At 49.0% G+C, this 72,089-nt stretch overlaps 1 long non-coding RNA gene across 1 annotated transcript; it reads left to right on the top strand.

The window, feature by feature from the left end:
• Positions 1 to 20,672: 20,672 nt before the first annotated feature.
• On the top strand, positions 20,673 to 39,164 carry LOC138758930 (uncharacterized). Its single transcript, XR_011354536.1, has 3 exons — positions 20,673 to 21,346; positions 27,596 to 30,371; positions 36,621 to 39,164. It is a non-coding gene; the product is annotated as an uncharacterized lncRNA (long non-coding RNA).
• The last annotated feature ends 32,925 nt before the right edge of the window (positions 39,165 to 72,089 follow it).

Raw genomic sequence — 72,089 nt, 5'->3', positions numbered from 1 at the left:
CTTGCCCTTCCCTATCCCCCTACACCTCTCCCTTCTCCAACTCCCATCTCCCCCTTGGAGGTCCCCTCTTCTTCCCAACCCCCTAGCCTTCAGATCCTCTTATCTCCCCCTTCCCTCCAGTGACCTCCTCCTCCCACCTCCAACAGCCCTTATGACCTCCCAAACCCTACCCCTCTAACTCCACAACCCTACACCTCCCCCCTCTGACCTCCCCTACCTTCCTTCCCTACCGTCTGATCTTCCTATAACACTCCACCTCCTCTCAACACTCTTCACCACACTGATACCCACTCTGACCCTGATTAGTCTTTACCATCCCCTCCAGCAAAAGGATCCCACTATCAGACACATCTTCCTCTCTTTGCCTTCTGTAGGGACCACTCCTTCCGTGAGTCCCTTGTTCACTCATCCCTCCCTCCAATCACCCCCCCCCCAAACTCCGGTACCTTCCCCTGTGCCACACTTTACCCCATACCTCCACCCTCAACACAATCCGGGAGCCCTAAACAGGCCTTTCAAGTGAAGTAGCACTTCACTCATGTATCCGCAGGGTTGATTTACTTTGCGACCTTCTCTACGTCGGAGAGACTGGACGCAGACTGGCAGATCACTTTGCTGAGCACCGATCTGTCCACACCAGTGACAGGGACCTCCCAGTAGCCAACCATTTCAGTTCCGTATCCCACTCCAATACTCACATGTCTGACCATGGCCTCACGTAAAATCCCATCCGTAAATTGGAGGAGCAACACTTGATTTTCCGTCTGGACACTCTCCAACCAGATGGCATTAACATCAACTTCTCCGATTTCTTCTAGCCTACTTCCATTCTCCCTCCCTTCCCTTGCCCCTGTCTTCTTTCCCTCAGCTCTCCACCCTCTTCCCTCTCCATTCATCAAGGCATCTCTTCTCCCCCTGCTTGGTTCTGTGCCCTCCCTCCCTTTCCACCTATTACTTCCTGGCATTGTGCTCCTTCCCCTTACCTTTCTGCATGCCTGTCAAAATTTTCCATACCTTGATGAAGGGCTGAAACCCAAAATATTGGTTATTTTTCTTAATTTTTGTGATATAAAGGACACCGTTTAATCTGCTGAGTTTCTTCAGTATTGTGTTTTTGCTAGTTGGTCCTGTTTTTTAGAAACCCCTCCAGAAAATTACCCACCACAGACATCAGGCCTGTAGATTGTTGGCTTGTCCTTACATTCTTTCTTAAATAAAGACATCAGCCAAGAATGGCTAAGAATGATTTAAATCAGCCATTCTCAACAGGGGCCCTACAGCCCATTTTTTTTCCTTTATGTATCTTTTTTTCTATTCTGGTGCTCCTGTTGTGGTGGAAAGCAGCTAGATTCACTAAAGAGGTGAGATCACAAAATGTGAGATTGAAGTATGGCAGCCAAAATCCTACTTCACTTCTTGATCTGCAGAGGATGCCCAGTAACGAAGACCAAACAAAAGAGAAAGTGACAAGTAGAAATGATTGGTTCCAAAACAAAGTTGTCTAAAGTTTAAAAATGTAATATCCGGTCCTTCAGTATTCAGTCATCAACCCACTTTTGTTCTGATGTGGTGTTTTTTGCCGTGGTACCATTACTCTGTCACTAGAAGCCCGTGGACAACTCCCATTTGGGCACATTGCTTGGAAGTTAAACACCTGTCAAATTGGTTGCAGCAAGTCAGCCAGGTGTCTCTTTCATTGATGAGCTCTCCTCTATTCTTGGCTATCAGCAAAGTAGGCCTTTGGGAGAAGAATACACATGTGCCTTGATGATTGACCATTTGTTATACATCTTGTCCTCATTGTGTCGTATGAAGTACAGAAGGCCCTGCAACCTATCATCTTCACAATGACCGTCAAGTCCTCAGTTGCAAAAGACAAGGTCCTGCAAGACGAGCGAGGCAGGGGAACAAGAACCAAAGTGTTAGGTCAGATGATGGAGCAGCTGGTGAAAAGGTAGATGCCATGAATGGATTCTGGGAAGAAGGACAGGCAAAGAATGGAGCACAAATGCAGCCATTTGGATTGGTTGAAATGTGTGCCAAAAGTATCAAGTGGCACGGTTATCATAGCAATTAGCGCCACGCCTTTACTGCACCAGCAATCGGAATTCAAATCCCACGCTGTGCATAAGGAGCTTGTAAGCTTGTATGCTCTCCCCGCGTCTGTGCGAGTTTTCCCCAGGGGTTCTGGTTTTCTTGCACTTATCTTTGTATTTCATCTTTTCCCTCCTTATTCCTTTTTTAGTTACCTTTTGTTCGCTTTTAAGACCTTCCCAGTCCTCTTGTTTCCCACTATGTTTTGCCATATTGTATTCCCTCTTTTGCTTTTATGCTGTCTTTGACCTTCCTGGTCAGCCATCCCCCTTGTAGAACACTTCTTCATCCTTTGGAAGGATTTGTCCTGTACCTTCCGAGTTAATCTTACAAACTCCAGTCACTGCTGCTCTACTGTCATTCCTGCTAGTGTTCACTTCCAATCAACTTTGACCAGCTCCTCCCTCACACCTTTATTCCACTGGCACATTGATACTTCTGATTTTAGTTTCATGAGTAAATGAATCTAATTTCTGGCTTTTTTTTTCTTGTTGAGAGCTTTGTTTGTCTCCTAGCAGAGACAAAAGAATGTAGCTCGAGCACAAGATACATTCAGGTTGAGGCTAGATCAATGGTTCTCAACCTTTTTCTTTCCACTCATATGCCACTTTAAGTATTCCCTATGCCATCAGTGCTCTGTAGTAAGGGATTGCTTAAGGTGGGATGTGAGAGGGAAGTTTGAGAATCACTGCTCTAGACCCAATTGTTACTGAAATATTTTGCTTGAGAAAAATTGTCATTGGCCCATTTCCTTTGGAGTTATGAAACCATGCACATAACGAGTCAATTAGGTACAATTGAAACAATGAATTGAAACTTTATTTTTCCTCCCTTATACCACCTTAAGTAATCCCTTACTAATCACAGAACACCTATGGGATAGGGAATAGTTAAAGTGGTATGGGAGTGGAAAGAAAAAGGTTGTGAACCAAAACGTCAAAATAGTTTCTGGGGTGGTAAAGAGATTGACATTTCAGGTCAAGATTCTGCATCGGGAATGAGAATGCAGCAAGAAGGTAAGCAGAATCCAAGTGAAAGGTAAGGCAGCAGCCAGATGGAACTGTGGGGGAAAAGGAAGTTACAGTGTTGAGGTGATAGATGGAAAAAGGGTGGCGGAGAGGTGGAGAAACATAGAGAGATAGGTAGGTGATGAAAGGGGCGAGATAGTAAGCAGAATGAAATGTGTAGGGAAGCAATGGAAAAGATGAACAAAGGGAGAGAAAACCAAGTGAAGTGTTTGGAGCTATTCAAGCCATCTAGTCTGCTGTGTCATTCATTATTACTGATTTATTATCCTTTTCAGTCCCATCCTCCTGCCTTCTACCAATAACTTAATTTCTTTTCCTCATCAAGAACTTGTCTACCTCTGTCAGAGCAATGAATTCCATAAATTCACCATCCTCCAAGTAAAGAAATTCCTCCTCTGCTCTCAAGGAATATTTTTGTATTCTGAGGCTATGCCCTCTGGTCCAAGACTCTTCCACCATAGGAAACAACTTCTCCACATTCATTCGATCCAAAAGGTTTCAATGAGATCCCCCTCATTCTTCTAAACTCCAGTAGGTACAGGGGACTCTTAGACAGCCACATGGATTAGAGAAAAATAGAGGGTTATGGGTAGGAAGGGTTTCATACTTTTTTTAAGAAAAGGAATAGATTGCTTGGCAAAACATTGAGGACCAAGGGTCCTGTACTGTGCTGTATTGTTTCATGTTCTGTAATACCAGAGCCTTCAAGTGCTCCTCATGTGAAAAATCCTTTCACTTTGGGGATCATCTTTATAAACCTCCTCTGGACACTCTCCGGTGCCAATACATCCTCCCTGGGGGTGAAAAAATCTGCAGACACTCTGATTGTCATTAATACTCAAAAGGGGTGGAGAAATTCAGCAGATCCCACAGCACCCATAGGAGGCAAAGGTATGATATGTAACCAACATTTCAGGCCTGAGCCCTTCATCACATTATGAGCACAAAGTAGACAGGTGCCAAAATGCAAAGGTACATAGGCCCACAGGTGGACGTGAATAGGAGGGAAGGACTGAAAACCTGCTCATTCCACTTGGGCTCCCTCCAAACAGATGGCATTAACATCATGCAGTTACCCTACTTCCCCCCCCCCAAAAAAAAATCAGTTCCTCTCCTTTCCTCTAACTCCCCATCCCTTGTTTCTCTCATTCCCTATCCAGTGTCTCCTTTCCTTCAGCTTTGCATTCAGAGTTGACCCTCTCCCCTATCAATTTTCAGCTTTTCTCTCCTGCCATCCTAACCATTTCCACCTATGGGCTCATAGCAGTTGGCATGTACTCCCCACCCCTTCTCTCTTCTGCCTATTCGGGTACCTATCTGCATTTTGTTCATATCTCGACCAAGGGCTCAAGCCTGAGACATCTCGACCAAGGGCTCAAGCCTGAAACGTTGGTTATACATCTTTGTCTCCTACGAATGTTGTAGGATCTGCTGAGTTTCTCCAGCATGGGTGAATTAACATCCTTCCTTAGGGCATCCAACTACAGGGCAGCACAGTTGGCGCACGCCATTATAGCACCAGCAATTGGGACCGGGCTCAAATCCCATGCTGTAAGAAGTTTGTACATTCTCTCCATGTCTGTGTGGGTTTCTCTAGGGGCTTCAGCTTCCCCCCAACTGTTTGAAACATACTAGGGTTGTAGATTAATTTGGCAGCACAGGCTCTTGGGCTGAAATGGCCTGTTAATGTGTTGCATGTCAAGATTTTTTTTAAAATTAATATGGAGCCCAAAACTGCTCATCAGTCTGACCAATGGCTTATGGATCCTTATTGTTGCATCTCTACTATTTCTATCCCTTCTGAAATCAACATCAGCATTGCATTTTCATCCCTGACCACCAACTCTACCTGCAAATGGAGCCTCATGAAATTTTACACAGGGCGCTAAAGTCCCTATGCAGTTCTGATTTCTGAACTGAATGCCCATTCACAAAATAGTCCATACCTTCATTCTTTCCAACAAAGTGGATGATCATATACTTGTCTGCATGGTGACCAGCTCACCATGGATCCATTTGTCCTGACTTTCTGGACTACCTGACCATAGGGCTATCAATAGCTTTACTAAAGTCCATGAGCACAACATCCACCACTCTGCCAATCTTCCATCAAAAAGCTCCAATCTGTGCTACTCAATTATGCATGCACAAAGCTCTTATGGGTCAGATGTCATCTTTCCAGGTTCCAATAGATCCTATCCCCCATAGTAAATTTTCCACCACCCAACAGTAAAGGATCTTGCCTCATTTCCTTGAAACAGTCTTCCCCTCATCTTAAATGCACAGAACAGTGGAGAGGCCCTTCAGTTCTTGATTATGTGCTCACCCATACAAATCTTCTCCATGCAACTCTTACTCCCCAGCTTACAACCAGACATTTTTCTTCTATCCATGTGCAGGCGAGAGTATTTTAGCTGCCACTATTGTACCAGCCTCTGCTATCACCTCCAATAATGCATTCCAAGCATCCACTGAACTTAAAAACACCAGACACCTCCCTTATACCTTTCTCTATTCACCTCAAGTAGACATCCACTGGCATTGGTGCCTTTGGAGAAAGGCGTTGGCTGCCTGAGGTTGTTTAGCTCCCAGCGGCGATACTCTTCCAACCACTACTGTATTATTCCCAAAGTTGTACGACCCAATTTCTAACCAAACTTTAAGCTCATGTTCCTAGTTTCATTCGATGCATGGATATAAATACAACCCCTTCAGTCCATATTTGACCACTTTTCTCACATTATTCTCCATGTTCCCAGAGGTTACATTCTTGACACTTTTTAGACTTTATCCTATTTTTTTTCCTCCCAGATGGAGACTTCAATAACCTCTCTTGGGCTCTTATTCCTTTTCACCTTTACCTCTACTTTTCCAATAGAACTTTACAGCAACTACAGGCCCTGTAGCCCACAATATTGGGCCAAGGTACATATTCCAACCAGAATAAAAGCTATCCCTTCTAGCCTTGTAACCCTCTCTTTTTCATTTCATCAATAGTGCCTGTTTAAGAGTTGCTTAAACACCCCTACTGTTCCAGTATTCACCATACCCAGGAAATCTATTACAGGCACCCACAACTCTGAAAAAAGAAAACTTAACCTTGACGCATCCCCCAGACTTTCCTCCCTTTAATTAGCATGAATGACCTCTGATGTTTGCGACTCACACATTGAGAAAAAGGAGCTGACTGTTCGCATTATCTATACCTCCAATAATTTTGTTGACTTCTATTAAATCCTCCTTCGTGCCAAAGAGAACAACCTTGCTTCAATGGACACATTTTCCAATCTAGGTAACAACCTGGTTAATCTCCTTTGCACCTACTCCATAGATTCCATATCTTTCCTGCAATGATGTGACCAGAATCGAACACGATATTCCAAGTGTGGTCCCGTCAGAGATTTACAGAGCTAAAATCTATTGAACCCACCCAACTATTTAGTTTAAAGGCCCGTCCACATACCTGGTTATGCAATTTAGACCATAGACATCAGAGTAGAACTAGGCTATTCAGCCCATCGAGTTTTCCCCACCATTTAATCATGAGCTAATCCATTTTCCCACTCAGCCCCACAATCTGATATTCTCCCTGTAACCTTCAATGCCCTGGCTAATCAAGAACTTATCAATTTCTGCCTTAAATACATCTAATAATTTGCTGTCCACAACTGCCTGTGGCAACAAATTCCAGATGTACCACCCTCTGGCTGAAGAAATCCCTACGCACATTCTAAGCCGATGGTTTTCAAACTGCTCCCACCCCCCCACCCCCAACTCACATACCACCTTAAGCAATCCCTATGACATTGTGCTCTGTGATAGATAAGGGATTGCTTAAGGTGGTATGTGAGTGGGAAGGGAATGCCTGCCTGCTTTTTGTTTGTACCTTGACAAGGACTTGAGCAAGAAACATTGGACAGTTAGCGTACTGGTTATCGCAATGCTGTTACAATGCCAACAGCAGGGATTTGAATCCTGCACTGTCTGTATGTCTCTCTCTCTCTCTCTCTCTCCCCCTCCCCCCACCCCCCCCCCCCCCCCATCATGTCTGCATGGGTTTCCTCCGGGTGCTCCAGTTTCCTCCCATTGTTCAAAATGTACTGGGGTGCAGGTTAATTGGGTAGCATGTGCTCATGGACTGAAAGGGCTTGTTACTGTGCTGCATGTCTAAATATAAAAATAAGTTATGTTATCTTTCAGCTTTGCTGCACAAAGAACACCATGTGCCTTGAGGAGTTTTTCCAGCATTAAACTACAACCAGTGGCTCCAGATTTTGTGCAACTCACTTCTCCCACACCAGTCTTTCATCCACACATTTAACTCCCTAATCTGATCAACACTATGCCAATTTACATATCCAGACAAGATCAATATCCCAGCGGAGATATTTTCTCATGCAAATTGGAACATTTTATAATAGTTTGGTGGTGGATAGGACCCAAAGCAGTGATGTGCCAGATGAGACAATAGAGAAGTTAAAGTGACCGACTTGTGTAACCAGGACTGGCAGGGGTGAAACAATGAGGAGCCAGCAGGAATTAGAGGAACTGAAGGGGGATGACAGATATCTGCAAGAACAATAGATTTGTAATAATAGGGGATTTTGAGTCCATTCACATTAACTTGAACAGTTATAGCACAAAGACTTGGATGAAGGTATAATTTGTCAAGTGCCCAAGAAGGCAGTCTCAAACCACCTGTGTGAATATCCTACTGAGAGAGGGGACTATTGGGAAGTGAAGGAGAATTTTGGAACAAGTGACCAACATTGCTATCAATTTTAAAACATTTGTGAAAAATAGGACTGGTCTTTAAGGTTCCAAACTGGAGAAAGGCCAATTTCAATGGCCTTTGACAACAACTCAAAAATCAATCGGGTGCTTGCAGGTAATAGGAATTGGAAATAGAGCCCTGCAAAAGTGAAAGGAAGAATCCACAGACAACATCTTTCAATTGGAATGAACGGCAAGGCTGGCAAGATTAGCCAACCCTGGTTGAATAGTTGAGAAAAGAAAGGAGCTGAATGATTTGGAGGAGGTGACCAAATGTAGCTGATCAGTTTGCTCCCAAATTCCTTCAACTCTTCTAAGGAAGTACCATACATACATTTACTTCCAACTCTGCTCTACAACAATGTCCAGGGCTCATTTATTCAGTGTACAAGACCTGCTTAGTTTTCATCTGTCAAAGTGCAATATCTCTCACTTCTCCAAGTTAATTGCCACCTACCTTTGCTTGGCCCACTATTCCAGTTCTAGAGTTGAACATACAACAACCCCTATGGCCCAACTCATCCATCAACTAAGTTGGCATTCTGGGCTGAGATCATTTTCCAGCATTTGTGTTTTATCCCTTTAACCCCATCACCCCATCCTTTCCTTAAATCTGTCCAAGTGTCTTTGAATATTGTAATTGTGCCCATTTCTAGTTTGCTCTCTGTTCATTTCCAATATAGCCAACCCTCCAAGTGAAAAGGGTCATCAATCTTTGCATTCTCACTTTAAACCTAAGCCTTCTAGCTTTTTGAAAAAAGAGCACATAGGAGCAGAAATAGGCTATTCAGCCTCATCAAATCTGCCCCAATATGTAATCCTGAGCTGATCCATTCTCCCACTCAGCCCCACTGCCCGACCTTCTCCCCATAACCTTTGATGCCCTGGCTAATCAAGAACCTATTAATCTTTAAACACATCCAATGACGACCCCCACAACCACCTGTGGCAACAAATTCACCACCCTCCGGTAATACAAATTTCTCCACATCTGTTCTAAGCGGACCCTCTTCAATCCTAAAGTTGTGCCCTCTTTCCCTAGACTCTCCCACCATGGGAAACAACCTTTCTACATCTACTCTGTCCTTACTTTTCAACATATGAAATGTTTCAATGGGATTTCCCCCCTCGTTCTTCCAAATTCCAATGAGGACAGGCCAAAAGCTGTCAAATGCTCCTCATAACCCTTTAATTCCCAGAGGGTTGTTAGTCAAATAACTCATTTAGGATCTCCTCTACCTCCAGATGCATATTGCCTTTATCCTTCAGCCACCCTATCTTCACCCTTCTATTCTTCATGTATGCTTAGAATGACTTGGGGATTTCCTTAATCTTACTTGCCAAGGACTCCTGATGCCCCTTTAAATGCTTCCAAATCCCAGAATCATCCTTGCAAATCCTTTTTTAACCCTTCAACTTCAGCACACCTTTACTTAATGAGGAGCTTAAAATGGCACAATACTCCAAGTGAGATCTAGTGTCTGACAAAGCCTCAACATAACATTCTTGCTCTTATATTCTATCCTCTTTAAATAAATACCAGCATTGCAGTTCTCACCACTGTCTCAACAAGCAAATTCAGGAGAGCTCCCAAGTTCGTTTGCATCTGGGAATTTTTAAATTTCTCCCCACTTAATTTTATTTTTTATTAAAGTGCACAGACATGCACTTTCCAAAGTTGTAATTAATTGGTCCCTTCTCTGCCCATTCTCCTGATCTGCCCAAGTATTTTTGCAGCCTCCCCATTTCCTCACTACTACCACCCATCTTCATACAGAGCAAGAGTCCCATAACAGATCCCTGCAGAACTCCACTCATCACTGACCTACAAGCACAAGACATTGCATCTACTGCTGCATTCTGCAGACAAGCCAACTTTGAATAAAAATCTCATTTTTAAAATCACTGGGCATGAGATCCACAGTACCTACTTATCTGTTCCACAATGACCAGAAGGCCATTTGGGGGGCCATGGAGTACTCCCAAAACAGTAATCACTCCCTTCCCATTTCTGACTTACACCCACACTGGCTTATTATTACACCTTAGACCACACATGTCAAACTCAGGCCCGCGGGCCAAATTTGGCCCGTGATATAATTATATTTGGCCCGCAAGATCATATCAAATATGTATTAGAGCTGGCCCGCTGGCCGCCGCGCCAGTATAGAGCATGCACAGCTAATACTACAAATCCCAGAATGCTTTGCAAATGCGTTGGCATCAGCCCGCTAATCACCCCCACCTCCTCTCTTTACTTTCATTAGAATCTGCGACCTGTCGCCTAACTCACATGTAATAAACCCCTTACGAAAAATGGCCAAACCAAAGACAGAAAACAGGACCTTTCAAGACAGGTGGGAGGCAAACTCTGACCCCAGACTTTGATGAACTTGCATCTAAGAAGAGATGCCAAGTATCTGGTTTAGACCCAGGTGCATCAGAGTAAATCACAGTGTAGCAAGCGAAGCTCGGATTCATATTTTCTTTGGTTAACTTTGGACTGTTCATAGTTGAAAGATTGGATTTTCATTGAAGCAAGTTGTTATTTTTTTGACTTGTTGGATTGTGAAAAAAATACATTTTAAAGGAGCTTAAAGGCTATAGAGAAATATTATTTGTTGAATATTTTATTTCTCATTTGTTAATGCTTCTTCTGGAAAGAGTTTAACCAAAACTATTATGAAACATTTATTTTAATAAGAAAAAGTTTAACATTACATTTGTTGAAAGAAGAGAAAACATGCAGATGTTGTTGAAAATTTTCAATAAATATTTAGTTTGGCCCACGACTTAGTCCAAGTTTTTAATTTTGGCCCTCTGTGAATTTGAGTTTGACACCCCTGCCTTAGACTAACAAAGAATAGTTGACTACAATAAATTTTATCCACTAACCAAACCCCAGACTGAATCTTCAAGACATATCACCAAGCCATTGCTCCAAAGTTGTACAGTTCAGATTCAACAAATACCTTTGTGTTTTAGCAACTATAAAACAAAAAAATATAACAGCTTCCATTGTTAAGGTATCCAGCTACCACTCACCCTTGATTTCTCCCATACACTCAAAGAAAAGCTCAGAAAACAAACAACTGAACAATAAAACCACCATTGGTACTCCTCATCACCTGTGAATATCTCTTCACTCTCATAAACAGCCCACTGGTTTTCCAACTTTTTTCTTTCCACTCACAATGTCATAAGTGCTCTGTGATTACTTAAAGTGACTGGTAAGAAAAAGTTGGAAAAAACCACTGTTTTAATTGTCCCTAATTGACTCGTTATGTGCAAGGTTTCATAACTCCAAAGGAAATGGGTCAATGACCATTTTTCTCAAACAAAATATTTCAGTAACAATTGGGTCTGGAGCAGTGGTTCTCAACCCTTTTTTTGTAACAATTCCCCCACGATACCATAAACTACCTGCCACATGTCAGCAACCACCTTGATTGATGCTGAAATGCTATTGGCCACAATTTTAGAGATTCTTGCCGGAATCTGGAGCAACAATTAACTGCCGGAAGATCTGATACATCATCAGTTAACAGAGTTAATGATTAACTCCTTCTGAGTTATTCCTTCTCCTTCTGCAATTATTTCCCTTTGAGAGGCAACCTTTCTGGGTCATTTCACTCTTGGGAATTAGATTGTGTTCTGAAGGGACCAGACTCCAGGGATTTTTTTTTAACTCACTGATTCAAACAGTCTCCAAGATGTGTGGCAGACCAATAAAAACCACGCTGATGACTGAGGATTCAAAATGGGTAAATAACTATCAGTAGCACACAGCTACGGATATAGCTCAGGGTTATTGCTCGATGAAAGAGACTCACGCCAAGAGTGCACAGTCGACACTGAGTTCATTCGGCTATCTGCTCTGCCTTATATAGGCAACACCATGGGTGTGGCTTGTGATCTGCTGGCCCTGATAGGACCCCCTGTGATCCACTGCTGGCAATTGGCTGGTTTAGCCTTTGCTGTGGCGGCCTATGGTAATGGGCCACTCACCTCACGTTGTCTGTTGCATCGCCACGTTCGACGGCCATTTCCTATATCGGCTTGTGGAGTAGGCCACAGGCCATTACACATCCGTCTTATTTCAGAACTGTGGACATATCACTCTGCTTCAGAGAAACCTATGGTGATTTTTAAACTCTAGTTAAAACTCAACCACTGGTTCAGAAACATTGCCTGTTCTCTGTGCCCAAGGCAATGGTACTGGTGGTGCCGTCAAAACACAGTAGTGGTATTCAGGTTGTGGATCCACCCTTGCATCACAGGATAACTGTGAATGATAGAATTAAAATGAAATGACTGATGGTACAAATAAAATAAATGAATGAACTCAGCAATGAATTGCATTCTTTCCTTCCACTGGTTTCATTTATAGACACAGGAAAGGTTTGAATATCGACCTTTGCACCTTTGCATAATTGACACTTTTTAAAAGACAGATTAAAGAACTTTAAGAAATAATACATGGAATAGATTGATATATATCAGAAAGGAAGGCACAAAACTTGACATTGTGAGATCAAAGACTGATTATGTTCCAACATACATTTAACTCCAGTATTATTCCATGATAAGATTGTGGAGGTTTCTTAGAACTATAAAACTCTACAGCACAGAAAACAGGCCATTTTGCCTCTCTAGTCTATACCAACCATTGTCTCCCTAATCCCATTGACCTGCTCCCATTCCATAACCCCCTAGACCTCTCCCATCCATGTATCTATCCCATTTATTCTTAAAACACAAAATCGAGCCCACATTCACCACATCAGATGGCATCTTATTCCACCCTCCCACCACTCTCTATGAAGAACTTTCCCCTTTCAGCTTATAACTATGACCTCTCGTATTTATCTCCCCCCAATCTAAGCGAAAAAATTCTGCTCACATCCATTTTGTCTATACCTCTCATAATCTTGTAAACCTCTGTTATATATCCCTTCATTCTTCTTCACTCCAAGGAATAAAATCCTAACCTATTTAATCGTTCCCTTGAACTCAACTTCTGAAGACCCAGCAACATCCTAGTAAATCTTCTCAGCACTCTTTCAATCTTACTGATATCCTTCCTGTAGATAGGCATTCAGAACTGCAAACAATATTCCATATTTGTCCTCATCAATGTCTTAAACAACTTCATCATAACATCCCAACTCCTATACTCAATACTTTGATTTATAAAGGCTTTCTTTACAACCCTGTCAACGTGTGACACCACCTTCAGGGAACAATGTTTCTGTATTCCCATATCTTTCTGTTCCTCTGCACTCCTCAGTGCCCTACCATTTAGTGTGTGTGTCCTACCTTGGTTTGCCCTTCCAAAATGCATTACCTCACACTTGTCTGCATTAAACTCCACCTGCCATTTTTTGGCCCATTATCCCAGCTGGTCAGATCCCTCCGCAAGCTTTGAAAATCTTCCTTGTTGTCCTCAATGCATCTGAAAACAGTCTCATGTGCATCCAAGAACTCCATAACCACATCCATTGACTCCAATATCCCACAGGTTAACCGGTGTATTATTTCCTTTCAGCTGCCTCCCTCCTTTCTTGTATCATGGAGTGACATTTGTGATTTTCCAGTTTTCTGAGGCCATGCCAGAATCTAATGATTCCTGAAAAATCATGAACAATGCCTCACAATCTCTACAGCTACTTCTTTCGGAACCGAGGGTGCAATCCACCTGGTCCTTGAGACATCCACCCTTGGACCATTCAGCTTTCAAAGCACCTTCTCCCTTGAAATAGTAGCTGCACTCACTTCCCTTCCCTGATACCCTTCGACATCTGGCGCACCATTAATGTTGTCCACAATGAAGACTGATGCAAAAAACTCATTCCTCTGCCATCTCCTTATTTCCCATTATTATATCTCCAGCTTCTATTTCTAGTTGTCCTATATCTACTCTCACCTCTCTTTTACTCTTCATGTACTCGATGATGTTTTTTGCATCCACTTTGATATTATTTACATGCCTACTTTCAGACTTCATCTTTTCCCTCAAGTTCTTTTTTACTTACCCTCTGCAAGCTTTTGAAAACTTCTCAATCCTGTACCTTCCCACTGAGTTTTGATCCCTTGTATGCCATCTCTTTCACTTTTACCTTGATGTTGACTTCCCTCATCAGCCATAGAGGTGACATTTTTACATTCAAATATTTCCCCTCTTTTTGCTACATATTTATCCTGCACCTTCTCCATTTCTTGCAGAAACTCCACCCATTGCTGCTCTGTCATCTTCTTTACCAGTGTCCCCTTTCCATTTACTTTGGCTAGTTCCTCTCTCATGCCATTGTAGTTCCCATTACTTCTCTTAAATACTAACACATCAGAGTTTAGTTTCTTCTTGTTAAATCTTAAATCAAGCTCTTATCATATTGTGATCACTCCCCCTAATCATGGTTCCTTTACTCTAAGCTCTCTAATCACTTTTGGTGTATTACACAACACCCAATTCAGGACAACCAATCTCCTCGTGGGCTCATCGATAAGCTGCTCTAAAAGCCCATTTCATCGGCATTCTACAAATACACTCTCTTGAGATCCAGTCCAACCTGGTTTTTCCAATCCACTTGCATGTTAAAATCCCCCATTATTACAATAACATTGCCCTTCTGACACACCTTTTCTATTTGATGTTGTAATTTGTCATATACATCCAGGCAACTGTCTGTACATAACTGCCAGCGGTGTTCTTTTGCCCTTGCCATTTCTTAACTTAACATACAACTATCCTACATCTTCTGATCCTATGTCACCTCTTTCTAAAGATTTAATGTTATTCCTTGCTATATCATCCTATCTGCTTACCTGCCTATCCTTGGATGTTCAGCTCCCAATGACATCTATCCTTTAGCCACTACTCAGTGATGGCCACCTTATACCTGATAATCCACAAGATCCTTCACTTTATTTATTGTGCTGCGTGTACTTAAATATAAAATCTGTCCTCCTGTATTTTACAGTTTTTTGACCATCTCTCTGTTGAATTTCAACTCACCCCCATGGCTGCAATTTTGATGTCTGCCTGTCCTTCCACACAAACTCCCTACCAGCTGTTCCTACTTGTGGCATACTTTGATTCCCAACCCTTGCAAATCGAGTTTAACCTGCTCCCTCAAACCGAACACGCTCTAACAGCAGTAGCAAACCTCCCTGGAAGGATATTGGTTACCCTCAAGTTTTAGTCTGAGGGTAAACCAATCTTAGGTTCAGCTTAAGTAAATTTTGTTGTCTGTGGTTTTAACTGGTCCGGGGTTGCTGGCTCTGCCTGAACCTTCTAGTAACAAAAGCAATTTAAGAGCCTGTACTTTGCAAGTTAGGGTGTACACTGTGCCACTGTAAACAGCCACTTTGTTGGTCCATGTCTTCATTACCCTTGTCCTGTTCCTGGCCCTTCCTGGGACCAGCGCCTCCCTCTTCCCTTCGTGGATGTTAGGTGACTGAAACTAACCCCGAAACAAGTTGACAGCCAATGTTTAATGGGTCCCTTTATTCCTGGTCTTGAGTTTGTCTCTCATTAGTTGAAGTTGGGGGCCCCCTGCTGGAGATAGGGAGCAACTGGGGGGGGGACGGGAAATTGTGGTCCTGCAAGGATTTTGAATGATGAGGAGAGGAATGGTTAGGAGGGAGGGCTGTAGTGAGGGGGCGGTGTCTAACTGTGCTGAGGGGCCCAAGCCCCAAAGGGACTCAGGAGTAACAGGTGGAAAAAGAGTGTGCCCTCTTGGGCTTGGGGTTGTTGGGTGAGGAAGCTATGGGTCTGCGGGGGGGGGGTTTGGAATTTTCAAAATCAGAATGAGATTTATTCTCATGAATAAGTATCATGAAATTTGTAGTTTTGCGACAGCATTATTGTGCATTATAGGTGCAAAAATTGCGATAAATTACATTTCCGTGGATACATAATTTAAAAATAATTAATGCAAGGGAAGAGAGAGTGAGTTCATGTCCGTGGTTCATTGTTCATTCAGAAATGTGCTGGGGGAGGAGAAGAAGCTGTTTTTGTAATGTTGGGTGTTAGTCTTCAGGCTCCTGTACCTCCTTCTTGATGGTAACAGATGATAGCATGGCCTGGGTGGTAAGGGTCCCTGAGGATAGAGGATACTTTGTTAAGACACCACCTCTTGTAGATGTCCTCAATGGAGTGAAGACTGATGCCCATGATTGTACTGGCTGAGTTCACAACCCTCTATAGCCACTTCCTGTCCTGTGCGTGAGCACCTCCATATCAGACAGTTGATGCAACCAGACAGAATGCTCTCCATGAAACACCCGCAGTAATTTGCAAGAGTCTTCAGTGACAATCAATAATGCTGGACCTATTTGTGGGGAAATTGTGGTTCGAGGCCCCTGCCTAACTGTGCACAGGAGCCTGAGGAGCAAGGGATGACAAAAATAATGAGTCACATCGTTGCATGCGTTTACCTTTGCCTGATTTAAGTCGTTTTAGTCTGGGTGTACTATGAATTAGGGAGGGTCATGTGACCCCTCTTGTGTTGAGAAGAGCATCAGGTCTGGTGGGTTCACAGAGAGACGAGGCTGAACATAAGCGTTACAGTCACACGTAACTTTTATTAACACACGGGAAACAAACAGGGGAGAATGTTTAACGGTACACAATTACTAATTCACGTGAGCATCGGTACAAACATTCACCTCGAACATCATTTGGACTCTGACAACGGTAAACCCAGTAGCACTAACTGTGATGAAATGCTTTGAGAGGCTGGTCATGGCCAGAATAAACAAGTACATGTGTTAGGGAACATGTACCTAAGTAAAGATCTGGACCCACTGCAATTCACCCATCATCATAATCGGTCCAAGGCAGATGCAGTGTCGCTGGGTCCCCACTTGGCCCTGGATCACCTGGAAAACAGCAATTCAAACATCAACTTCAGCACGGCTTTCAATGCCATTATTCCCTCAGGGTTGTTCAAGAAGCTACAAACTCCAGTCCTCTGTATCCCCCTCTGCAACTGGATCCTTGACTTTCTCATCGGAAGACCACAGTCAGTATGAATTGGAAACAACATCTCCTCCTCACTGACCATCAACACAGGCGCGTGCTAACTCACTGCTCTGCTTGTTATACACCCATGACTGTGTGGCCAGGCACAATTCCAACACCATCTACAAGTTTGCTGATGACATCACAGTTGTCGGCTGAATCACCAACAATAATGAGGAAGTGCACAGGAGGGAGAGAGATCAGCTCGTTGACTGGTGCTACGACCACAACCTTGCGCTCAATGTCAGCAAAACCAAGGAGATGATTGTGGACTTCAAGAGGAAGAAGTCAAGGGAACACAACCCAGTCCTCGTCGAGGGCTCAGTGATGGAGAGCGTCAAAAATTCAAATTCCTGGGTGTCAACATCTCCGAGGATCTCTCTTGGAGCCTCCACATTGTTGCAATTACAAAGATGCTCAGCAGCGGCTATACTTTGTGAGGTGTCTGAGGCAAGGTGGCGGGTATACCGTGAGTGGTTGCAAGTGTGGAATTTTATCTGGTGTATGCGTGTGTGTGAGCGTGTGTGTGTGTGTGTGTGTGTGTGTGTGTGTGTGTGTGTGTGTGTGTGTGTGTGTGTGTGTGTGTGTGTGTGTGTGTGTGTGTGAGTGTGTGTGTGTGTGTGAGTGTGTGTGTGTGTGTGTGTGTGTGTGTGTGTGTGTGTGTGTGTGTGTGTGTGTGTGTGTCTTTTACCCCTGTTGTGACTCCTCTGCATGTGTAAATAAAACATTACTGTTCAGACTCATTACCGGTTTCACACACATTGGTGCTGCTAGCAGGGTCCCTCGAGTTCTGACTAAACAAAGCTGCAGGGGAGATGTTTTGGAGTCGAGGCAGGAGAGCTAGTGCAGGCAGCAAGGTTAGGATCCCCAGGTGGACTGATATTAGTGCAGGGTTTGGGAGCTTGGCAAGCATGCTGGCGAACCACGTCAAACCAATAGTCAGTACCTGGACCCACCAGCTGAGAAAATGGGCCAGAGCATGATGGCCTCAAGAAGTCGGGGTCCCCAAAAACTAAGGCGAGTCAGAGGGGTGCCTTTTGGCTGCTAGCATCTCTCCTGAGAAACCCATGTGAGATCATAGGAAGGAAATATTTGGAGAGGGCCCAGGAGAAGGAGGTGCTCCAGCAACACTGCCATGTACTGCAGGCTGCCCAAGCCTGAGCCACTGATCTCGAGGTGAGAGGGGCAGAGGTAGCTTACAGGCAACTTAAAATGCAGCAGCTTAGTGCAACATGCTGGACTGGCTGGCATATAGACCCAGTTAAGGTTCAGGCCATTGTCTGGCATGGGGACGGGCTCAACATTGTCTGGAGGGAGACGTGAGTGTGCGTGAGAGTTGCGTGTGTGATAGGTAGTGATGAGAGGGAGGAGAACTAAATCTGCCCCACGTATCATCCTACCTTCCCACCCGAACCCCTGCAGGCTAGACCGGTGACCATGCAGTCACAAACCCACCACGAGGGTGCCCCCACAAACCCTACAGAACAGGGAAGCCCCAGAGAGTGGGGTAACATCAGCTGGACATGGCTGAGGCTGGTGCAAAACCATAGGGATGCGGGAATATTCAGTGAAAGAGCTGATCGCGCAGGGAGACAGATTGCCAGTGCCCAGGCGAACACGTGGCAGCTCAGGCTCTGGGATGAGAGGGCCCACTATGTGAACCTCTCCCATCAGGAAGCAGGCACCTTGGGTAGGGTTTCGGACAGCCAGACAATTAATAATGCTCTGCAGGTGTGGCCTGCAGAGATCTGGAATGGCACCTCCCTGTGGAATCGGGTGGTGATGGCAGTAAAATCCCGATACCCAGCTCTGCTAGAATGTGACCTATACCACCAACCACAGTGGAACATGATTAGCAAAGGGACAAGGGTCATCGGGGAATGGCCTTTTATTACAGGCATATATGGAGGAGCCAGTGACCGCCATTTCCCTGAAAACATGAGGGTTACTGATGCCCTAGCGGGCTATGTAATCACCACAGCGAACCCTGACCTAAAATCAGTGGTACAGCCCCTCATGGGACCAGCCACAGGGAAGATCAGATTATTAGAAGGGCACAAACACATGGAGTGGGGGGCACCCAGTCAAGACCACAAGGCCAAGATGAGGATGGGTGATAAGGGTTCCCAGTTTACCTGCAAAAAGTTGTTTATAGTGTTGGTGCATTCTGGTGTGGAGTCCTCTTGCGTTCATGGGATCCCCAGATCCACTTTGGAAAGAGCACTCCGGGTGGGGGGGGGGGGTGGGTGTGGGGAAGCCCTGTTGGGAAGGAACTACGAAGTCCCCACCCACAACTCAAGACTACCCTCCCACAGCTCCTACCCAAACACAGAGGGCCCTGACTCCCTTAGGACAGAGCTGAGAGCCCCGCTGTGACAGGAACTTGCCCCTATCCGGCAGCAGGAAACATCACCCGCAGGGTGGCAGACATCTACACCCCCTCCTATAGGATAGAGTCCAGAGCACCCGTTGCATGTGCTCAGCTGTTCTATCCTGGCTGGGCGATCTGAGGCCATATATCCCAGTAGCTATACACTGGGGCAAAGGGAATATAGGTGTTGGATAGCCCTAGTATACACTGGGCCAGATCTATCATCCCTGACGATCCTGAGTTTTGGGGAGGACTGCAGGTCTCATACATACATATATAAAGCACAGTAACAGGCCATTTCGGCCCACGGGTCCGTGGTGCCCAATTAACCCCCACCCACAGTGCGTTTCGAATGGTGGGAAGAAATCAGAGACCCAGGGAAAACCCATGAAGACAGGGTGAGAACGTACATCCTAACACACAGTGCAGGATTTGAACCCCAGTCCCCATCACTGGCTCTGTAAAGGCCGAATTCTCCAGCTGATGGCACTATTAAGCCCAGCACATGTGAGCCATCATGCTGGGACGAACCCAAGCTCTACTGAGAACTGTGGGCAATGCTGGAGGTTCATTGGTAAGCTGTGCGCAGACAAGAGGTTGGGACCTGTAGTATTGTGTGCCTAGTTGGATTAGATCAGTGCCAGCCAGGGATATCAAAGGGTGGCAGGTATTGATTGTTCTTTGTAACTTGTTTGTAAGGCCTTCTTCCCGTGAGTGGTTGCGGGTATATTGTTTGAGTGTGTGTGTGTGTGTGTGTGTGTGTGTGTGTGTGTGTGTGTGTGTGTGTGTGTGTGTGTGTGTGTGTGTGTGTGTGTGTGAGCATGTGAATGTGTTTATTGTGTGTTTATGAGAACATGTGAGTGAGTGTGTGTGTGAGAGACTGTGTGTGTGAGTGTGTATGAGTGTGTGTTGTGACTTCCCTGCACGTGTAATTGGCAGTGCTCAGACTCGTTACCCTTGGGACCCATTGAATTGGTTTCACACACACAGCACGTTTAGGCCAAACACGAAAGTTATTGAATGGAGTGAAACAAGAAAGAAGTAATTTTAAGTTAGTTTAAGTGAATTTTATTGTCTGCTTTTTGCTGGTCCCAGGTTTGCCTCCTCTTTGCTCTTCCTTTTGTCTGTGTTGGCTTTGTTCCTGGCATTGCTATCACTGTGTCAGCAGCCCAGCTTTCAATCTAACTTTAGGCATTTCCAAGCTGCCGTGTAAAATGGGGTTAATCAGGCAATTTGCCCAATTAGTGCCCCACTCACAAGGCAGCTTGAAAGGATCCGACCCAGTCAGCGGGCTCCTAAATCAGCCAGGTCCCTGCCCTACCTCGGAGGTAGTCAGGGAACCCAGTTAAACTTACCTAGGTCCCGTTCACCAGTGGTGTGATATAGAGAATTTAGGTTAAAAAGACTTAAGTTAAAATGTGATGATTAATCATAAACAGGGAAGCCAGAACGGACAGAGAGTTTACTAGCAGTCAAGGACAGAAGGAGCTGCTGAATATGTTTTTTTAAAGCTATCTTTTCATGGTCATAGTAAGAGACATGCAGGAGACAAAGGATTGATAAGAAGTGTGAGAAACAGAATTTAGTGAATGTAGAGTTCACAGCGTACGTAACGAACGTGATAATTAATAATGCAGTTATACTTAGAATGTTTTTGTAATACTAACCAATTAAAACAGTATTAATAAGAAGGGGAAGGGCAAATAATAAAGGTATAAAAATCAATGCACTGTATGTATCGGGGCTTAACTGGTGAGAAACCAGTTGAGTCCAACTCTGCAGACTTGTAAATAAAGCTTGTCGTGTCATCAGTTTTAAAGAGACTCATGTGTGAGAAGTTTTATTTCTGACAAATGGGGGCTCGTCCGGGATCTACACTCCGGCCGTGAGGGGAGGCGAGAAGAGGGACATCGGAGGCGGTGCACCCCGCTGAGTTCAGCGGCTCCTAGTCCCTTGCTCGTCGCTTCGGGCGGCTTGAGCGAGTGGTATCCGGACAGGGTGAGATGACAAGACGGAGAGGAGAAGGGTGACGGTTCAATCCCCGGGAAGACACCGGTAAGTGACGACTTACGATTGTGGTGTGGGGATTGGGTAACAGGTGTAACGGGATACACCTGTTTGGATAAAAACCTAACGGAATAGATTAAGTATACATCTTTTGTCGTTGTGTGAGGACCCTGTCGCGGGACTCTAGGATAGACCCCAGGGAAACCTCGGCGGTAACCGAAGGAGGGACAGCACCTCCGACGAAGTGCCGAGAAGAGAGGGGTCAACCCCAGGAAAACCTCAGCGGTAACCGAAGGAGGGACAGCACCTCCGACGAGGCGTCTGAGAGGAAGGGAGTAGGGTCCAGAGCGAGAGGGTCCTCAGCAACGATAAACAGATCTAGGTGGGAAAATGGGAGGATCAAAATCTAAGGGCTTGTCTGAAAATTCAGGACAATTCCTGGGAGTACCCCTTGACAGCCCTTTGGGGAGAATGTTTGAAAATTGGGATAGTAAAAGATATCGGGACAAAAACAAGAAAAAGATGGTCCAATATTGTCTCCTTTGGTCAAAACAACCTATTAAAGGTTCCTCGGTCTGGTGGCCGAAATTTGGATCTGATGAGGATTGGGTTAGACAAGCATTAAACATATATGTAAATTCGAGACCAAAGGTGAATCAAGAAGAGTCAGCATATGCATTTTGTTGGGTTCCCTGGCCAGGATCCTTAACAGAATGTTTTAAATTGAGAGTGGCAGGAGAAAAGAAATGGGAACCTCTGGACAACCTTCCCCCTCCTTATATTCCCCCGGTGCCTACTGCGCCCGAGGAAAGCTTATTACCGGAGGGGAAAGGTGATGAATCTGATTGCCCCCAAGGGGGCCGGGATAAAAAGGATGAATTAAGGGAGTCGGACCCTAAACTTCCACCGGTAAACCGACCCTGGACAAGATCCCAGACTGGTCCAGGACCATCAAAGTTTTCAATAAACCTAAATCCCCTGAGAGAAGTTCCTATGGGAGGACCGGGAGGGGGAACGGGATATGTGAATGTTCCCCTAACTAGTACAGAGGTGCGGGGATTTAAGAAAGAAATGAAAAAGTTATTGGAAGATCCTATAGGACTGGCTGAACAGCTTGACCAATTCTTGGGACCAAACACATATACGTGGGAAGAGATGCAGGCAATAATGGGAACATTATTTTCACCCCAGGAGAGGCAGATGATTCGACGGGCTGCCCTCCTCATGTGGGAATATGAACAACCTGGGGACCCTAGACCCCATGAACAAAAATATCCCTTAAATGAACCCAGGTGGGACAAACGAACACCCGAGGGATTGGCAAGTATGAGACAATATAGAGAGTGGACAATTAAAGGGATACGGGAGGCTGTGCCAAAGGGTCACAATTTTACCAAGGCATTTGGGAACCACCAGGGGAAAGACGAGTCCCCTACTGATTTTTTGGAGAGGGTGAGAAAGAATGTCCAACAGTATGCTGGTGTGGACCCTAGTACACCAATGGGTGAACAGCTTATTCGAATTGAATTTGTTTCCAAATCATGGCAAGACATTAGAAAGAAACTAGAAAAGGAGGAGGACTGGAGTGAAAAACCCCTAAGTGAACTGTTAAAAAAGGCACAAAAAGTATATGTGCAGAGAGAAGAAGAAGATCAAAAGAAGGCGACAAAGGTTATGGTACAGACTATCCGACAGATGAATGCTGAATCCAGAGGGGAAAGAAAACAAAACCTTCCTCTAAACAATCCAAAATATCCAAGAGAGGGAAGACCCCGGAGGTTCGTTAAGTGCTATTACTGCAATGAGGAAGGACACTTTAAGAGGGAATGCCCCCGATACAAGAGGGAATTGCGTGCCCTCGAACTTATGGAAGAAGATTAGGGGTGTCAGGGGTTCCAAATGTTAGGGACCAAATATAAAAGGGAACCCCTGGTAAAACTAAAAATTGGTCCCAAGGGAGAAGAGGTGGTGTTTATGGTGGACACAGGAGCGGAACGAAGTAGTGTAATAACTGTGCCAATCGGAACTGAGCCTATAAAAAGTAATTTGACAATTTCTGGGATAGAAGGGGCTCCCAGAATGGTATCAATAATTCCCCAAGTAACAGTGAAACTGGAAGAAAGAGAAGGGGTACAAGACCTCTTGTTATTACCTTCAGCTGGATTTAACCTCCTAGGAAGGGACTTACAGGCTCTCCTAGGTTTGGGTGCTCTCCCTGTGGACGGAGAAGTGCGAGTCCACCTCTGCGCTTTAAAGGAAGAGGATGAACGGCAGATTGACGAGAGAGTCTGGTATAAGGAGGGAAATCGAGGAGGTCTGGACATCCCACCTTTCTTTGGCTTGGCTTCGCGGACGAAGATTTATGGAGGGGGTAAAAAGTCCACGTCAGCTGCAGGCTCGTTTGTGGCTGACCAGTCCGATGCGGGACAGGCAGACACGATTGCAGCGGTTGCAAGGGAAAATTGGTTGGTTGGGGTTGGGTGTTGGGTTTTTCCTCCTTTGCCTTTTGTCAGTGAGGTGGGCTCTGCGGTCTTCTTCAAAGGAGGCTGCTGCCCGCCAAACTGTGAGGCGCCAAGATGCACGGTTTGAGGCGTTATCAGCCCACTGGCGGTGGTCAATGTGGCAGGCACCAAGAGATTTCTTTAGGCAGTCCTTGTACCTTTTCTTTGGTGCACCTCTGTCACGGTGGCCAGTGGAGAGCTCGCCATATAATACGATCTTGGGAAGGCGATGGTCCTCCATTCTGGAGACGTGACCCATCCAGCGCAGCTGGATCTTCAGCAGCGTGGACTCGATGCTGTCGACCTCTGCCATCTCGAGTACCTCGACGTTAGGGGTGTGAGCGCTCCAATGGATGTTGAGGATGGAGCGGAGACAACGCTGGTGGAAGCGTTCTAGGAGCCGTAGGTGGTGCCGGTAGAGGACCCATGATTCGGAGCCGAACAGGAGTGTGGGTATGACAACGGCTCTGCATACGCTTGTCTTTGTGAGGTTTTTCAGTTGGTTGTTTTTCCAGACTCTTTTGTGTAGTCTTCCAAAGGCGCTATTTGCCTTGGCGAGTCTGTTGTCTATCTCATTGTCGATCCTTGCATCTGATGAAATGGTGCAGCCGAGATAGGTAAACTGGTTGACCGTTTTGAGTTTTGTGTGCCCGATGGAGATGTGGGGGGGCTGGTAGTCATGGTGGGGAGCTGGCTGATGGAGGACCTCAGTTTTCTTCAGGCTGACTTCCAGGCCAAACATTTTGGCAGTTTCCGCAAAGCAGGACGTCAAGCGCTGAAGAGCTGGCTCTGAATGGGCAACTAAAGCGGCATCATCTGCAAAGAGTAGTTCACGGACAAGTTTCTCTTGTGTCTTGGTGTGAGCTTGCAGGCGCCTCAGATTGAAGGTCGGGTCAGATACAGCAATGAGCTCTCTGAACCCTTCTCCATTAACAATGGCGTGAAGCAAGGCTGTGTTCTCGCACCAACCCTCTTTTCAATCTTCTTCAGCATGATGCTGAACCAAGCCAAGCCATCCCACCTTTACATGTCACATTAATACCAGGTCATCAGCCGGTAAGGAAACGTCAGTATCCTATTTCTTTGGAAGGGAGAAAAGGGCTACAACCGGTAATTGAGACTTTAATACGAGACGGACTATTAGAAGAATGCATGTCACCTTATAACACCCCTATACTCCCAGTAAAAAAGTCAGATGGATCCTATCGCCTAGTTCAGGATCTAAGAAGTTTGAATGCTATTGTTCAGACCCGCCACCCAGTGGTACCTAATCCCTATACTATTATGAGTCGGATTCCCCCAGACCATGAGTGGTTTAGTGTTATCGACTTGAAGGATGCCTTCTGGACTTGTCCGTTAGAAGAGGAAAGTAGAGATATGTTTGCGTTTGAATGGGAAAATCCATGGACAGGTAGACGGAGACAGTTTCGGTGGACTGTATTGCCCCAAGGGTTCACTGAATCTCCAAACCTGTTTGGACAAATGCTAGAACAAATCCTGATGGACTATCCACAATCTGATGATTCCCAACTAATGCAGTATGTGGATGATTTACTATTATCAGGACCCAAGGAACAAGAAATGAGGAGAGAGACCATTAGACTCTTGAATTATCTGGGGAAAAAGGGTCTACGAGTGTCCAGAAACAAGTTACAGTTTGTTGAGAAAACTGTGATATATCTGGGACACCAGATAAGTAAAGGACAGAAACGGATTACCCCTGAACGAATTGCGGGAATCACTAGAATGCCTTTACCCCGTAATAAGAAGGAAATAAGACAATTCCTGGGACTCTTAGGATACTGTAGGTTATGGATAGAGGACTACTCAGCTTTGGTGAAGTTTATGTATGATAAACTGACAAATGAAAATGACTATCCATTGAAATGGACCCAGGAGGAGGAGGGATGGTTCGAGGACTTGAAACATCGCCTAACACGAGCCCCAGTGCTCACTCTGCCCTCTTTAAAACAGCCCTTCCAGCTATTTGTTACTCATAACCAAGGAACAGCTGTGGGAGTTTTAACACAGGAAAAAGGCGGTCAGCGACACCCAGTAGCTTTCCTTTCCAAAATGATGGACCCAGTGTCTCGCGGATGGCCGACGTGTATCCAGGGAGTAGCGGCTGCTGCTCTGTTGGTAGAGGAAGCACGTAAACTTACTTTTGGAGGAAAGATGACTGTGTACACCTCCCATTCTGTGAGTGTTTTATTAACACAAACTGCCCATCGATGGCTGACTGATTCTCGCATATTAAAGTATGAAACCATTTTAATGGTTGGAGAAGATTTACAGTTTGCAAAAATTAATAGCTGCAACCCAGCTCAATTTTTATACGGCAGTGAAACAGAGAAAGAGGTGGAGCATGACTGTGTCGAGTTGACAGATCTTCAGACCAAGACCCGAGAAGACCTTTGCGATACTCCGCTGGGAGAAGGATATGAATTCTACATTGACGGCTCCGCCAGATGTGTTGACGGAATGAGAAGAAATGGGTATGCTATAATAGAAGGAAATACTTGGAAAGTAGTAGAATCCACGAGACTACCCGGAAGCTGGTCAGCACAATCCTGTGAACTATATGCCTTGCAGAGAGCCCTCAGAATACTGGCAAAGAATATTGGAACGATTTACACAGATTCCAAATACGCATACGGGGTAGTGCATACCTTTGGTAAGATCTGGAAGGAGCGTGGTCTAATTACATCAAGAGGAAAGGAATTGGCACACGAACAGATGATTACTCTGACTCTAGAAGCCTTAACATTACCCCAAGAAATAGCAGTGGTCTACATACCAAGCCATCAAAGGGGAGATAACCCGACAGCAATTGGAAACAGACTGGCTGATGAAGAAGCCAAAAGAGCAGCCATGCAACAAGAAGTCCGTTTGCTGACTTTAATCCCAATAAGGCAAGGCATAAAGACAGCTCCCATTTTCACTGCTAAGGAAGAAAAGAACATGGATCAGCTGGGCGCAAGCCAGTTACCTGATGGAACATGGAAAACACCAGATGGAAGAATTGTTCTAAATAAAGAAATAACTCACAATATTTTAAAACACCTGCATCAACAGAGCCACTGGGGCACCCAAGCCTTATGTGACACAGTGCTTCGAGAATATGTGTGTAAAGGAATCTACACCTTGGCCCAACAAGAGGTGCAAAATTGTTACCTATGCACAAAAATGAATAAGAAGATAATGAGGACAGGGACCAAGGGAGGTCAACCATTAGCCATACGCCCTTTTCAACGTATCCAGATCGACTTCACAGAGTTACCTCAAGTTCAAAGATGGAAATATCTGTTGGTGATAATAGATCACTTTACCCGATGGGTAGAAGCCTTCCCAACAATAAATACTACAGCCTCTACAGTAGCTCGCCTCCTCCTAGAGCAGATAATCCCCAGATATGGTATAATGGATTCTATAGACTCAGACAGGGGTCCACATTTTTCTTCAAAAATCCAGCAATTGATTTGTGATGCATTACAGGTCTCTTGGAAATTACATACCCCTTGGCATCCACAAAGCTCAGGGAAGGTCGAACGTATGAATGGAACACTAAAAATCCAATTGACAAAGTTAATGGTGGAAACTAAAATGCCTTGGATAAAGTGTCTGCCCCTAGCCTTATTGAGAATTCGTACTGCCCCACGAAAAGATGTAGGGCTGTCCCCTTATGAAATGATGTTTGGGCTTCCCTTCTGGAGTACAGTTGAGGGGTGTCCCACCTTGGGGGAAGGGGATATATTTGTTAGGAACTATTTACAGGCACTGTCACGCTCTCTTACAGATTTACGAAAGAGAGGACTATTGGCACAAACACCGCCTCTAGACTTTTCTTTACACAAAGTGGAACCAGGAGACTGGATTCTTATCAAGACCTGGAAGACTGAAAAACTCCAGCCCCAGTGGGAAGGTCCATACCAAGTTCTCTTAACTACAGAAGCTGCAGCACGAACAAGAGAGAAGGGGTGGACACACGCATGCAGATTTAAGGGACCTGTAGAGGCGCCACAGGACCCTGATACGAACTCAGATTGGACTTGTATTCCTGGAGAAAAACCTCTTACCTTACGATTTCGCAAAAAGACTTAATTCACAATGTTATTGTTATGTTCTTTGATTTTTCTTAGTTTGCCTATGTCTTTATCAGGTGTGAAATGTAAGAAATGCAGAGATACAGTGGTCCTGTTTCAGGACCACATTTGGGGAAGAAAGGAAGGTAATTTCATTTCCCATACCTCAGTTCCTGAGAAATGCTGGGCAGAAAATACCACCCAACATCCATATACCCCTTGTGTGGAAAAAGAAGGAAATAATATGGGTCATTATATACAGATTCCTAATACCACTCCTTTCCCTCTTAACGGTTGGAAAGGTGACTCAAGCCCACCATGCCCTGATGGACTCTGGTTTTGCATACACCAACGTACTGTTCCAATGAGAAGTTACACTCCACACTCGAGATTGCCTGTCCCTTTAAGACAGCCGGACTTAGTTCGAGTCCATCCAAATAACCATGTAAGTTTCGGTAATGTAATTGGGGGAGATAACCTTTTTGTAGATCTGGCAACTAAAATTGCAGGAACTTTTAATGTAACTAATTGTTGGGTCTGCGGGGGTCCACGGATGTCAGAACAATGGCCTTGGTGGGGAGAACCTCTCAATTCATTGACCATGATTTCCCGCATTTGGACAACTAACCGAACGAGATCAAGAGAAACCTGGTCTCTCTCTAACGTCCCCTCTGGTTTTTATTGTCTCTCACGAGCTGGCAAATACCCAGTAGGAGAAAGTCCCTGCAAGGCTGTATGGATTCGCATTTCGCCTGGTGTTTTCACTTGGTTTCCTAAACCTCAGACTTGGTTCTTATCCACTGTTTTTAAAACTAATTGCCTACCCCTGTCTAATAGCAGTATTCAGTTTTGAAATTGTACCACTTCCACCATCACAGGACCATACCAATCAAATCCTGTTCTTAAAAGAGTTTGGGAAAGGGGGTATGGAGTATCCCCAAATGGATTATTCTGGGTATGTGGTAATAAAGCTTATACTCGTCTTCCCTCACAGTGGAGTGGAACTTGTTTCCTAGGAATAATCCGCCCAGAATTTTTCCTTCTACCCCACGATCACGGTCATAAATTAGGCGTAAAGGTCTTTGATACATTACATCGTGAACCCCGCTCTACCACGGTACATTTGGGAGAATGGAGAGATGATTGGCCTCCAGAGCGCATAATTCAATATTATGGTCCCGCTACATGGGCTCAAGATGGATCTTGGGGTTATCGTACTCCTATATATATGTTAAATAGCATAATTCGCTTACAAGCAGTGCTTGAAATTGTTACAAATCAAACAGCTATAGCCCTGCAATTACTTGCATCCCAGCAAGGTCAAATGCGCTCTGCTATATATCAGAACCGTCTAGCCCTAGACTATCTCCTAGCCACGGAAGGAGGTGTATGTGGCAAACTTAATTTGACTAACTGCTGCTTACAGATTGATGATAATGGAAAAGCCGTTCGTAAAATCGTTGATAATATTCGTACATTGTCCCATGTACCGGTTCAAACCTGGCATCCTTTCCCACAATTTAATTGGATGGACAAATGGTTTGGAGGAACCTGGTGGCGTACCTTCTTGTGGGTCATCAGAGGTATTTTATTCCTCCTACTTATTTTGCCCTGTATTATTCCCTGTCTACGCAGCCTGGTGATTTCCATGGTCGAACAAGCTATGCAACCAGGGGGGATGGGAGACCCTGTAAGACTTTTATTTCAGTGTGAGATTAATGTATCATAAAACATTTCTCTTCCCTAGCTTAGAATCCCCATTCATATCTATACATATATTCAACACATTTTAAAGAGAGAAAGGGGTGGATTGTGATATAGAGAATTTAGGTTAAAAAGACTTAAGTTAAAATGTGATGATTAATCATAAACAGGGAAGCCAGAACGGACAGAGAGTTTACTAGCAGTCAAGGACAGAAGGAGCTGCTGAATATGTTTTTTTAAAGCTATCTTTTCATGGTCATAGTAAGAGACATGCAGGAGACAAAGGATTGATAAGAAGTGTGAGAAACAGAATTTAGTGAATGTAGAGTTCACAGCGTACGTAACGAACGTGATAATTAATAATGCAGTTATACTTAGAATGTTTTTGTAATACTAACCAATTAAAACAGTATTAATAAGAAGGGGAAGGGCAAATAATAAAGGTATAAAAATCAATGCACTGTATGTATCGGGGCTTAACTGGTGAGAAACCAGTTGAGTCCAACTCTGCAGACTTGTAAATAAAGCTTGTCGTGTCATCAGTTTTAAAGAGACTCATGTGTGAGAAGTTTTATTTCTGACAAATGGGGGCTCGTCCGGGATCTACACTCCGGCCGTGAGGGGAGGCGAGAAGAGGGACATCGGAGGCGGTGCACCCCGCTGAGTTCAGCGGCTCCTAGTCCCTTGCTCGTCGCTTCGGGCGGCTTGAGCGAGTGGTATCCGGACAGGGTGAGATGACAAGACGGAGAGGAGAAGGGTGACGGTTCAATCCCCGGGAAGACACCGGTAAGTGACGACTTACGATTGTGGTGTGGGGATTGGGTAACAGGTGTAACGGGATACACCTGTTTGGATAAAAACCTAACGGAATAGATTAAGTATACATCTTTTGTCGTTGTGTGAGGACCCTGTCGCGGGACTCTAGGATAGACCCCAGGGAAACCTCGGCGGTAACCGAAGGAGGGACAGCACCTCCGACGAAGTGCCGAGAAGAGAGGGGTCAACCCCAGGAAAACCTCAGCGGTAACCGAAGGAGGGACAGCACCTCCGACGAGGCGTCTGAGAGGAAGGGAGTAGGGTCCAGAGCGAGAGGGTCCTCAGCAACGATAAACAGATCTAGGTGGGAAAATGGGAGGATCAAAATCTAAGGGCTTGTCTGAAAATTCAGGACAATTCCTGGGAGTACCCCTTGACAGCCCTTTGGGGAGAATGTTTGAAAATTGGGATAGTAAAAGATATCGGGACAAAAACAAGAAAAAGATGGTCCAATATTGTCTCCTTTGGTCAAAACAACCTATTAAAGGTTCCTCGGTCTGGTGGCCGAAATTTGGATCTGATGAGGATTGGGTTAGACAAGCATTAAACATATATGTAAATTCGAGACCAAAGGTGAATCAAGAAGAGTCAGCATATGCATTTTGTTGGGTTCCCTGGCCAGGATCCTTAACAGAATGTTTTAAATTGAGAGTGGCAGGAGAAAAGAAATGGGAACCTCTGGACAACCTTCCCCCTCCTTATATTCCCCCGGTGCCTACTGCGCCCGAGGAAAGCTTATTACCGGAGGGGAAAGGTGATGAATCTGATTGCCCCCAAGGGGGCCGGGATAAAAAGGATGAATTAAGGGAGTCGGACCCTAAACTTCCACCGGTAAACCGACCCTGGACAAGATCCCAGACTGGTCCAGGACCATCAAAGTTTTCAATAAACCTAAATCCCCTGAGAGAAGTTCCTATGGGAGGACCGGGAGGGGGAACGGGATATGTGAATGTTCCCCTAACTAGTACAGAGGTGCGGGGATTTAAGAAAGAAATGAAAAAGTTATTGGAAGATCCTATAGGACTGGCTGAACAGCTTGACCAATTCTTGGGACCAAACACATATACGTGGGAAGAGATGCAGGCAATAATGGGAACATTATTTTCACCCCAGGAGAGGCAGATGATTCGACGGGCTGCCCTCCTCATGTGGGAATATGAACAACCTGGGGACCCTAGACCCCATGAACAAAAATATCCCTTAAATGAACCCAGGTGGGACAAACGAACACCCGAGGGATTGGCAAGTATGAGACAATATAGAGAGTGGACAATTAAAGGGATACGGGAGGCTGTGCCAAAGGGTCACAATTTTACCAAGGCATTTGGGAACCACCAGGGGAAAGACGAGTCCCCTACTGATTTTTTGGAGAGGGTGAGAAAGAATGTCCAACAGTATGCTGGTGTGGACCCTAGTACACCAATGGGTGAACAGCTTATTCGAATTGAATTTGTTTCCAAATCATGGCAAGACATTAGAAAGAAACTAGAAAAGGAGGAGGACTGGAGTGAAAAACCCCTAAGTGAACTGTTAAAAAAGGCACAAAAAGTATATGTGCAGAGAGAAGAAGAAGATCAAAAGAAGGCGACAAAGGTTATGGTACAGACTATCCGACAGATGAATGCTGAATCCAGAGGGGAAAGAAAACAAAACCTTCCTCTAAACAATCCAAAATATCCAAGAGAGGGAAGACCCCGGAGGTTCGTTAAGTGCTATTACTGCAATGAGGAAGGACACTTTAAGAGGGAATGCCCCCGATACAAGAGGGAATTGCGTGCCCTCGAACTTATGGAAGAAGATTAGGGGTGTCAGGGGTTCCAAATGTTAGGGACCAAATATAAAAGGGAACCCCTGGTAAAACTAAAAATTGGTCCCAAGGGAGAAGAGGTGGTGTTTATGGTGGACACAGGAGCGGAACGAAGTAGTGTAATAACTGTGCCAATCGGAACTGAGCCTATAAAAAGTAATTTGACAATTTCTGGGATAGAAGGGGCTCCCAGAATGGTATCAATAATTCCCCAAGTAACAGTGAAACTGGAAGAAAGAGAAGGGGTACAAGACCTCTTGTTATTACCTTCAGCTGGATTTAACCTCCTAGGAAGGGACTTACAGGCTCTCCTAGGTTTGGGTGCTCTCCCTGTGGACGGAGAAGTGCGAGTCCACCTCTGCGCTTTAAAGGAAGAGGATGAACGGCAGATTGACGAGAGAGTCTGGTATAAGGAGGGAAATCGAGGAGGTCTGGACATCCCACCTTTCTTTGGCTTGGCTTCGCGGACGAAGATTTATGGAGGGGGTAAAAAGTCCACGTCAGCTGCAGGCTCGTTTGTGGCTGACCAGTCCGATGCGGGACAGGCAGACACGATTGCAGCGGTTGCAAGGGAAAATTGGTTGGTTGGGGTTGGGTGTTGGGTTTTTCCTCCTTTGCCTTTTGTCAGTGAGGTGGGCTCTGCGGTCTTCTTCAAAGGAGGCTGCTGCCCGCCAAACTGTGAGGCGCCAAGATGCACGGTTTGAGGCGTTATCAGCCCACTGGCGGTGGTCAATGTGGCAGGCACCAAGAGATTTCTTTAGGCAGTCCTTGTACCTTTTCTTTGGTGCACCTCTGTCACGGTGGCCAGTGGAGAGCTCGCCATATAATACGATCTTGGGAAGGCGATGGTCCTCCATTCTGGAGACGTGACCCATCCAGCGCAGCTGGATCTTCAGCAGCGTGGACTCGATGCTGTCGACCTCTGCCATCTCGAGTACCTCGACGTTAGGGGTGTGAGCGCTCCAATGGATGTTGAGGATGGAGCGGAGACAACGCTGGTGGAAGCGTTCTAGGAGCCGTAGGTGGTGCCGGTAGAGGACCCATGATTCGGAGCCGAACAGGAGTGTGGGTATGACAACGGCTCTGCATACGCTTGTCTTTGTGAGGTTTTTCAGTTGGTTGTTTTTCCAGACTCTTTTGTGTAGTCTTCCAAAGGCGCTATTTGCCTTGGCGAGTCTGTTGTCTATCTCATTGTCGATCCTTGCATCTGATGAAATGGTGCAGCCGAGATAGGTAAACTGGTTGACCGTTTTGAGTTTTGTGTGCCCGATGGAGATGTGGGGGGGCTGGTAGTCATGGTGGGGAGCTGGCTGATGGAGGACCTCAGTTTTCTTCAGGCTGACTTCCAGGCCAAACATTTTGGCAGTTTCCGCAAAGCAGGACGTCAAGCGCTGAAGAGCTGGCTCTGAATGGGCAACTAAAGCGGCATCATCTGCAAAGAGTAGTTCACGGACAAGTTTCTCTTGTGTCTTGGTGTGAGCTTGCAGGCGCCTCAGATTGAAGGTCGGGTCAGATACAGCAATGAGCTCTCTGAACCCTTCTCCATTAACAATGGCGTGAAGCAAGGCTGTGTTCTCGCACCAACCCTCTTTTCAATCTTCTTCAGCATGATGCTGAACCAAGCCAAGCCATCCCACCTTTACATGTCACATTAATACCAGGTCATCAGCCGGTAAGGAAACGTCAGTATCCTATTTCTTTGGAAGGGAGAAAAGGGCTACAACCGGTAATTGAGACTTTAATACGAGACGGACTATTAGAAGAATGCATGTCACCTTATAACACCCCTATACTCCCAGTAAAAAAGTCAGATGGATCCTATCGCCTAGTTCAGGATCTAAGAAGTTTGAATGCTATTGTTCAGACCCGCCACCCAGTGGTACCTAATCCCTATACTATTATGAGTCGGATTCCCCCAGACCATGAGTGGTTTAGTGTTATCGACTTGAAGGATGCCTTCTGGACTTGTCCGTTAGAAGAGGAAAGTAGAGATATGTTTGCGTTTGAATGGGAAAATCCATGGACAGGTAGACGGAGACAGTTTCGGTGGACTGTATTGCCCCAAGGGTTCACTGAATCTCCAAACCTGTTTGGACAAATGCTAGAACAAATCCTGATGGACTATCCACAATCTGATGATTCCCAACTAATGCAGTATGTGGATGATTTACTATTATCAGGACCCAAGGAACAAGAAATGAGGAGAGAGACCATTAGACTCTTGAATTATCTGGGGAAAAAGGGTCTACGAGTGTCCAGAAACAAGTTACAGTTTGTTGAGAAAACTGTGATATATCTGGGACACCAGATAAGTAAAGGACAGAAACGGATTACCCCTGAACGAATTGCGGGAATCACTAGAATGCCTTTACCCCGTAATAAGAAGGAAATAAGACAATTCCTGGGACTCTTAGGATACTGTAGGTTATGGATAGAGGACTACTCAGCTTTGGTGAAGTTTATGTATGATAAACTGACAAATGAAAATGACTATCCATTGAAATGGACCCAGGAGGAGGAGGGATGGTTCGAGGACTTGAAACATCGCCTAACACGAGCCCCAGTGCTCACTCTGCCCTCTTTAAAACAGCCCTTCCAGCTATTTGTTACTCATAACCAAGGAACAGCTGTGGGAGTTTTAACACAGGAAAAAGGCGGTCAGCGACACCCAGTAGCTTTCCTTTCCAAAATGATGGACCCAGTGTCTCGCGGATGGCCGACGTGTATCCAGGGAGTAGCGGCTGCTGCTCTGTTGGTAGAGGAAGCACGTAAACTTACTTTTGGAGGAAAGATGACTGTGTACACCTCCCATTCTGTGAGTGTTTTATTAACACAAACTGCCCATCGATGGCTGACTGATTCTCGCATATTAAAGTATGAAACCATTTTAATGGTTGGAGAAGATTTACAGTTTGCAAAAATTAATAGCTGCAACCCAGCTCAATTTTTATACGGCAGTGAAACAGAGAAAGAGGTGGAGCATGACTGTGTCGAGTTGACAGATCTTCAGACCAAGACCCGAGAAGACCTTTGCGATACTCCGCTGGGAGAAGGATATGAATTCTACATTGACGGCTCCGCCAGATGTGTTGACGGAATGAGAAGAAATGGGTATGCTATAATAGAAGGAAATACTTGGAAAGTAGTAGAATCCACGAGACTACCCGGAAGCTGGTCAGCACAATCCTGTGAACTATATGCCTTGCAGAGAGCCCTCAGAATACTGGCAAAGAATATTGGAACGATTTACACAGATTCCAAATACGCATACGGGGTAGTGCATACCTTTGGTAAGATCTGGAAGGAGCGTGGTCTAATTACATCAAGAGGAAAGGAATTGGCACACGAACAGATGATTACTCTGACTCTAGAAGCCTTAACATTACCCCAAGAAATAGCAGTGGTCTACATACCAAGCCATCAAAGGGGAGATAACCCGACAGCAATTGGAAACAGACTGGCTGATGAAGAAGCCAAAAGAGCAGCCATGCAACAAGAAGTCCGTTTGCTGACTTTAATCCCAATAAGGCAAGGCATAAAGACAGCTCCCATTTTCACTGCTAAGGAAGAAAAGAACATGGATCAGCTGGGCGCAAGCCAGTTACCTGATGGAACATGGAAAACACCAGATGGAAGAATTGTTCTAAATAAAGAAATAACTCACAATATTTTAAAACACCTGCATCAACAGAGCCACTGGGGCACCCAAGCCTTATGTGACACAGTGCTTCGAGAATATGTGTGTAAAGGAATCTACACCTTGGCCCAACAAGAGGTGCAAAATTGTTACCTATGCACAAAAATGAATAAGAAGATAATGAGGACAGGGACCAAGGGAGGTCAACCATTAGCCATACGCCCTTTTCAACGTATCCAGATCGACTTCACAGAGTTACCTCAAGTTCAAAGATGGAAATATCTGTTGGTGATAATAGATCACTTTACCCGATGGGTAGAAGCCTTCCCAACAATAAATACTACAGCCTCTACAGTAGCTCGCCTCCTCCTAGAGCAGATAATCCCCAGATATGGTATAATGGATTCTATAGACTCAGACAGGGGTCCACATTTTTCTTCAAAAATCCAGCAATTGATTTGTGATGCATTACAGGTCTCTTGGAAATTACATACCCCTTGGCATCCACAAAGCTCAGGGAAGGTCGAACGTATGAATGGAACACTAAAAATCCAATTGACAAAGTTAATGGTGGAAACTAAAATGCCTTGGATAAAGTGTCTGCCCCTAGCCTTATTGAGAATTCGTACTGCCCCACGAAAAGATGTAGGGCTGTCCCCTTATGAAATGATGTTTGGGCTTCCCTTCTGGAGTACAGTTGAGGGGTGTCCCACCTTGGGGGAAGGGGATATATTTGTTAGGAACTATTTACAGGCACTGTCACGCTCTCTTACAGATTTACGAAAGAGAGGACTATTGGCACAAACACCGCCTCTAGACTTTTCTTTACACAAAGTGGAACCAGGAGACTGGATTCTTATCAAGACCTGGAAGACTGAAAAACTCCAGCCCCAGTGGGAAGGTCCATACCAAGTTCTCTTAACTACAGAAGCTGCAGCACGAACAAGAGAGAAGGGGTGGACACACGCATGCAGATTTAAGGGACCTGTAGAGGCGCCACAGGACCCTGATACGAACTCAGATTGGACTTGTATTCCTGGAGAAAAACCTCTTACCTTACGATTTCGCAAAAAGACTTAATTCACAATGTTATTGTTATGTTCTTTGATTTTTCTTAGTTTGCCTATGTCTTTATCAGGTGTGAAATGTAAGAAATGCAGAGATACAGTGGTCCTGTTTCAGGACCACATTTGGGGAAGAAAGGAAGGTAATTTCATTTCCCATACCTCAGTTCCTGAGAAATGCTGGGCAGAAAATACCACCCAACATCCATATACCCCTTGTGTGGAAAAAGAAGGAAATAATATGGGTCATTATATACAGATTCCTAATACCACTCCTTTCCCTCTTAACGGTTGGAAAGGTGACTCAAGCCCACCATGCCCTGATGGACTCTGGTTTTGCATACACCAACGTACTGTTCCAATGAGAAGTTACACTCCACACTCGAGATTGCCTGTCCCTTTAAGACAGCCGGACTTAGTTCGAGTCCATCCAAATAACCATGTAAGTTTCGGTAATGTAATTGGGGGAGATAACCTTTTTGTAGATCTGGCAACTAAAATTGCAGGAACTTTTAATGTAACTAATTGTTGGGTCTGCGGGGGTCCACGGATGTCAGAACAATGGCCTTGGTGGGGAGAACCTCTCAATTCATTGACCATGATTTCCCGCATTTGGACAACTAACCGAACGAGATCAAGAGAAACCTGGTCTCTCTCTAACGTCCCCTCTGGTTTTTATTGTCTCTCACGAGCTGGCAAATACCCAGTAGGAGAAAGTCCCTGCAAGGCTGTATGGATTCGCATTTCGCCTGGTGTTTTCACTTGGTTTCCTAAACCTCAGACTTGGTTCTTATCCACTGTTTTTAAAACTAATTGCCTACCCCTGTCTAATAGCAGTATTCAGTTTTGAAATTGTACCACTTCCACCATCACAGGACCATACCAATCAAATCCTGTTCTTAAAAGAGTTTGGGAAAGGGGGTATGGAGTATCCCCAAATGGATTATTCTGGGTATGTGGTAATAAAGCTTATACTCGTCTTCCCTCACAGTGGAGTGGAACTTGTTTCCTAGGAATAATCCGCCCAGAATTTTTCCTTCTACCCCACGATCACGGTCATAAATTAGGCGTAAAGGTCTTTGATACATTACATCGTGAACCCCGCTCTACCACGGTACATTTGGGAGAATGGAGAGATGATTGGCCTCCAGAGCGCATAATTCAATATTATGGTCCCGCTACATGGGCTCAAGATGGATCTTGGGGTTATCGTACTCCTATATATATGTTAAATAGCATAATTCGCTTACAAGCAGTGCTTGAAATTGTTACAAATCAAACAGCTATAGCCCTGCAATTACTTGCATCCCAGCAAGGTCAAATGCGCTCTGCTATATATCAGAACCGTCTAGCCCTAGACTATCTCCTAGCCACGGAAGGAGGTGTATGTGGCAAACTTAATTTGACTAACTGCTGCTTACAGATTGATGATAATGGAAAAGCCGTTCGTAAAATCGTTGATAATATTCGTACATTGTCCCATGTACCGGTTCAAACCTGGCATCCTTTCCCACAATTTAATTGGATGGACAAATGGTTTGGAGGAACCTGGTGGCGTACCTTCTTGTGGGTCATCAGAGGTATTTTATTCCTCCTACTTATTTTGCCCTGTATTATTCCCTGTCTACGCAGCCTGGTGATTTCCATGGTCGAACAAGCTATGCAACCAGGGGGGATGGGAGACCCTGTAAGACTTTTATTTCAGTGTGAGATTAATGTATCATAAAACATTTCTCTTCCCTAGCTTAGAATCCCCATTCATATCTATACATATATTCAACACATTTTAAAGAGAGAAAGGGGTGGATTGTGATATAGAGAATTTAGGTTAAAAAGACTTAAGTTAAAATGTGATGATTAATCATAAACAGGGAAGCCAGAACGGACAGAGAGTTTACTAGCAGTCAAGGACAGAAGGAGCTGCTGAATATGTTTTTTTAAACCTATCTTTTCATGGTCATAGTAAGAGACATGCAGGAGACAAAGGATTGATAAGAAGTGTGAGAAACAGAATTTAGTGAATGTAGAGTTCACAGCGTACGTAACGAACGTGATAATTAATAATGCAGTTATACTTAGAATGTTTTTGTAATACTAACCAATTAAAACAGTATTAATAAGAAGGGGAAGGGCAAATAATAAAGGTATAAAAATCAATGCACTGTATGTATCGGGGCTTAACTGGTGAGAAACCAGTTGAGTCCAACTCTGCAGACTTGTAAATAAAGCTTGTCGTGTCATCAGTTTTAAAGAGACTCATGTGTGAGAAGTTTTATTTCTGACAAGTGGCTTGAAAACAAAACGGCTGACCCCATTATTCCGGTGACGCCAGTGCTAGCGTGCATGTGTCACCGGGCAGCACATTGACGCCAACTTCAAATGTAGAGGAGGAACTCAGCAGTGCAGGTCAGGAAAGGGGATATAACGTGGTGTAAACGTGCTTCCCAGGAAGAGTAAAATTAAAAATTTTCACTTCATTTCATCCGGTGAGTGCGTGACACATCAATCACTGCGTTATCACGGGAGCGGATCCCCCTGAAGTCACCAGGTTGGCAATTTAAAGGGGCGACCCCCCCCCCCTCCATGTTGAAAGATGCTGGGAGCACCTTCGACCCATTAAACACACCTGGATCCCAGGTGGGCCACCCAGGTGCAGCAGTTTAAAAGCACCTGTTTTCTGTAAGAAGTTTGTACAATCTCTCTGTGTCTGTATCCTCCCACCATTCAAAATGTACAGGGATGTTATATTAATCAGATTTCAGATTAATTGGGGTATTTGAACAGTATGGGCTCGGGAGCAGAAGGACCTGTTATCATGCTGCATGTCTACATTTTAAAAAGCATGTCACTTTGTAAGTTAGGGTGTCAATGTGCAGACAATGGCTAATCATCCAACTTCTGTTCTCTTGACATTTCCCAGAGGTTTTGGTCACTGTAAATGGTTAATTAGTGTTGGCTCATGACTTCATTACCCTTGTCCTGTTCCTAGCCCTTTCTGGGACCAGTGCCTCCCCCTTCCCTTCGTGGATGTTAGGTGACTGAAACTAACCCAGAACCAAGTTTACAGCCAATGTTTAGTGGGTGCCTTTATTCCTGGTCATGGGTAAGTCTCTCATTAGTTAGGGTTGTGCGCCCCCTGCTGGAGATAGGGAGCAACTGGGGGGGAGGGTGAGTGTGGTCCTGCAGGGATTTTGAGTGATGGATAGGAAGGAGGGCTGTGGTGAGGGGGCGGTGTCTAACTATGGTGAGGGGCCCAAGCCCCAAAGGGACTCAGGAGTAAGAGGTGGTAGAATTGTGTGCCCTCCTGTGCTCAGGGACCTTGAGGTGGGTGTGGAGGCAAGAGAATGATTTTTGCTGATTTTGGACTTCTTGTTGAGGGTTAGGGCGAGTGTTAAAGCTCAAACATGCATAGACATAACACACATAGAGACAAACAATACTTGTACACTCCATAGAGTAATTTAAAATAAATGCTATTGACAGAGTTACAGAGAGATGTTTTTTGCAGTAATTTAGTAGACTCACTGCCTGTGGGAAGAAACGGTTCTGCAGCCTGGTGGTTCTGGCTCTAATATCTTTTTTTCTGATGGACGTGGCTGGATGATGCTGCACCTGGGGTGGTAGAGGCCCTCCCTGATTTTGCCGAGCTCTCCTCAGGCAACAGCCCTGGTAAATCACATTGACTGGGGTGAAGAGGGAGACCCCAGTAATCCTCACTGCCACTTGTATGTTCCTGTAGATCAGTGGCATCACCTGCTGTGGTAACTCATGGTGTCACCTCCCCCCCCCCACCGCCCATCATGGACCGAGTGTACAACTGTACCGAGCGTAGAAGAAACAGGGGTGTGATCCTTGTATATCTAGGGCGACGGCGCTGAGTTGGAAGGAGGGTGATGGTGGCGGCTCTGAGTGAGGTTCGGTGGGGGAAGTGGTGCTGAGTGGGGGGGGGGGGGTGGCAGGGTGGTGTGGTGGGGGTGATGGCAACAGCACTGACCAGGGAGGAGGGTTGGCAGTGGTGGTGCTGAGCGGTGGGGGCTCTGACCAGAGCACAGTCCAAAATGTAAATGAGTATAGTTTTAGCCTTGTTGGTATTTTATACAAAACAATACATTTCTGCTGAAACACTGCACAAAAATTTTATAGACAGTCATTTTGGTGTCACCCCCCTCTGATGGTGTCACTCAGTGCAGTCCGCACCTCCCTAGTGATGCCAGTGCTGTAGATTGACCTTTGATCTGATGCTGTACTACATTGATGCAGCCATCCAGGGCACTTCTCAATGGAGCTCTTGTAGAAAGTTGATAGAATGGTTGCAGGTAGCTTTGCCTGCTTCAGCCGTCTGCCTTCCTGATAAGCGAGGAAACATGTCTCTAGAATTGGTCACTTCTTAAGTGAACTCGGTGCTCTCCATTCTCTCCAATGCCGAGCTAATAATATGTAGTGGAAGGTGGTCATCCTTGGTGGTCCTGAAGTCCACAATCATTTCCTTTTGACTTTGAGATTGAGGTTGTTGTTCGTGCACCATTTCACAAGGTTTTCCACCTTCTATTGTGACTCGTTGTTGCCAATGAGGCTGACTATTGTCATGTCATCTATAAATTTGATGACGTTGGAGATGGATCTGGCGATGCAGTCTTGGGGCAGTACTGAGGTGCGCCGGAGCTCAGCGTGATTATGCTTAACGTTCTGCTGCCCACCCAGACAGACTGTGGACTTTCCTTAAAGAAGTTTAGACAGGGGCATTGAGTTGCAGTGAGGACAGCTTCTCCACCAGCCTCTGGGGTAGGATTGTATTAAATGACGAGCTGTAGTCAATGAAGAGCAGCCTGCGAATGAGGTGAAATTCTTCAGGTGGATCAGGAAGGACTGGAGGGACAAGGAGGTGAGGGGTTTGGATTCAGGGTTGACATTAGGGTCACATTTAAGGTTAAAGGCATAGAATAGGTCAGGATGACAGAGTATGTGTTCAGGTTTATAAGGTTAAGGTCAGGCGTTAAGGTAAGGGTGTTGGGGTTGGGCAAGGTTAGGGTCAGGTCAGGGGGTTAGGGTTAGGGCTCAGTTATTCACTTGTTCTCTCATTGTGAAACCTCATAGCTGTCCACTTCAGACAATCTTATTAGCCTATTCCTTTTTTGGACCATAAGACACTGGAGCAGAAATAGGCCATTCAGCCCATCAGGTCTGCCCCACCATTTAATCATGAGCTGATCCATTTTCCCACTCAGCCCCACTGCTCGACCTTCTCCCCATAACCCTTGAAGCCCTGGCAAAACTCGAACTTGTCAATCTCTGTCTTAAATACACCCAATGACCTGTCCTCCACAATCACCTGTGGCAACAAATTCCACAGATTTACCACCCTCTGACTGAGGAAATTCCTACGCACCTCTTTTCTAAGCGGACATACATCAATCCTGAAGTGGTGCTCTCTTATCCTAGACTCTCCCACCTTGGGAAACAGCCTTTTTACCTCTACTCTGTCCATTCTTTTTAACATTTGAAATATGTAAATGAGATTTCCCCCCCCCCCCACCCCCATTCTCCTAAACTCAAATGAATACAGGCCTCCTCAAACACTCCTTGTATGATGTAAAATTACAATGCTGGAGAAACTCAGCAGGTCATAGAGTGTACTCTATGTAGCAAAGATGAAGAAACCAACATTTTGGGCTTGAGGCCTTCACCAAGGCATAAATAGGCAGGTGCTCATGATGAAAGAGTCAAGCCCAAAATGTTGGTTTCATATCTTTGCTTTATAAATTGCACTTTCGTCTTGCTGAGTTTCTCCAGAATTGTTTTTAACATCAATTTGACTCTGCAGACTTTCCTGTTTTGCTCCACATATGATAAACCCTTTCATTCCTGGAATCTTCCAAGTGAACCTCCTGTGAACCCTTTCCAAACTTTTCCAATGTCAGCAAAGTTGGCGAAGCAGTTAGCGCAACGGCTTTACAGTGTAAGCAATTGGGTCCGGACCTGGGTTTGAATCCTGTGCTGTCTGTAAGGAGATTCTTCACATATATAATGGCCAATAGCAAAACAGCATAAATTAAGGTAACAGAAGGCTGTTTATCAGGGTGAAATGGGAGTTTTTCTAGTTGTGGAATTCTGATGGAAGAGATATGCTACAGAGCGGAAGGTAAGAACTCTGATTTCCTGAGAATTGTTTCTTTCCTGGGCCTGTTGTTGGTGTGAAAGCCATTGTATTTGTTGCTAATTGTCTGGTAGCTGAATTCTTTAATAATACATATTGGTATTTTCCTTGTTGATTGTTATAAAGCTAGTCAAAATTCTCCAATGTATTTGTTCAATTTGATCCCTTTCTGAAGCCCGTACTTTTTGACGTGGGTTTGGAGTAATGGTTTGGGAATCTTTGCTTTAAAGGTTTAGTCTGGGATTGGTCTGTGTGGAACAGAGTTGGTGGATAAAATGCCTTGAAATCAATTGTTCTGTTTTCAAAGATGTAGTGTAACCAAACAATGGTCTCTAATCTGGGTTCCTTGAAGAAGGGTTCAGGCCCAAAACATCAGTAATATATCTTTGTCTCCTATAGATGCTGAAGAGACTGGCTGAGTTCCTCTAGCATTTTGGTGCTTTTTTCTCTCCAATATGGGTGTTTATCTGATGTTTATTGATTTTTGTCTGTCTACTGGTGGATGGATGTCCAACATCTATAGTAAAATGTATGGCAGAAAGGAAGAGACTGAAGGTGTGATGTAAACATTGTTAATCAAACAGGTACCTCTGTTGAAGAGAATGGAACATAGACATTAAAGCACAGTACAGATCCTTTGGCCCATGATGTTGTCCCAACCTATATAAAGCCATTCAGTAACCTAAGCTTCCCCCTAACTCACACCAACAACCCTCTTTTTTTGTAACCATCTGTTGATCAAAGAGTCTTTCAAATGTCATTGTGGCAGCCTCTACCATCCAGGCAATCCATTCCAAGCAACTACTAATGTGTAGAAGGAATCTATCTCTGTCTCCCCTAAACTTCCCTCGCCGCACTTTTTACAGGTGTCCTCTGATATTTGTTACTGTGGATGCAGGCTGTCCACCCTATCTCTACTTCATAATCTTTTTGACCCTCTCATCCTTTGCCATTCAAAAGAGAAAAGCCCCCATAGCTCTGTTCACCTTGCCTCATAATCTGCGTTCTCCATTTCAGGCAACATCCTGGTAAATCTTCTCTGCACCCTTTGCAAAGCTTCCACATCCTTCCTCCAATGAGGTGACCAGAAGGGAACACAATGTTCCAAGTATAGTTTAACCAGAGTTTTAGTAGAGCTGCAACCTTATCTCATGGCTCAAACTCAGTATCCTTACTAATAATATCAATGCACCATACACTTTCATAGTGACCCTATCACCCTGCACTGCAGCCTTAGATTTGGACCTAAAGGCCCTGCTGTGCTTCCACACTGTTGGAAATCCTACTATATTATGTACTCCACCCTCAGGTTCAACCTTCCAAAATGCATGTCTTCACATTTGCCCTGAATGATGTCAATCTGCCACTTCTCTGCCCAACTCTGCATCATGTCATAAACTATGGCAACCTTCTACACTATCCAGGACACCTCCAACCTTTGGGTCATCTGCAAACCTACAGACCCATTCCTCCACTTGTTTTTAAATAAAAAATTCACAGCACAGATCTCAGAACAGATCCCCTTTGAGCTCTACTTCTCATTGACTTCCATGCAGAATAAATTCCACCACTACCCTCTGCTTTCAGCAGGTAAGCCAATTCTGAATCCACACACCCAAGCCTCATGACTTTCTGAGTTGGTCTGCCTGTCAAATGGCTCAGTAAAATCCATATCTCATCCACTGCTGTTCCTTCATTAATTTCTTTTGTTACAACTTTATGGTTTAGGACAGGTGATCTCCACACTTCCAACATGAGAACATATCTGGTCAAAGGGTAGATTAGAGCTGCCTTCCGGCCTCCAAAGCAGATGTCTAATTCAAGGTTCAGAGTCCGGGAATCAGAGATGGGGAATCAGAGGCAGGGACTGAGATATGGGAAATCAGAGGCGGGGAATCAGAGGCGGGGAATCAGAGGCGGGGAAACAGAGGCGGGGAATCAGATATGGGGAATCAGAGTTGGCGAATCAAAGGCGGTGATCAGAGATGGGGAATCAGAGGCGGTGAATCAGAGACGGGCAATCAGAGGCGGGGAATCTGAGGCAGGAAATCAAACATGGGGAATCAGAGCTGGGGAATCAGAGGCGGGGAATCAGAGTTGGGGAATCAGAGGTGGGGAATCAGATATGGGGAAACAGAGGCGGGGAATCTGAGGCGGGGAAACAGAGGCGGGGAATCAGATATGGGAAATCAGAGGTGGGGAATCAGAGGTTGGGAATCAGAGGCAGGGAATCAGAGGCGAGGAATCAGAGCTGGGGAATCAGAGGCGGGGTATCAGAATTGGGGAATCAGAGATGGGGAATCAGATATGGGGAATCAGAGGTGGGGAATCAGAGGTTGTGAATCAGAGATGGGGAATCAGAGGCGGTGAATCAGAGACGGGCAATCAGAGGCGGGGAATCTGAGGCAGGAAATCAAACATGGGGAATCAGAGCTGGGGAATCAGAGGTGGGGAATCAGAGTTGGGGAATCAGAGGCGGGGAATCAGATATGGGGAAACAGAGGCGGGGAATCAGAGGCGGGGAAACAGAGGCGGGGAATCAGATAGGAGATTCAGAGGTGGGGAATCAGAGGTTGGGAATCGGAGGCAGGGAATCAGATGCGGGGAATCAGAGGCGGGGAATCAGAGCTGGGGAATCAGAGGCGGGGAATCAGAGTTGGGGAATCAGAGGCGGGGAATTAGATATGGGGAAACAGAGGCGGGGAATAGAGGCGGGGAAACAGAGGCGGGGAATCAGATATGGGGAATCAGAGGTGGGGAATCAGAGGCCGGGAATCAGATGTGCGGAATCAGAGATGGGGAATCAGAGGCAGGGAATCAGAATCAGAAGTGGGGAATCAGAGGCCGGGATCAGAGGCCGGGATCAGATGCCGGGAATAAGAGGCCAGGAATCAGAGTCCGGGAATCAGAGATGGGGAATCATAGGCGGGGAATGAGATATGGTGAATCAGAGGCGGGGCATCAGAGGCGGGGAAACAGAGGCGGGGAATCTGATATGGGGAATCAGAGGTGGCTAATCAAAGGCGGTGAATCAGAGGCGGGGTATCATAGCTGGGGAATCAGAGTTTGGGAATCAGAGGCAGGGAATCAGAGGCGGGGAGTCAGAGGCCGGGAATCAGAGGCCAGGAATCAGAGGCCGGGAATAAGAGGCCGGGAATCAGAGGCGGGGAAACAGAGGCGGGGAATCTGATATGGGGAATCAGAGGTGGCGAATCAAAGGCGGTGAATCAGAGGCGGGGAATCATAGCTGGGGAATCAGAGTTTGGGAATCAGAGGCAGGGAATCAGAGGCGGGGAGTCAGAGGCCGGGAATCAGAGGCCGGGAATCAGAGGCCGGGAATGAGAGGCCGGGAATCAGAGGCCGGGAATCAGAGGCCGGGAATAAGAGGCCGGGAATCAGAGGCCGGGAATCAGAGATGGGGAATCGGAGGCGGGGAATCAGCGGTGGTGAATCAGACGCGGGAATCAAAGGTTGTAAATCAGAGATGGGGAATCAGAGGTGGGGAATCAGATATGGGGAATCAGAGGTGGGGAATATCAGAGGCAGGGAATCAGAGGCGGGGAATCAGAGGCCAGGAATAAGAAGCCAGGAATCAGAGGCCGGGAATCAGAGGTGGGGAATCAGAGGCCGGGAATCAGAGATGGGGAATCAGAGGTGGTGAATCAGAGATGGGGAATCAGAGGAAGGGACTCAGAGGCGGGGAATCAGTCGCGGGGAATCAGTGGCGGGGAATCAGAGCTGGGGAGTCAGAGGCGGGGAATCAGAGATGGGGAATCAGAGGCGGGGTATCTGAGATGGGGAATCAGAGGCGGGGAATCAGAGGCGGGGAAACAGAGGCGGAGAATCAGATATGGGGAATCAGTGGTGGGGAATCATAGGTTGGGAATCAGAGGCAGGGAATCAGACGCGGGGAATCAGAGGTGGGGAATCAGAGTCCGGGAATCAGATATGGGGAAACAGAGGCGGGGAATCAGATATGGGGAATCAGAGGTGGGGAATCAGAGGTTGGGAAACAGAGGCAGGGAAACAGAGGTGGGGAATCAGAGGTAGGAAATCAGAGGCAGGGAATCAGATGTGGGGAATCAGAGATGGGGAATCAGAGGCAGGGAATCAGAATCAGAAGCGGGGAATCAGAGACCAGGAATCAGAGGCCGGGAATCAGAGGCCGGGAATCAGAGGCCGGGAATCAGAGGCCGGGAATCAGAGGCCGGGAATCAGAGGTGGGGAATCAGAGTCCGGGGATCAGAGATGGGGAATCAGAGGCGGGGAATCAGATATGGGGAATCAGAGGCGGGGAATCAGAGGTTGCAAATCAGAGGCAGTGAATCAGAGATGGGGAAGCAGAGGTGGGGAATCAGATGTGACGAATTAGAGATGGGGAATCAGAGGCGGGGTATCAGAGGCGGCGAATCAGAGGCAGGGAAACAGAGGCAGTGAATAAGATATGGGGAATCAGAGGTGGGGAATCAGGGGCGGGGAATCAGTGGCCGGGAATCAGAGGCCGGGAATCAGAGGCCGGGAATCAGAGTCCGGGAATCAGAGATGGGGAATCAGAGGCGGGGACTGAGATATGGGAAATCAGAGGCGGGGAATCAGAAGCGGGGAATCAGAGGTGGTGAATCAGAGATGGGGAATCAGAGGCGGGGAATCAGAGGCAGGAAATCAAACACGGGGAATCAGAGCTGGGGAATCAGAGGCGGGGAATCAGAGTTGAGGAATCAGAGGTGGGGAATCAGATATGGGGAATCAGAGGCGAGGAATCAGAGATGGGGAATCAGAGGCGGGGTATCAGAATTGGGGAATCAGAGATGGGGAATCAGTAATGGGGAATCAGAGGCGGGGAATCAGACGCGGGGAATCAGAGGTGGTGAATCAGAGATGGGGAATCAGAGGTGGGGAATCAGAGGCAGGGAATCAGACGCGGGGAATCAGAGGCGGGGAATCATAGCTGGCGAATCAGAGGCGGGGAATCAGAGGCAGGGAATCAGAATCAGAAGCGGGGAATCAGAGGCGGGGAATCATAGCTGTGGAATCAGAGGCGGGGAATCAGAGTAGGGTAATCAGAGGCGGGGAATCAGATATGGGGAAACAGAGGCGGGGAATCAGAGGCGGGGAAACAGAGGCGGGGATTCAGATATGGGGAATCAGAGGTGGGGAATCAGAGGTTGGGAATCAGAGGCAGGGAATCAGAGGTGGGGAGTCAGAGGCGGGCAATCAGAGGCCGGGAATCAGAGGCCGGGAATGAGAGGCCGGGAATCAGAGGCCGGGAATCAGAGGCCGGGAATCAGAGGCCGGGAATAAGAGGCCGGGAATCAGAGGCCGGGAATCAGAGATGGGGAATCAGAGGCAGGGGATCAGAGGTGGGGAAACAGAGGTGGGGAATCAGAGATGGGGAATCAGAGGCGGGGAATCTGAGATAGGGAATCAGACGCGGGGAATCAGAGGCGGGGAATCAGAGGCAGGGAATCGGATGTGCGGAATCAGAGATGGGGAATCAGAGGTGGGGAATCAGAGACCGGGAATCAGATATGGGGAAACAGAGGTGGGGAATCAGAGGTTGGGAATCAGAGGCAGGGAATCAGAGGCGGGGAATCAGAGGTAGGAAATCAGAGGCAGGGAATCAGATGTGGGGAATCAGAGATGGGGAATCAGAGGCAGGGAATCAGAATCAGAAGCGGGGAATCAGAGACCGGGAATCAGAGGCCGGGAATCAGAGGCCGGGAATCAGAGGCCGGGAATCAGAGGTGGGGAATCAGAGTCCGCGGATCAGAGATGGGGAATCAGAGGCGGGGAATCAGAGGTTGCAAATCAGAGGCAGTGAATCAGAGATGGGGAAGCAGAGGTGGGGAATCAGATGTGACGAATTAGAGATGGGGAATCAGAGGTGGGGTATCAGAGGCGGCGAATCAGAGGCAGGGAATCAGAGGCAGGTAATCAGATATGGGGAATAATAGGTGAGGAATCAGGGGCGGGGAATCAATGGCAGGGAATCAGAGGCCGGGAATCAGAGGCCGGGAATCAGATGCCGGGAATAAGAGGACTCGGAATCAGAGGTGGGGAATCAGAGTCCGGGAATCAGAGATGGGGAATCAGAGGCGGGGACTGAGATATGGGAAATCAGAGGCGGGGAATCAGATATGGGGAATCAGAGTTGGCGAATCAAAGGCGGTGAATCAGAGATGGGGAATCAGAGGCGGTGAATCAGAGATGGGGAATCAGAGGCGGGGAATCAGAGCTGGGGAATCGGAGGCGGGGACTGAGATATGGGAAATCAGAGGCGGGGAATGAGAAGCGGGGAAACAGAGGCGGGGAATCAGATATGGGGAATCAGAGTTTGCGAATCAAAGGCGGTGAATCAGAGATGGGGAATCAGAGGCGGTGAATCAGAGATGGGGAATCAGAGGCGGGGAATCAGAGTTGGGGAATCAGAGGTGGGGAATCAGATATTGGGAAACAGAGGCGGGGAATCTGAGGCGGGGAAACAGAGGCGGGGAATCAGATATGGGAAATCAGAGGTGGGGAATCGTTGGGAATCAGAGGCAGGGAATCAGAGGCGAGGAATCAGAGCTGGGGAATCAGAGGCGGGGTATCAGAATTGGGGAATCAGAGATGGGGAATCAGTAATGGGGAATCAGAGGCGGGGAATCAGACGCAGGGAATCAGAGGTGGTGAATCAGAGATGGGGAATCAGAGGCGGGGAATCAGAGGCAGGGAATCAGACGCGGGGAATCAGAGGCGGGGAATCATAGCTGGCGAATCAGAGGCGGGGAATCAGAGGTGGGGAATCAGAGGCGGGGAATCAGAGGCGGGGAAACAGAGGCGGGGAATCAGATATGGGGAATCAGAGGTGGAGAATCAGACGCAGTGAATCAGAGGCGGGGAATCAGAGGTGGGGAAACAGATGTGACGAATTAGAGATGGGGAATCAGAGGCGGGGTATCAGAGGCGGGGAATCAGAGGCAGGGAAACAGAGGCGGAGAATCAGATATAGGCAATCAGAGGTGGGGAATCATAGGTTGGGAATCAGAGGCAGGGAATCAGACGCGGGGAATCAGAGGCTGGGAACAGAGGCAGGGAATCGGATGTGCGGAATCAGAGATGGGGAATCAGAGGTGGGGAATCAGAGTCCGGGAATCAGATATGGGGAAACAGAGGCGGGGAATCAGAGGCGGAGAAACTGAGGCGGGGAATCAGAGCTGGGGAAACAGAGGCAGGGAATCAGAGCTGGGGATTCAGAGGCGGGGAATCAGATTTGGGCAAACAGAGGCGGGGAATCAGAGGCGGGCAAACAGAGGCAGGGAATCAGAAATAGGGAATCAGAGGTGGGGAATCAAAGGTTGTGAATCAGAGATGGGGAATCACAGGTGGGGAATCAGAGGCAGGGAATCAGACACGGGGAATCAGAGGAGGGTATCAGAGCTGGGGAATCAGAGGCGGGGAATCAGAGTTGGGGAATCAGAGGCGGGGAATCAGATATGGGGAAACAGAGGCGGGGAATCAGAGGCGGGGAAACAGGTGGGGAATCAGATAGGGGATTCAGAGGTGGGGAATCAGAGGTTGGGAATCAGAGGCAGGGAATCAGAGGCGGGGAATCAGAGGCAGGGAATCAGATGCGGGGAATCAGAGGCGGGGAATCAGAGGCAGGGAATCAGATACGGGGAATCAGAGGCGGGGTATCAGAGCTGGGGAATCAGAGGCGGGGAATCAGAGTTGGGGAATCAGAGGCGGGGAATTAGATATGGGGAAACAGAGGCGGGGTATAGAGGCGGGGAATCAGAGGCGGGGAATCAGATATGGGGAATCAGAGGTGGGGAATCAGAGGCAGGGAATCAGATGTGCGGAATCAGAGATGGGGAATCAGAGGCAGGGAATCAGAATCAGAAGCGGGGAATCAGAGGCCGGTATCAGAGGCCGGGAATCAGATGCCGGGAATAAGAGGCCGGGAATCAGAGTCCGGGAATCAGAGATGGAGAATCAAAGGCGGTGAATCAGAGATGGGGAATCTTAGGCGGGGAATCAGAGGCGGGGAATCAGAGCTTGGGAATCAGAGGCGGGGAATCAGAGTTGGGGAATCAGAGGCGGGGAATCAGATATGGGGAAACAGAGGCGGGGAATCAGAGGCGGGGAAACAGAGGCGGGGAATCAGAGGTGGGGAATCAGACCTGGGGAATCAGAGGCTGGGAATCAGATATGGGGAAACAGAGGCGGGGAATCAGAGGCGGGGAAACAGAGGCGGGGAATCAGAGGCAGGGAATAAGATGTGCGGAATCAGAGATTGGGAATCAGAGGCGGGGAATCAGAGGCGGGGAATCAGAGGCCGGGAATCAGAGGGTGGGAATGAGAGGCCGGGAATCAGAGGCCGGGAATCAGAGGCCGGGAATCAGAGGTGGGGAATCAGAGTCCGGGAATCAGAGATGGGGAATCATAGGTGGGGAATGAGATATGGGGAATCAGAGGCGGGGAATCAGAGGCGGGGAAACAGAGGCGGGGAATCTGATATGGGGAATCAGAGGTGGAGAATCAAAGGCGGTGAATCAGAGATGGGGAATCAGAGGCGGGGAATCAGAGGCGGGGAATCAGAGGTTGGGAATCAGAGGCAGAGAATCAGAGGCGGGGAGTCAGAGGCGGGGAATCAGAGGCAGGGAATAAGATGTGCAGAATCAGAGATTGGGAATCAGAGGCCGGGAATCAGAGGCTGGGAATGAGAGGCCGGGAATCAGAGGCCGGGAATCAGAGGCCGGGAATCAGAGGTGGGGAAACAGAGGCCGGGAATCAGAGGCCGGGAATCAGAGGCGGGGAAACAGAGGTGGGGAATCAGATATGGGGAATCAGAGGTGGGGAATAAGAGGCGGAGAATCAGAGGCAGGGAATCAGAGGTGGGGAATCAGAGGCCGGGAATCAGAGATGGGGAATCAGAGGTGGTGAATCAGAGGAAGGGACTCAGAGGCGGGGAATCAGACGCGGGGAATCAGTGGCGGGGAATCAGAGCTCGGGAATCAGAGGCAGGGAATCAGAGATAGGGATTCAGAGGCGGGGAATCGGAGGCGGGGAAACAGAGGCGGGGTGTCAGATATGGGGAATCAGATGTGGGGAATCAGAGGTGGTGAAATGAGAGATGGGGAATCACAGGCGGGGAATCAGAGGCAGGGAATCAGACACGGGGAATCAGAGGCGGGGAATCAGAGCTGGGGAATCAGAGGCAGGGAATCTGAGATGGGGAATCAGAGGCGGGGAAACAGAGGCGGAGAATCAGATATGGGGAATCAGTGGTGTGGAATCATAGGTTGGGAATCAGAGGCAGGGAATCAGATGCGGGGAATCAGAGGCGGGGAATCAGAGCTGGGGAATCAGAGGCGGGGAATAAGAGTTGGGGAATCAGAGGCGGGGAATTAGATATGGGGAAACAGAGGCAGGGTATAGAGGCGGGGAATCAGAGGCGGGGAATCAGATATGGGGAATCAGAGGTGGGGAATCAGAGGCAGGGAATCAGATACGGGGAATCAGAGGCGGGGAATCAGAGTTGGGGAATCAGAGGCGGGGAATTAGATATGGGGAAACAGAGGCGGGGTATAGAGGCGGGGAATCAGAGGCGGGGAATCAGATATGGGGAATCAGAGGTGGGGAATCAGAGGCAGGGAATCAGATGTGCGGAATCAGAGATGGGGAATCAGAGGCAGGGAATCAGAATCAGAAGCGGGGAATCAGAGGCCGGGATCAGAGGCCGGGAATCAGATGCCGGGAATAAGAGGCCGGGAATCAGAGTCCGGGAATCAGAGATGGGGAATCAAAGGCGGTGAATCAGAGATGGGGAATCTTAGGCGTGGAATCAGAGGCGGGGAATCAGAGCTGGGGAATCAGAGGCGGGGAATCAGAGTTGGGGAATCAGAGGCGGGGAATCAGATATGGGGAAACAGAGGCGGGGAATCAGAGGCGGGGAAACAGAGGCGGGGAATCAGAGGTGGGAAATCAGACCTGGGGAATCAGAGGCTGGGAATCAGATATGGGGAAACAGAGGCGGGTTATCAGAGGCGGGGAAACAGAGGCGGGGAATCAGAGGCAGGGAATAAGATGTGCGGAATCAGAGATTGGGAATCAGAGGCGGGGAATCAGAGGCGGGGAATCAGAGGCCGGGAATCAGAGGCTGGGAATGAGAGGCCGGGAATCAGAGGCCGGGAATCAGAGGCCGGGAATCAGAGGTGGGGAATCAGAGTCCGGGAATCAGAGATGGGGAATCATAGGTGGGGAGTCTGATATGGGGAATCAGAGGTGGAGAATCAAAGGCGGTGAATCAGAGATGGGGAATCAGAGGCGGGGAATCAGAGGCAGAGAATCAGAGGCGGGGAGTCAGAGGCGGGGAATCAGAGGCAGGGAATAAGATGTGCAGAATCAGAGATTGGGAATCAGAGGCGGGGAATCAGAGGCGGGGAATCAGAGGCCGGGAATCAGAGGCTGGGAATGAGAGGCCGGGAATCAGAGGCCGGGAATCAGAGGCCGGGAATCAGAGGTGGGGAAACAGAGGCCGGGAATCAGAGATGGGGAATCAGAGGCCGGGAATCAGCGGTGGTGAATAAGACGCGGGGATTCAGAGGTTGTAAATCAGAAATGGGGAATCAGAGGCGGGGAATCAGAGGCGGGGAAACAGAGGTGGGGAATCAGATATGGGGAATCAGAGGTGGGGAATAAGAGGCGGAGAATCAGAGGCAGGGAATCAGAGGTGGGGAATCAGAGGCCGGGAATCAGAGATGGGGAATCAGAGGTGGTGAATCAGAGGAAGGGACTCAGAGGCGGGGAATCAGACGCGGGGAATCAGTGGCGGGGAATCAGAGCTCGGGAATCAGAGGCAGGGAATCAGAGATAGGGATTCAGAGGCGGGGAATCGGAGGCGGGGAAACAGAGGCGGGGTGTCAGATATGGGGAATCAGAGGTGGGGAATCAGAGGTGGTGAAATGAGAGATGGGGAATCACAGGCGGGGAATCAGAGGCAGGGAATCAGACACGGGGAATCAGAGGCGGGGAATCAGAGCTGGGGAATCAGAGGCAGGGAATCTGAGATGGGGAATCAGAGGCGGGGAAACAGAGGCGGAGAATCAGATATGGGGAATCAGTGGCAGGGAATCGGATGTGCGGAATCAGAGATGGGGAAACAGAGGCGGGGAATCAGAGGCGGGGAAACAGAGGCGGGGAATCTGATATGGGGAATCAGAGGTGGGGAATCAGAGGTTGGGAATCAGAGGCAGGGAATCAGAGGTGGGGAATCAGAGGCAGGGTATCAGATATGCGGAATCAGAGATGGGGAATCAGAGGCAGGGTATCAGATGTGCGGAATCAGAGATGGGGAATCAGAGGCAGGGAATCAGAATCAGAAGCGGGGAATCAGAGGCCGGGATCAGAGGCCGGGAATCAGATGCCGGGAATAAGAGGCCGGGAATCAGAGTCCGGGAATCAGAGATGGGGAATGATAGGCGGGGAATGAGATATGGGGAATCAGAGGTGGGGAATCAGAGGTTGTGAATCAGAGATGGGGAATCACAGGCGGGGAATCAGAGGCAGGGAATCAGACACGGGGAATCAGAGGCGGGTATCAGAGCTGGGGAATCAGAGGCGGGGAATCAGAGTTGGGGAATCAGAGGCGGGGAATCAGATATGGGGAAACAGAGGCGGGGAATCAGAGGCGGGGAATCAGAGGCGGGGAATCAGAGGCGGGGAATCAGATATGGGGAAACAGAGGCGGGGAATCAGAGGCGGGGAATCAGAGGCGGGGAATCAGATATGGGGAATCAGATGTGCGGAATCAGAGATTGGGAATCAGAGGTGGGCAATCAGAGGCGGGGAATCAGAGGCCGGGAATCAGAGGCCGGGAATGAGAGGCCGGGAATCAGAGGCCGGGAATCAGAGGCCGGCAATCAGAGGTGGGGAATCAGATATGGGGAATCAGAGGTGGGGAATAAGAGGTGGATAATCAGAGGCAGGGAATCAGAGGTGGGGAATCAGAGGCCGGGAATCAGAGATGGGGAATCAGAGGTGGTGAATCAGAGATGGGGAATCAGAGGAAGGGACTCAGAGGCGGGGAGTCAGACGCGGGGAATCAGTGGCGGGGAATCAGAGCTTGGGAATCAGAGGCGGGGAATCAGAGATGGGGAATCAGAGGCGGGGAATCAGAGATAGGGATTCAGAGGTGGGGAATTGGAGGCGGGGAAACAGAGGCGGGGTGTCAGATATGGGGAATCAGAGGTGGGGAATCAGAGGTGGTGAAATGAGAGACGGGGAATCACAGGCGGGGAATCAGAGGCAGGGAATCAGATGCATGGAATCAGATATGGGGAATCAGTGGCAGGGAATCCGATGTGCGGAATCAGAGATGGGGAAACAGAGGCGGGGAATCAGAGGCGGGGAAACAGAGGCGGGGAATCAGATATGGGGAATCAGAGTTTGCGAATCAAAGGCGGTGAATCAGAGTTGGCGAATCAGAGGCGGGGAATCAGAGGCAGGAAATCAAACACGGGGAATCAGAGCTGGGGAATCAGAGGCGGGGAATCAGAGTTGGGGAATCAGAGGTGGGGAATCAGATATGGGGAAACAGAGGCGGGGAATCTGAGGCGGGGAAAAAGAGGCGGGGAATCAGATATGGGAAATCAGAGGTGGGGAATCGTTGGGAATCAGAGGCAGGAAATCAAAGGCGAGGAATCAGAGCTGGGGAATCAGAGGCGGGGAATCAGACGCAGGGAATCAGAGGTGGTGAATCAGAGATGGGGAATCAGAGGCGGGGAATCAGAGGCAGGGAATCAGACGTGGGGAATCAGAGGCGGGGAATCATAGCTGGCGAATCAGAGGCGGGGAATCAGAGGTGGGGAATCAGAGGCGGGGAATCAGAGGCGGGGAAACAGAGGCGGGGAATCAGATATGGGGAATCAGAGGTGGCGAATCAGACGCAGTGAATCAGAGATGGGGAAGCAGAGGTGGGGAAACAGATGTGACGAATTAGAGATGGGGAATCAGAGGCGGGGTATCAGAGGCAGGGAAACAGAGGTGGAGAATCAGATATAGGGAATCAGAGGTGGGGAATCATAGGTTGGGAATCAGAGGCAGGGAATCAGACGCGGGGAATCAGAGGCTGGGAACAGAGGCAGGGAATCGGATGTGCGGAATCAGAGATGGGGAATCAGAGGTGTGGAATCAGAGTCCGGGAATCAGATATGGGGAAACAGAGGCGGGGAATCAGAGGCGGGGAAACTGAGGCGGGGAATCAGATATGGGGAATCAGAGGCGGGGAATCAGAGCTGGGGAAACAGAGGCAGGGAATCAGAGCTGGGGATTCAGAGGCGGGGAATCAGATATGGGCAAACAGAGGCGGGGAATCAGAGGCGGGCAAACAAAGGCAGGGAATCAGATATGGGGAATCAGAGGTGGGGAATCAGAGATGGGGAATCAGAGGCGGGGAATCAGAGGCAGGGAATCAGACGTGGGGAATCAGAGGCGGGGAATCATAGCTGGCGAATCAGAGGCGGGGAATCAGAGGTGGGGAATCAGAGGCGGGGAATCAGATATGGGGAATCAGAGGCGGGGAATCAGAGGCGGGGAAACAGAGGCGGGGAATCAGATATGGGGAATCAGAGGTGGCGAATCAGAGCTGGGGATTCAGAGGCGGGGAATCAGATATGGGCAAACAGAGGCGGGAAATCAGAGGCGGGCAAACAAAGGCAGGGAATCAGATATGGGGAATCAGAGGTGGGGAATCAGAGGTTGTGAATCAGAGATGGGGAATCACAGGTGGGGAATCAGAGGCAGGGAATCAGACACGGGGAATCAGAGGAGGGTATCAGAGCTGGGGAATCAGAGGCGGGGAATCAGAGTTGGGGAATCAGAGGCGGGGAATCAGATATGGGGAATCAGAGGCGGGGAATCAGAGGCGGGGAAACAGGCGGGGAATCAGATAGGGGATTCAGAGGTGGGGAATCAGAGGTTGGGAATCAGAGGCAGGGAATCAGAGGCGGGGAATCAGAGGCAGGGAATCAGATGCGGGAAATCAGAGGCGGGGAATCAGAGCTGGGGAATCAGAGTCGGGGAATCAGAGTTGGGGAATCAGAGGCGAGGAATCAGAGATGGGGAATCAGAGGCGGGGAATCAGACGCAGGAAATCAAACACGGGGAATCAGAGCTGGGGAATCAGAGGCGGGGAATCAGAGTTGGGGAATCAGAGGTGGGGAATCAGATATGGGGAAACAGAGGCGGGGAATCTGAGGCGGGGAAACAGAGGCAGGGAATCAGATATGGGAAATCAGAGGTGGGGAATCAGAGGTTGGGAATCAGAGCCAGGGAATCAGAGGCGAGGAATCAGAGTTGGGGAATCAGAGGCGGGGTATCAGAATTGGGGAATCAGAGATGGGAATCAGTAATGGGGAATCAGAGGCAGGGAATCAGAATCAGAAGCGGGGAATCAGAGGCCGGGATCAGAGGCCGGGAATCAGATGCCGGGAATAAGAGGCCGGGAATCAGAGTCCGGGAATCAGAGATGGGGAATGATAGGCGGGGAATGAGATATGGGGAATCAGAGGTGGGGAATCAGAGGTTGTGAATCAGAGATGGGGAATCAGAGGCGGGGAATCAGATATGGGGAAACAGAGGCGGGGAATCAGAGGCGGGGAATCAGAGGCGGGGAATCAGAGGCAGGGAATCAGATGTGCGGAATCAGAGATTGGGAATCAGAGGTGGGGAATCAGAGGCGGGGAATCAGAGGCCGGGAATCAGAGGCCGGGAATGAGAGGCCGGGAATCAGAGGCCGGCAATCAGAGGCCGGCAATCAGAGGTGGGGAATCAGAGGCCGGGAATCAGAGATGGGGAATGAGAGGCGGGGAATCAGCGGTGGTGAATTAGACACGGGGATTCAGAGGTTGTAAATCAGAAATGGGGAATCAGAGGCTGGGAATCAGAGGCGGGGAAACAGAGGTGGGGAATCAGATATGGGGAATCAGAGGAAGGGACTTAGAGGCGGGGAATCAGACGCGGGGAATCAGAGGCAGGGAACAGAGGCAGGGAATCGGATGTGCGGAATCAGAGATGGGGAATCAGAGGTGTGGAATCAGAGTCCGGGAATCAGATATGGGGAAACAGAGGCGGGGAATCAGAGGCGGGGAAACTGAGGCGGGGAATCAGATATGGGGAATCAGAGGCGGGGAATCAGAGCTGGGGAAACAGAGGCAGGGAATCAGAGCTGGGGATTCAGAGGCGGGGAATCAGATATGGGCAAACAGAGGCGGGGAATCAGAGGCGGGCAAACAGAGGCAGGGAATCAGATATGGGGAATCAGAGGTGGGGAATCAGAGGTTGTGAATCAGAGATGGGATATCACAGGTGGGGAATCAGAGGCAGGGAATCAGACACGGGGAATCAGAGGAGGGTATCAGAGCTGGGGAATCAGAGGCGGGGAATCAGAGTTGGGGAATCAGATATGGGGAAACAGAGGCGGGGAATCTGAGGCGGGGAAAAAGAGGCGGGGAATCAGATATGGGAAATCAGAGGCGGGGAATCAGAGTTGGGGAATCAGAGGCGAGGAATCAGAGGCGGGGAATCAGACGCAGGAAATCAAACACGGGGAATCAGAGCTGGGGAATCAGAGGCGGGGAATCAGAGTTGGGGAATCAGAGGTGGGGAATCAGATATGGGGAAACAGAGGCGGGAAATCTGAGGCGGGGAAACAGAGGCAGGGAATCAGATATGGGAAATCAGAGGTGGGGAATCAGAGGTTGGGAATCAGAGGCAGGGAATCAGAGGCGAGGAATCAGAGTTGGGGAATCAGAGGCGGGGTATCAGAATTGGGGAATCAGAGATGGGAATCAGTAATGCGGAATCAGAGGCAGGGAATCAGAATCAGAAGCGGGGAATCAGAGGCCGGGATCAGAGGCCGGGAATCAGATGCCGGGAATAAGAGGCCGGGAATCAGAGTCCGGGAATCAGAGATGGGGAATGATAGGCGGGGAATGAGATATGGGGAATCAGAGGTGGGGAATCAGAGGTTGTGAATCAGAGATGGGGAATCAGAGGCGGGGAATCAGATATGGGGAAACAGAGGCGGGGAATCAGAGGCGGGGAATCAGAGGCGGGGAATCAGATATGGGGAATCAGAGGTGGGGAATCAGTGGTTGGGAATCAGAGGCAGAGAATCAGAGGCGGGGAATCAGAGGCAGGGAATCAGATGTGCGGAATCAGAGATTGGGAATCAGAGGTGGGGAATCAGAGGCGGGGAATCAGAGGCCGGGAATCAGAGGCCGGGAATGAGAGGCCGGGAATCAGAGGCCGGCAATCAGAGGCCGGCAATCAGAGGTGGGGAATCAGAGGCCGGGAATCAGAGATGGGGAATGAGAGGCGGGGAATCAGCGGTGGTGAATTAGACACGGGGATTCAGAGGTTGTAAATCAGAAATGGGGAATCAGAGGCGGGGAATCAGAGGCGGGGAAACAGAGGTGGGGAATCAGATATGGGGAATCAGAGGCGGGGAATCAGAGGCCGGGAATCAGAGGCCGGGAATGAGAGGCCGGGAATCAGAGGCCGGCAATCAGAGGCCGGCAATCAGAGGTGGGGAATCAGAGGCCGGGAATCAGAGATGGGGAATGAGAGGCGGGGAATCAGCGGTGGTGAATTAGACACGGGGATTCAGAGGTTGTAAATCAGAAATGGGGAATCAGAGGCGGGGAATCAGAGGCGGGGAAACAGAGGTGGGGAATCAGATATGGGGAATCAGAGGAAGGGACTTAGAGGCGGGGAATCAGACGCGGGGAATCAGAGGCAGGGAACAGAGGCAGGGAATCGGATGTGCGGAATCAGAGATGGGGAATCAGAGGTGTGGAATCAGAGACCGGGAATCAGATATGGGGAAACAGAGGCGGGGAATCAGAGGCGGGGAAACTGAGGCGGGGAATCAGATATGGGGAATCAGAGGCGGGGAATCAGAGCTGGGGAAACAGAGGCAGGGAATCAGAGCTGGGGATTCAGAGGCGGGGAATCAGATATGGGCAAACAGAGGCGGGGAATTAGAGGCGGGCAAACAGAGGCAGGGAATCAGATATGGGGAATCAGAGGTGGGGAATCAGAGGTTGTGAATCAGAGATGGGGAATCACAGGTGGGGAATCAGAGGCAGGGAATCAGACACGGGGAATCAGAGGAGGGTATCAGAGCTGGGGAATCAGAGGCGGGGAATCAGAGTTGGGGAATCAGAGGCGGGGAATCAGATATGGGGAAACAGAGGCGGGGAATCAGAGGCGGGGAAACAGGCGGGGAATCAGATAGGGGATTCAGAGGTGGGGAATCAGAGGTTGGGAATCAGAGGCAGTGAATCAGAGGCGGGGAATCAGAGGCAGGGAATCAGATGCGGGAAATCAGAGGCGGGGAATCAGAGCTGGGGAATCAGAGGCGGGGAATCAGAGTTGGGGAATCAGAGGCGAGGAATCAGAGATGGGGAATCAGAGGCGGGGAATCAGACGCAGGAAATCAAACACGGGGAATCAGAGCTGGGGAATCAGAGGCGGGGAATCAGAGTTGGGGAATCAGAGGTGGGGAATCAGATATGGGGAAACAGAGGCGGGGAATCTGAGGCGGGGAAACAGAGGCAGGGAATCAGATATGGGAAATCAGAGGTGGGGAATCAGAGGTTGGGAATCAGAGGCAGGGAATCAGAGGCGAGGAATCAGAGTTGGGGAATCAGAGGCGGGGTATCAGAATTGGGGAATCAGAGATGGGAATCAGTAATGCGGAATCAGAGGCAGGGAATCAGAATCAGAAGCGGGGAATCAGAGGCCGGGATCAGAGGCCGGGAATCAGATGCCGGGAATAAGAGGCCGGGAATCAGAGTCCGGGAATCAGAGATGGGGAATGATAGGCGGGGAATGAGATATGGGGAATCAGAGGTGGGGAATCAGAGGTTGTGAATCAGAGATGGGGAATCAGAGGCGGGGAATCAGATATGGGGAAACAGAGGCGGGGAATCAGAGGCGGGGAATCAGAGGCGGGGAATCAGATATGGGGAATCAGAGGTGGGGAATCAGTGGTTGGGAATCAGAGGCAGAGAATCAGAGGCGGGGAATCAGAGGCAGGGAATCAGATGTGCGGAATCAGAGATTGGGAATCAGAGGTGGGGAATCAGAGGCGGGGAATCAGAGGCCGGGAATCAGAGGCCGGGAATGAGAGGCCGGGAATCAGAGGCCGGCAATCAGAGGCCGGCAATCAGAGGTGGGGAATCAGAGGCCGGGAATCAGAGATGGGGAATGAGAGGCGGGGAATCAGCGGTGGTGAATTAGACACGGGGATTCAGAGGTTGTAAATCAGAAATGGGGAATCAGAGGCGGGGAATCAGAGGCGGGGAAACAGAGGTGGGGAATCAGATATGGGGAATCAGAGGAAGGGACTTAGAGGCGGGGAATCAGAGCTCGGGAATCAGAGGCGGGGAATCAGAGATGGGGAATCAGAGGCGGGGAATCAGAGATAGGGATTCAGAGGCGGGGAATTGGAGGCGGGGAAACAGAGGCGGGGTGTCAGATATGGGGAATCAGAGTTTGCGAATCAAAGGCGGTGAATCAGAGTTGGCGAATCAAAGGCGGTGAATCAGAGATGGGGAATCAGAGGCGGTGAATCAGAGATGGGGAATCAGAGGCTGGGAATCAGAGGCAGGAAATCAAACACGGGGAATCAGAGCTGGGGAATCAGAGTTGGGGAATCAGAGGTGGGGAATCAGATATGCGGAAACAGAGGCGGGAAATCTGAGGCGGGGAAACAGAGGCGGGGAATCAGATATGGGAAATCAGAGGTGGGGAATCGTTGGGAATCAGAGGCAGGAAATCAGCGGCGAGGAATCAGAGCTGGGGAATCAGAGGCGGGGTATCAGAATTGGGGAATCAGAGATGGGGAATCAGAGATGGGGAATCAGAGGCGGGGAATCAGAGCTGGGGAAACAGAGGCAGGGAATCAGAGCTGGGGATTCAGAGGCGGGGAATCAGATATTGGGAATCAGAGGTGGGGAATCAGAGGCAGGGAATCAGATGTGCGGAATCAGAGATGGGGAATCAGAGGCAGGGAATCAGAATCAGAAGCGGGGAATCAGAGGCCGGGATCAGAGGCCGGGAATCAGATGCCGGGAATAAGAGGCCGGTAATCTGAGTCCGGGAATCAGAGGCGGGGAATCAGAGGCGGGGAAACAGAGGCGGGGAATCTGATATGGGGAATCAGAGGTGGCGAATCAAAGGCGGTGAATCAGAGATGGGGAATCAGAGGCGGGGAATCAGAGGCGGGGAATCAGAGCTGGGGAATCAGAGGCGGGGAATCAGAGTTGGGGAATCAGAGGCGGGGAATCAGATATGGGGAAACAGAGGCGGGGAATCAGAGGCGGGGAAACAGAGGCGGGGAATCAGAGGTGGGGAATCAGAGCTGGGGAATCAGAGGCTGGGAATCAGATATGGGGAAACAGAGGCGGGGAATCAGAGGCGGGGAAACAGAGGCGGGGAATCAGAGGCGGGGGATCAGAGGTGGGGAATCAGAGGTTGGGAATCAGAGGCAGAGAATCAGAGGCGGGGAGTCAGAGGCGGGGAATCAGAGGCGGGGAATCAGAGGCGGGGAATCAGAGGCTGGGAATGAGAGGCCGGGAATCAGAGGCCGGGAATCAGAGGCCGGGAATCAGAGGTGGGGAATCAGAGTCCGGGAATCAGAGATGGGGAATCATAGGTTGGGAATGAGATATGGGGAATCAGAGGCGGGGAAACAGAGGCGGGGAATCTGATATGGGGAATCAGAGGTGGAGAATCAAAGGCGGTGAATCAGAGATGGGGAATCAGAGGCGGGGAATCAGAGGCAGGGAATCAAATACGGGGAATCAGAGGCGGGGAAGCAGAGGCGGGGAAACAGAGGCGGGGAATCAGAGGTGGGGAATCAGAGGTTGGGAATCAGAGATGGGGAATCACAGGCGGGGAATCAGAGGCAGGGAATCAGAGGTGGGGAATCAGAGGCGGGTATCAGAGCTGGGGAATCAGAGGCGGGGAATCAGAGTTGGGGAATCAGAGGCGGGGAATCAGATATGGGGAAACAGAGGCGGGGAATCAGAGGCGGGGAATCAGAGGCGGGGAATCAGAGGCGGTGAATCAGATATGGGGAAACAGAGGCGGGGAATCAGAGGCGGGGAATCAGATATGGGGAATCAGATATGGGGAATCAGAGGTGGGGAATCAGTGGTTGGGAATCAGAGGCAGAGAATCAGAGGCGGGGAATCAGAGGCAGGGAATCAGATGTGCGGAATCAGAGATTGGGAATCAGAGGTGGTGAATCAGAGATGGGGAATCAGAGGAAGGGACTCAGAGGCGGGGAGTCAGACGCGGGGAATCAGTGGCGGGGAATCAGAGCTCGGGAATCAGAGGCGGGGAATCAGAGATAGGGATTCAGAGGTGGGGAATTGGAGGCGGGGAAACAGAGGCGGGGTGTCAGATATGGGGAATCAGAGGTGGGGAATCAGAGGTGGTGAAATGAGAGACGGGGAATCACAGGCGGGGAATCAGAGGCAGGGAATCAGATGCGTGGAATCAGAGGCGGGGAATCAGAAGCGGGGAAACAGAGGCGGGGAATCTATATGGGGAATCAGAGTTTGCGAATCAAAGGCGGTGAATCAGAGTTGGCGAATCAGAGGCGGTGAATCAGAGATGGGGAATCAGAGGCGGTGAATCAGAGATGGGGAATCAGAGGCGGGGAATCAGAGGCAGGAAATCAAACACAGGGAATCAGAGCTGGGGAAACAGAGGCGGGGAATCTGAGGCGGGGAAACAGAGGCGGGGAATCAGATATGGGAAATCAGAGGTGGGGAATCGTTGGGAATCAGAGGCAGGAAATCAAAGGCGAGGAATCAGAGCTGGGGAATCAGAGGCGGGGTATCAGAATTGGGGAATCAGAGATGGGGAATCAGTAATGGGGAATCAGAGGCGGGGAATCAGACGCAGGGAATCAGAGGTGGTGAATCAGAGATGGGGAATCAGAGGCGGGGAATCAGAGGCAGGGAATCAGACGTGGGGAATCAGAGGCGGGGAATCATAGCTGGCGAATCAGAGGCGGGGAATCAGAGGTGGGGAATCAGAGGCGGGGAATCAGATATGGGGAATCAGAGGTGGCGAATCAGACGCAGTGAATCAGAGATGGGGAAGCAGAGGTGGGGAAACAGATGCGACGAATTAGAGATGGGGAATCAGAGGCGGGGTATCAGAGGCGGGGAATCAGAGGCAGGGAAACAGAGGCGGAGAATCAGATATAGGGAATCAGAGGTGGGGAATCATAGGTTGGGAATCAGAGGCAGGGAATCAGACGCGGGGAATCAGAGGCTGGGAACAGAGGCAGGGAATCGGATGTGCGGAATCAGAGATGGGGAATCAGAGGTGTGGAATCAGAGTCCGGGAATCAGATATGGGGAAACAGAGGCGGGGAATCAGAGGCGGGGAAACTGAGGCAGGGAATCAGATATGGGGAATCAGAGGCCGGGAATCAGAGCTGGGGATTCAGTGGCGGGGAATCAGATATGGGCAAACAGAGGCGGGGAATCAGAGGCGGGCAAACAGAGGCAGGGAATCAGATATGGGGAATCAGAGGTGGGGAATCAGAGGTTGTGAATCAGAGATGGGGAATCACAGGTGGGGAATCAGAGGCAGGGAATCAGACACGGGGAATCAGAGGAGGGTATCAGAGCTGGGGAATCAGAGGCGGGGAATCAGAGTTGGGGAATCAGAGGCGGGGAATCAGATATGGGGAAACAGAGGCGGGGAATCAGAGGCGGGGAAACAGGCGGGGAATCAGATAGGGGATTCAGAGGTGGGGAATCAGAGGTTGGGAATCAGAGGCAGGGAATCAGAGGCAGGGAATCAGAGGCAGGGAATCAGATGCGGGAAATCAGAGGCGGGGAATCAGAGCTGGGGAATCAGAGGCGGGGAATCAGAGTTGGGGAATCAGAGGCAAGGAATCAGAGATGGGGAATCAGAGGCTGGGAATCAGACGCAGGAAATCAAACACGGGGAATCAGAGCTGGGGAATCAGAGGTGGGGAATCAGATATGGGGAAACAGAGGCGGGGAATCTGAGGCGGGGAAACAGAGGCGGGGAATCAGATATGGGAAATCAGAGGTGGGGAATCAGAGGTCGGGAATCAGAGGCAGGGAATCAGAGGCGAGGAATCAGAATTGGGGAATCAGTGATGGGAATCAGTAATGGGGAATCAGAGGCAGGGAATCAGAATCAGAAGCGGGGAATCAGAGGCCGGGATCAGAGGCCGGGAATCAGATGCCGGGAATAAGAGGCCGGGAATCAAGAGTCCGGGAATCAGAGATGGGGAATGATAGGCGGGGAATGAGATATGGGGAATCAGAGGTGGGGAATCAGAGGTTGTGAATCAGAGATGGGGAATCAGAGGCGGGGAATCAGAGGCGGGGAATCAGATATGGGGAAACAGAGGCGGGGAATCAGAGGCGGGGAATCAGAGGCGGGGAATCAGATATGGGGAATCAGAGGTGGGGAATCAGTGGTTGGGAATCAGAGGCAGAGAATCAGAGGCGGGGAATCAGAGGCAGGGAATCAGATGTGTGGAATCAGAGATTGGGAATCAGAGGTGGGGAATCAGAGGCGGGGAATCAGAGGCCGGGAATCAGAGGCCGGGAATGAGAGGCCGGGAATCAGAGGCCGGCAATCAGAGGCCGGCAATCAGAGGTGGGGAATCAGAGGCCGGGAATCAGAGATGGGGAATGAGAGGCGGGGAATCAGCGGTGGTGAATCAGACACGGGGATTCAGAGGTTGTAAATCAGAAATGGGGAATCAGAGGCGGGGAATCAGAGGCGGGGAAACAGAGGTGGGGAATCAGATATGGGGAATCAGAGGAAGGGACTTAGAGGCGGGGAATCAGACGCGGGGAATCAGTGGCGGGGAATCAGAGCTCGGGAATCAGAGGCGGGGAATCAGAGATGGGGAATCAGAGGCGGGGAATCAGAGATAGGGATTCAGAGGCGGGGAATTGGAGGCGGGGAAACAGAGGCGGGGTGTCAGATATGGGGAATCAGAGTTTGCGAATCAAAGGCGGTGAATCAGAGTTGGCGAATCAAAGGCGGTGAATCAGAGATGGGGAATCAGAGGCGGTGAATCAGAGATGGGGAATCAGAGGCGGGGAATCAGAGGCAGGAAATCAAACACGGGGAATCAGAGCTGGGGAATCAGAGGCGGGGAATCAGAGTTGGGGAATCAGAGGTGGGGAATCAGATATGGGGAAACAGAGGCGGGGAATCTGAGGCGGGGAAACAGAGGCAGGGAATCAGAGATGGGAATCAGTAATGGGGAATCAGAGGCAGGGAATCAGAGTTGGGGAATCAGAGGCGGGGTATCAGAATTGGGGAATCAGAGATGGGAATCAGTAATGGGGAATCAGAGGCAGGGAATCAGAATCAGAAGCGGGGAATCAGAGGCCGGGATCAGAGGCCGGGAATCAGATGCCGGGAATAAGAGGCCGGGAATCAGAGTCCGGGAATCAGAGATGGGGAATGATAGGCGGGGAATGAGATATGGGGAATCAGAGGTGGGGAATCAGAGGTTGTGAATCAGAGATGGGGAATCAGAGGCGGGGAATCAGATATGGGGAAACAGAGGCGGGGAATCAGAGGCGGGGAATCAGAGGCGGGGAATCAGATATGGGGAATCAGAGGTGGGGAATCAGTGGTTGGGAATCAGAGGCAGAGAATCAGAGGCGGGGAATCAGAGGCAGGGAATCAGATGTGCGGAATCAGAGATTGGGAATCAGAGGTGGGGAATCAGAGGCGGGGAATCAGAGGCCGGGAATCAGAGGCCGGGAATGAGAGGCCGGGAATGAGAGGCCGGCAATCAGAGGCCGGCAATCAGAGGTGGGGAATCAGAGGCCGGGAATCAGAGATGGGGAATGAGAGGCGGGGAATCAGCGGTGGTGAATTAGACACGGGGATTCAGAGGTTGTAAATCAGAAATGGGGAATCAGAGGCGGGGAATCAGAGGCGGGGAAACAGAGGTGGGGAATCAGATATGGGGAATCAGAGGAAGGGACTTAGAGGCGGGGAATCAGAGCTCGGGAATCAGAGGCGGGGAATCAGAGATGGGGAATCAGAGGCGGGGAATCAGAGATAGGGATTCAGAGGCGGGGAATTGGAGGCGGGGAAACAGAGGCGGGGTGTCAGATATGGGGAATCAGAGTTTGCGAATCAAAGGCGGTGAATCAGAGTTGGCGAATCAAAGGCGGTGAATCAGAGATGGGGAATCAGAGGCGGTGAATCAGAGATGGGGAATCAGAGGCTGGGAATCAGAGGCAGGAAATCAAACACGGGGAATCAGAGCTGGGGAATCAGAGGCGGGGAATCAGAGTTGGGGAATCAGAGGTGGGGAATCAGATATGCGGAAACAGAGGCGGGGAATCTGAGGCGGGGAAACAGAGGCGGGGAATCAGATATGGGAAATCAGAGGTGGGGAATCGTTGGGAATCAGAGGCAGGAAATCAGAGGCGAGGAATCAGAGCTGGGGAATCAGAGGCGGGGTATCAGAATTGGGGAATCAGAGATGGGGAATCAGAGATGGGGAATCAGAGGCGGGGAATCAGAGCTGGGGAAACAGAGGCAGGGAATCAGAGCTGGGGATTCAGAGGCGGGGAATCAGATATGGGGAATCAGAGGTGGGGAATCAGAGGCAGGGAATCAGATGTGCGGAATCAGAGATGGGGAATCAGAGGCAGGGAATCAGAATCAGAAGCGGGGAATCAGAGGCCGGGATCAGAGGCCGGGAATCAGATGCCGGGAATAAGAGGCCGGTAATCTGAGTCCGGGAATCAGAGGCGGGGAATCAGAGGCGGGGAAACAGAGGCGGGGAATCTGATATGGGGAATCAGAGGTGGCGAACCAAAGGCGGTGAATCAGAGATGGGGAATCAGAGGCGGGGAATCAGAGGCGGGGAATCAGAGCTGGGGAATCAGAGGCGGGGAATCAGAGTTGGGGAATCAGAGGCGGGGAATCAGATATGGGGAAACAGAGGCGGGGAATCAGAGGCGGGGAAACAGAGGCGGGGAATCAGAGGTGGGGAATCAGAGCTGGGGAATCAGAGGCTGGGAATCAGATATGGGGAAACAGAGGCGGGGAATCAGAGGCGGGGAAACAGAGGCGGGGAATCAGAGGCGGGGGATCAGAGGTGGGGAATCAGAGGTTGGGAATCAGAGGCAGAGAATCAGAGGCGGGGAGTCAGAGGCGGGGAATCAGAGGCGGGGAATCAGAGGCGGGGAATCAGAGGCTGGGAATGAGAGGCCGGGAATCAGAGGCCGGGAATCAGAGGCCGGGAATCAGAGGTGGGGAATCAGAGTCCGGGAATCAGAGATGGGGAATCATAGGTGGGGAATGAGATATGGGGAATCAGAGGCGGGGAATCAGAGGCGGGGAAACAGAGGCGGGGAATCTGATATGGGGAATCAGAGGTGGAGAATCAAAGGCGGTGAATCAGAGATGGGGAATCAGAGGCGGGGAATCAGAGGCAGGGAATCAAATACGGGGAATCAGAGGCGGGGAAGCAGAGGCGGGGAAACAGAGGCGGGGAATCAGAGGTGGGGAATCAGAGGTTGGGAATCAGAGGTGGGGAATCAGAGGCGGGTATCAGAGCTGGGGAATCAGAGGCGGGGAATCAGAGTTGGGGAATCAGAGGCGGGGAATCAGATATGGGGAAACAGAGGCGGGGAATCAGAGGCGGGGAATCAGAGGCGGGGAATCAGAGGCGGTGAATCAGATATGGGGAAACAGAGGCGGGGAATCAGAGGCGGGGAATCAGAGGCGGGGAATCAGATATGGGGAATCAGAGGTGGGGAATCAGTGGTTGGGAATCAGACGCAGAGAATCAGAGGCGGGGAATCAGAGGCAGGGAATCAGATGTGCAGAATCAGAGATTGGGAATCAGAGGTGGGGAATCAGAGGCGGGGAATCAGAGGCCGGGAATCAGAGGCCGGGAATGAGAGGCCGGGAATCAGAGGCCGGGAATCAGAGGCCGGCAATCAGAGGTGGGGAATCAGATATGGGGAATCAGAGGTGGGGAATAAGAGGTGGATAATCAGAGATGGGGAATCAGAGGTGGTGAATCAGAGATGGGGAATCAGAGGAAGGGACTCAGAGGCGGGGAGTCAGACGCGGGGAATCAGTGGCGGGGAATCAGAGCTCGGGAATCAGAGGCGGGGAATCAGAGATGGGGAATCAGAGGCGGGGAATCAGAGATAGGGATTCAGAGGTGGGGAATTGGAGGCGGGGAATCACAGGCGGGGAATCAGAGGAAGGGAATCAGATGCGTGGAATCAGAGGCGGGGAATCAGAAGCGGGGAAACAGAGGCGGGGAATCTATATGGGGAATCAGAGTTTGCGAATCAAAGGCGGTGAATCAGAGTTGGCGAATCAGAGGCGGTGAATCAGAGATGGGGAATCAGAGGCGGTGAATCAGAGGCAGGAAATCAAACACAGGGAATCAGAGCTGGGGAATCAGAGGCGGGGAATCAGAGGCAGGAAATCAAACACAGGGAATCAGAGCTGGGGAATCAGAGGCGGGGAATCAGAGTTGGGGAATCAGAGGTGGGGAATCAGATATGGGGAAACAGAGGCGGGGAATCTGAGGCGGGGAAACAGAGGCGGGGAATCAGATATGGGAAATCAGAGGTGGGGAATCGTTGGGAATCAGAGGCAGGAAATCAAAGGCGAGGAATCAGAGCTGGGGAATCAGAGGCGGGGAATCAGACGCAGGGAATCAGAGGTGGTGAATCAGAGATGGGGAATCAGAGGCGGGGAATCAGAGGTGGGGAATCATAGGCGGGGAATAATAGCTGGCGAATCAGAGGCGGGGAATCAGAGGTGGGGAATCAGAGGTGGCGAATCAGACGCAGTGAATCAGAGATGGGGAAGCAGAGGTGGGGAAACAGATGCGACGAATTAGAGATGGGGAATCAGAGGCGGGGTATCAGAGGCGGGGAATCAGAGGCAGGGAAACAGAGGCGGAGAATCAGATATAGGGAATCAGAGGTGGGGAATCATAGGTTGGGAATCAGAGGCAGGGAATCAGACGCGGGGAATCAGAGGCTGGGAACAGAGGCAGGGAATCGGATGTGCGGAATCAGAGATGGGGAATCAGAGGTGTGGAATCAGAGTCCGGGAATCAGATATGGGGAAACAGAGGCGGGGAATCAGAGGCGGGGAAACTGAGGCGGGGAATCAGATATGGGGAATCAGAGGCCGGGAATCAGAGCTGGGGAAACAGAGGCAGGGAATCAGAGCTGGGGATTCAGAGGCGGGGAATCAGATATGGGCAAACAGAGGCGGGGAATCAGAGGCGGGCAAACAGAGGCAGGGAATCAGATATGGGGAATCAGAGGTGGGGAATCAGAGGTTGTGAATCAGAGATGGGGAATCACAGGTGGGGAATCAGAGGCAGGGAATCAGACACGGGGAATCAGAGGAGGGTATCAGAGCTGGGGAATCAGAGGCGGGGAATCAGAGTTGGGGAATCAGAGGCGGGGAATCAGATATGGGGAAACAGAGGCGGGGAATCAGAGGCGGGGAAACAGGCGGGGAATCAGATAGGGGATTCAGAGGTGGGGAATCAGAGGTTGGGAATCAGAGGCAGGGAATCAGAGGCGGGGAATCAGAGGCAGGGAATCAGATGCGGGAAATCAGAGGCGGGGAATCAGAGCTGGGGAATCAGAGGCGGGGAATCAGAGTTGGGGAATCAGAGGCAAGGAATCAGAGATGGGGAATCAGAGGCGGGGAATCAGACGCAGGAAATCAAACACGGGGAATCAGAGCTGGGGAATCAGAGGCGGGGAATCAGAGTTGGGGAATCAGAGGTGGGGAATCAGATATGGGGAAACAGAGGCGGGGAATCTGAGGCGGGGAAACAGAGGCGGGGAATCAGATATGGGAAATCAGAGGTGGGGAATCAGAGGTTGGGAATCAGAGGCAGGGAATCAGAGGCGGGGAGTCAGAGTTGGGGAATCAGAGGCGGGGTATCAGAATTGGGGAATCAGAGATGGGAATCAGTAATGGGGAATCAGAGGCAGGGAATCAGAATCAGAAGCGGGGAATCAGAGGCCGGGATCAGAGGCCGGGAATCAGATGCCGGGAATAAGAGGCCGGGAATCAGAGTCCGGGAATCAGAGATGGGGAATGATAGGCGGGGAATGAGATATGGGGAATCAGAGGTGGGGAATCAGAGGTTGTGAATCAGAGATGGGGAATCAGAGGCGGGGAATCAGAGGCGGGGAATCAGATATGGGGAAACAGAGGCGGGGAATCAGAGGCGGGGTATCAGAATTGGGGAATCAGAGATGGGAATCAGTAATGGGGAATCAGAGGCAGGGAATCAGAATCAGAAGCGGGGAATCAGAGGCCGGGATCAGAGGCCGGGAATCAGATGCCGGGAATAAGAGGCCGGGAATCAGAGTCCGGGAATCAGAGATGGGGAATGATAGGCGGGGAATGAGATATGGGGAATCAGAGGTGGGGAATCAGAGGTTGTGAATCAGAGATGGGGAATCAGAGGCGGGGAATCAGAGGCGGGGAATCAGATATGGGGAAACAGAGGCGGGGAATCAGTGGTTGGGAATCAGAGGTGGGGAATCAGAGGCGGGGAATCAGAGGCCGGGAATCAGAGGCCGGGAATGAGAGGCCGGGAATCAGAGGCCGGCAATCAGAGGCCGGCAATCAGAGGTGGGGAATCAGAGGCCGGGAATCAGAGATGGGGAATGAGAGGCGGGGAATCAGCGGTGGTGAATCAGACACGGGGATTCAGAGGTTGTAAATCAGAAATGGGGAATCAGAGGCGGGGAATCAGAGGCGGGGAAACAGAGGTGGGGAATCAGATATGGGGAATCAGAGGAAGGGACTTAGAGGCGGGGAATCAGACGCGGGGAATCAGTGGCGGGGAATCAGAGCTCGGGAATCAGAGGCGGGGAATCAGAGATGGGGAATCAGAGGCGGGGAATCAGAGATAGGGATTCAGAGG

This window comes from Narcine bancroftii, chromosome 3 (genome assembly GCF_036971445.1).
Source record: "Narcine bancroftii isolate sNarBan1 chromosome 3, sNarBan1.hap1, whole genome shotgun sequence".
In the NCBI taxonomy this organism is placed as follows: domain Eukaryota; kingdom Metazoa; phylum Chordata; class Chondrichthyes; order Torpediniformes; family Narcinidae; genus Narcine; species Narcine bancroftii.
The sequence above is the reverse complement of the archived record's forward strand: the minus strand, read 5'-3'. Positions and strand labels throughout refer to the sequence as shown.